This window comes from Vigna unguiculata, chromosome 8 (assembly GCF_004118075.2).
Source record: "Vigna unguiculata cultivar IT97K-499-35 chromosome 8, ASM411807v1, whole genome shotgun sequence".
In the NCBI taxonomy this organism is placed as follows: Eukaryota; Viridiplantae; Streptophyta; class Magnoliopsida; order Fabales; family Fabaceae; genus Vigna; species Vigna unguiculata.
Genome location: NC_040286.1, coordinates 29,534,861 through 29,593,360, shown reverse-complemented (window position 1 = coordinate 29,593,360; position 58,500 = coordinate 29,534,861). Strand labels below are relative to the sequence as shown.

At 31.5% G+C, this 58,500-nt stretch overlaps 5 protein-coding genes across 7 annotated transcripts; 2 read left to right on the top strand and 3 right to left on the bottom strand.

Annotated features, from left to right (window-relative positions):
* Positions 1-10,405: 10,405 nt before the first annotated feature.
* Positions 10,406-14,145, top strand: LOC114194425 (mitoferrin-like). Its single transcript, XM_028084620.1, has 2 exons — positions 10,406-11,444; positions 13,471-14,145. The coding sequence occupies exons 1-2, from the start codon at positions 10,686-10,688 to the stop codon at positions 13,684-13,686; spliced, it is 975 nt and encodes a 324-aa protein (XP_027940421.1). The 5' UTR covers positions 10,406-10,685; the 3' UTR covers positions 13,687-14,145.
* A 6,071-nt stretch (positions 14,146-20,216) lies between these two features.
* LOC114193706 (shewanella-like protein phosphatase 1) lies at positions 20,217-25,556 on the bottom strand. Of its 2 annotated transcripts, none has more exons than XM_028083602.1 (10): positions 25,213-25,556; positions 24,325-24,425; positions 24,003-24,116; positions 23,502-23,714; positions 22,874-23,009; positions 22,594-22,769; positions 22,078-22,166; positions 21,823-21,892; positions 21,467-21,576; positions 20,217-20,652 (listed from the first exon to the last, which is right to left on the bottom strand). In XM_028083602.1, exons 1-9 carry the CDS (start codon positions 25,418-25,420, stop codon positions 21,490-21,492), a joined length of 1,194 nt encoding a protein of 397 aa, XP_027939403.1. In that variant the 5' UTR covers positions 25,421-25,556; the 3' UTR covers positions 20,217-20,652; positions 21,467-21,489. The 2 variants fall into 2 exon arrangements, with proteins under 2 accessions (XP_027939403.1, XP_027939404.1); XM_028083603.1 differs by having other exon boundaries at positions 20,217-20,542.
* A 5,020-nt stretch (positions 25,557-30,576) lies between these two features.
* On the top strand, positions 30,577-31,752 carry LOC114195333. The gene is made up of 2 exons (XM_028085756.1): positions 30,577-30,866; positions 31,097-31,752. Exons 1-2 carry the CDS (start codon positions 30,806-30,808, stop codon positions 31,480-31,482), a joined length of 447 nt encoding a protein of 148 aa, XP_027941557.1. The 5' UTR covers positions 30,577-30,805; the 3' UTR covers positions 31,483-31,752.
* A 322-nt stretch (positions 31,753-32,074) lies between these two features.
* LOC114193492 (UDP-glycosyltransferase 87A1-like) lies at positions 32,075-34,731 on the bottom strand. Of its 2 annotated transcripts, none has more exons than XM_028083320.1 (2): positions 33,956-34,731; positions 32,075-33,301 (listed from the first exon to the last, which is right to left on the bottom strand). In XM_028083320.1, exons 1-2 carry the CDS (start codon positions 34,449-34,451, stop codon positions 32,427-32,429), a joined length of 1,371 nt encoding a protein of 456 aa, XP_027939121.1. In that variant the 5' UTR covers positions 34,452-34,731; the 3' UTR covers positions 32,075-32,426. The 2 variants fall into 2 exon arrangements, with proteins under 2 accessions (XP_027939121.1, XP_027939120.1); XM_028083319.1 differs by having other exon boundaries at positions 32,075-33,304; positions 33,956-34,727.
* Positions 34,732-45,709: 10,978 nt separating this feature from the next.
* Positions 45,710-47,029, bottom strand: LOC114195079. Its single transcript, XM_028085473.1, has 4 exons — positions 46,577-47,029; positions 46,387-46,491; positions 45,855-46,275; positions 45,710-45,717 (listed from the first exon to the last, which is right to left on the bottom strand). The coding sequence occupies exons 1-4, from the start codon at positions 47,027-47,029 to the stop codon at positions 45,710-45,712; spliced, it is 987 nt and encodes a 328-aa protein (XP_027941274.1).
* Between the last annotated feature and the right edge of the window lie 11,471 nt (positions 47,030-58,500).

The following is a 58,500-nucleotide window of genomic DNA, read 5'->3' as shown; positions in this document are numbered from 1 at the left end:
AAAGAAAAAGTTATCTTCATAGAGGTTACCATAATAGTAAAAACAAACAAAGAAGAAGTTGGATTGAGTGGGTGAACAGTGGTAGTGGTGGCACAGTCCAAAAAAAGTTTCTCTAAACTAACTGATTAATTTTTCCATTAAAAACTTACCAAATTAACCAAAAAATAAATAAATGTGTCTATGTAGTATAGGTAGATGCATAATGCATAATACATTCAAAGATCAAGTAAGTAAATTCACTCCATTTATTGGCTCTGTCATTGGTTTGAAAAACACACCTTTTCTCTCTCACATTAGTCAACATGATTATCATGTACATTATTCATTTGATGCCTTATCAAGTTTTTTAATTGTAGTGGCTAAACAAATCATTGGTGAAGAGGTTCATTAGTGTGGGCGCAAACAAAATTAGGTCCAGTGATACACGAATCATTTATCTTCATTGCATTTTTTATTACAATGAAAATATTCCTTATAGATATTACAAAAAAAAAATGCTTTGGCAAAAAAATGCTTTAAAAACACTTTTTCTTTTTAAATTATAAAGCTCACGTCTTTCTGTTTCACTGCTGAGTCAAACGTTCACACTCGATTTTTTTCTTCCCCACAGTACTGTTTTTTCCCAACTTGTAAAAGACAATAATCGAGCTTCTCCATCTACCAATAATTTCCCTCCAACACAAATCTAGACCACATGTTATATTCTCTCTCCATATTCGTACATCTACACTGAACAATTAATGACTAGGATTTTGCTAAATATTTGCTACACGGTCATTTAGTTGATGTGGAACCTAATTCCAATAGATCATGTTCTTCGTACAGTTGTTAATGTTTTATTAGCGTTCTCCATTATCGTTTGTCGGTGAGATTTTTACGTTGTTTATAATTTACGTATCTTTTGCAAATTCATTTTTTTCACCTCATTTATAGCAGGTTGAATTTTGTGAAGCAGATATATTATCCACATCACATGAAAGCAACCCCTGATATATAGCTTTCATGAAAATTTAAAATTGGACGCGGAAAAAAAATGGAAGATGTTTATCAGATTTTTTTTTTCTCCTCTTCTTATCTTTTCCATCGTGTATACAGCATGTAGTATATTTATATTACATAACGTAACATTCAGAGATATAAAAAAATGGAAGAAAAAAATTATTGAAAATTACGTAAAATAATCCGAAAGCGAAAGAAAGAGAAAATTGTAGTAAAAGATTGGTGAAGAATGGAGAAACATATATTGGAAAAAACGAAACGAAAGTGATATATATTACTAGAAATATATTATGATTTAAAATTAGAATAACCTATTAAACATTGAAGCGGTATAACGTAGTGAATGAGTGAAAGGTCCCATTTTTAAAATATTTGTAAGAACATAATAAATGACAATAATTGTATACGAAGGTTGTTTTGTCGTGTAACGAAAGGGTAGATTTTTCATTACCCTCACACTACTTTTTGACTATAGTCCAAACAAAGCGTTCTCGCATCGTAGCACCACTAACTGTCCCATTTGTTGTGGTAAAACCACAATTTAATATTTCCTTTTAATCTATAACTTAATCTTATGCTATTCTTATAAAAAACCCTAAAAAGTAAAATTAATTAATTTTTTGAAAGATGAAATGTGAGTTTTAACCTATAGTATGAAATTTATATTTTATTTTCGTTTTTATTGACTGTTAAATATATTTGTCTATGCAATATACTTATATTCACTTTAATATTTTTTTTATAAAAGTAAATTAATAAAAAAATTTGATATGGAAAAGACACATATGGCCTTATTTTCATGTCAAATAATATTAAAGAAGCTTTAAATGAATTTTAAAACAAAAATGTTGTTTTAATAATTTAATATTATTGTTATTATTATTTTGTATCTAATTTTAAAAACCAGATATTATTTATATTCCAACAATGTAAATATTTATACTCTAAATCGAGATAGAATAATATCACAGCTACAAATTTATGCATAGGGACAATATTATAACAAGGTCACATTTTAATCTAGCTTTGACGTCAGTGTAAAGAAAATTTAAATATTTGAAATCATTTATTTAAAATTAGGGAAAAAAATTAACGAGGAAAGGGACATATAGAATACTGCAAAACTAGCAAATGACTTAAATAATAAAGGTTTATTGTAAATTACTTTCTAAACTTAATATAAGAAAAGGTAGAGTATCATAAAAAAAGGAGAATGTTAAAATGAATGTGTGATGTATAATATAAGAAATAACACAAAATAGAGTGATTATATCATGAGAGAGTTTTGTAACACAAGTTGTGAAAAATTATATCAGAAAAAATAAAAAATTAAGATGATTTAGATTTGTAGTTCATATTAAATTCTACGTGGGTTTTGGTATTGTGAAAAGGAAAAGAGGAAAAGCCAAAAAGGAATAGTTGAAGAATATCCTCCAAACAGATCTTAGACTAAATACTATTTCAAGAATTTTGATTGTCCAACAACGTCACGTGGTGGATGTAGTCAATCTCACCACGTGGAATAAAAAGTCTTTGTTGTTTTTTCTTATATAATATTTACATATATAAGTAGCTCAATTTAATTATTTAATGAAATGTAAGTTAATTTAGGCTGAATTTGGTTGAAGAAGAAAAATCATATATTAGAAAAAAAAAATTATCTATTAGCTTTTATTGGAAAAATAAAGATTATAACTCTAACACTCGTTATTCGAAGTCAACGAGATGTGTGAAATTGTAGAGAAACTATATGTAATCATTATAAATTTAAATTGAATATAATTTTTTATCTATAAAAATTTTATACACATAAATAAACTTTTTTTATAGCACTCGCGTTCACGTGGGTAGAGAAATCCATATTCGATTTTTTTTAGTTGGTTATTTTATTTTGATATGAGTTGAAACTTTGGAAAGAAATTGAATAGAGTAAGTGGCAGCGCTAATTGAACGATCACAATCGCAGGCACGATCACGTGGGTAGTGAAATTAAGAATTGAAGAGGAATCAATGTTAAGTAAGAATTAAAAATAAGAAGGATATCCATCAAGATTCTTATTCACATATTTATAGATCCATGTGAGTTGGTTTTGAATTAAGATCGAGATTCTTAAATTCCTTAGTAATAAAACTCAATACAAATAAAAAATTGTTCGCTAACAATATAATATTTTTCGAACGAACTTAATTTAAAATCTGACCTATTTAATAAATAAATTTAATCCAACATAAATTTAGTATAAAATGGGAAGTGTCCAACATACAACAAAAAAAAAACAACATAAACGTATTTGATTTTGCGCAGTTTACATGTTGGAGTGTTTTGAAGTTTGTGGTGGTGGTTGGTGGATGGCGATGCGCAGGGGGTGCAGGAAGAAGTTACCCAACTCTTCTCACCAACCACACCACTTCCTTTCCGCTAAAATAAAAACTCAGGCCCACTTCACAGTGTCGTTATCAAGAGATCATTACAGAGAGGATGCAAAAGAGGAGAAAATTAAAAGTTTGAAGTCTACAAACTTGGATTTTTCAACCGCAAATTAATTAAATATTTGAATACATATATTACACAGAGATTAATTGGACTAATGTTGAAGGGTTTATGAGTCCGAAGTCAAAAGTGGCGGCCATGAGGTTCTGTTGTTATTGAATACGAGCTGAGTTGTGATGGTGATGGTCATGCAAATTCAGAATTTGGTGCTTGCAATTATATATATCCGCATGGAATTACTTTTCAGTTTCGTTGCAATAATATAATTTAAAATAAGGTAAATTAGAAATTTGAATTTTCTACTGATGATTTTTTTTTGTTTCTCTATTGTGTTTTCATAATACATTAATTATCATTAATTTTACCATTTTAAAATATATTAAAAAGATATTTAAAATATCAATACAATATATTTTTAATGGTGAATAAAGAACAACACCAAAAAAATTAATAAAGAATTTGAACTCGTAAATTAGCTTAACAATGTTTACATTCAAGTAATAGACATTAATTTTGATATAAATGTATTATAATTTTAAATGTAATATTATTTTTAATATTTTAATATTTAGTTTTTTTTAATTTATGAATGATGTCAATAATTAATTATTATTTATTATAATATTTTAAATTTTATCATTATTATGTAAAAGTTGTTAACAAATTTATGAAGTCCATACAAAAAGTTTTATTTTATAAACTTTTTATTTTTATTTTTAAATATTTTTTTACTACAATTTTACAGTATTTTGTAATTTCAAGTTTTAAAGTAGAACTTGATTATCATGTATCAAATTTTTCGTTTACGATATGAATCTTAATTTTAAAAAAATAAATAAATGGTTGAGTTAAATTTTCTTGTACCACACAATGCACGTCTTTTTTTTTTTAATAATTGTAAAACAATTTTTTTCTCATAATTAATGAAATATTTTTAAAGAAATGACAAATTTTGCTTTTATTTCTTATTCTTATAATAATTATAAGCAACTAAATGAGTTAAAAACACATAATTACATAAACATTTTTCTCGATCAAAATTTCTTAATTTCTTAATAGTGTATTATTTGTGAGTAAAAAAATGAAATTAACAAATTGTTAGTCCAAACAATCAAGTGAGTAACTTTATTTAGTACATTACAACTTGCCTTTGCCTTTTGAATAATTAAATTTTATAAACTTCTACTTGTATCAGGTTGTTTTTTCTTTTAATGAAATTAACACATTTATAAAAGTTGTTAATTATAAATTCCAAATACAAGGCATACACAAAATAAGTCTGTTATTACAAAATTAGATAAATTAAAAAAATATTTAGTACCAGAAGAAAGTATTAAAGAAAAAAGGTAATTTGGAAAAACAAATAATCAACTTACATACACCAAATGACAGATTATTGTATATCAATAAAAAAATAATATATTAATAAAAGAAAAAAAGATACAAATTATATTTTTGGATCCATGATTACTTATTCACAAACCCTAAATCCTAAATCAAAATAATTCAAATTATTTTAATTAATCAAAAAGAATAAAGAATATTAACGAAAATTATAACTAAACTACAATAAAATACATTAATATATATATAATAGATAAAAGTATATTTAACCTAAAAATACATTAAAAATACATTTTATATTTAACAACTAAAATCATTATCTTATATACAATGATTATAATAATAATAATAATGGCTTTTTGTATTTTTGGGTCTGTTAGAAGTCAAATTTGTATAAATGTGTTTGTTATTTTTTTTTTCGAAAATGGATCAAGTCGTCAGGGAAGAGGACGACATTGGAGGTGAAGTCGTCCTCCCCTGACCGGTTTCTTTATTTTTTTTTTTAAAGTAATGTCGTACTATACTATAACGTTTTTGCTTTTAAAAAAAGTGAAGTCGTCGTTATGCATAACGACTTCACCTTTCCAATTATTTATTTTTTTTTATTTTTTATGAATTTTGATTATTTTTTTAATTTAAATTTATTGGAAAAATAAACAGTAAAAAAATTAATAGAATAAAAATTAACTTTAAATTAATATATTTTAAAAAACAAATAACTTATAAATTTAAAAAACATTGAAAACTTATAAATTAAAAAAAAATAACGAAAACTGAAAATTAAGAAAAGATAATCAAAACTGAAAAAAAAAATCAAAACAGTTAAATTAAAAAAAAAAGGAAAAAAATAATTGAAATATTTTAAAAAAAATAATGAAAAGTGAAAAACTAAAAAAAAATTAAAACTGGAAGTTAAAAAAGAGAAATGAAAAGTAAAGTCGTCATGCTACAGTACAACTTCACTTTTCAATTTAGTAGAAGTCGTCGACATTATTTTTTTAAAAAGAAAAGCAAAGCCGGCCTGAGGAAGACGATTTCACCCTAAAAGTGGTCCTCCCCAATAACGATTTAACCCAATTTTACAAAAAAAGGTTAACGGACTCTATTTTATAATTTTTTTGGTCAAAAAGACCCTCAAATACAAAAAAGCCAATAATAATAATAATAATAATAATAATAATAATAATAATAATAATAATAACTTACATAAACAACATGATGAACATGTGAAATTTGCAACAAAAAAAGTATTTAATTCTATAAACGAGTTAGCAAACCTATGAGGATCAACAAGTTTAGCATCCCAATCTACCCTACGTTTTTTTTCTTTTGCGGGGATGCGATCCAGCCATGATGGCCGTTGAAATGCTATCACTAAATTAATAGTTACTAATTTTACAATTAAGAACTTAAAAAAAAATAGGAACAAATTAAAGAAACTTTATATATATATATATATATATATATTAGTTTTTTTTTATGTTCACATTTTATAATTATAATTTTACCCTTTACAATATAATTATTCATTAATTTTTTAAAAATTAACATTTACTTTTACATGTTTTCTATAAAACGGTTTATTTTCTCTCATTCTTTTCTCAATTCAGCAACAATTATTTTCTCATCTTTTCACAATTTATTTCACTTTATTTATAATAAATATAAATATATTTTGTATATTAACTTAATAAAATTACAATATCATCACCTACTAATATAATATTAAAATATTTTAAAAAAATATCGTGATAACGTCTATGTTTACGCTAGTATAAATAAAAAATATCCTATTTTGGTGTTTATATTTTATCTTGAATTTTATCTTTTAAAAAATAACTGATTTTTTAATTAAAATAATTATTTTACTATTCTTACCTTTTAAATATTTGATTTAATTGACTATTTGATTCATTTAACTTTTTTAAATTAATCACTTTTAAACTAAAATAAATATATTTAATAAAAAAACTATCTACCAATTAAAAAAAAAGAAAATACTAGTAAATTTACTTTATTATCTATTTTATTTTGTGAACAAGTGTCACAAAAGTTATTTTTTTAGCCATTTCATATTTTTAATTTCCTTTTTGTTATTATTTAATATGCATGAAAGTTATTTTACTTTTTATTTATTTATTTAATTTATTTTTTATGTTTGTAATTTATATTTAATTTATTGTCACAAACACTAAAATTTATTTTACTTTTTCATTCATCTATTATCTATTATGATCTATCATAATATATGAAAAGAAGATACAAACAAATTTATTTTAACATAAGAAAAGAAAATACTAGTGAATTGACATTATTATCCATTTTATTTTGTGTGAAGTGTTTCAATAGTTAGTTTTTTTTATTAATTTTATATTTTTAATTTATTTTTTATTTGTATTTATTATTTTGCCATGCATGAAATTTATTTCACTTTTTTACCTATTTATTTTATTTTTTAATTTCTTTTTTATTTATATTTATTATACTGCCACAAATTCATAAAATTTATTTTACTTTTTTATTTATCTATAATCTATTATAATCTATTATAACATAAGAATATCAAATATATTTTAATATAAGAAATGTACATACTAACAAATTTATTTTAGTATGATACTAGCAAATTCATTTTATTATCAATTTTATTTTTTGACAAATGTCTCAAAGTTATTTTTTTTATGTTTATTTTTCTGTCACATATATATAAAAGTTATTTAGTTTTTTTTATCTATTTATCTATTTATTTAATTTATCTATTTTTTATTTATTTTGCTGCCACAAATACATAAAATTTATTTTACTATTTTATTTTTAAACTAATTTACCTATACTATTTTTTAATTATTAGTTTTATACTTTTATAACTTCTAATTAACAGGTCATTTAATAAATTATTAAAGAATAACTTACATTTAAAGTATAGATTTTTTTTATACTGTTTTTCCATTTTTAATTTTATCTTTTTATCTTTTTAACTTTTAATTTTTAATGTGTATCTTTAGACACATTTTAATGACCATTAATAAATTTTTTAATATATTTATTATCAAAGAATAATTATATTTAAAATATTTTAAAAAAATATTTTAAAATGTAGTTAATTTTTAAATTAAATAAATAGATATTTCGTTTAATGTGTTAGACACATTTCAATCATCATTAAAATTTTGTTTTTTGTTTTTTATTTTTTTTAATATATTTATTTTTAAAGAATGACTTGTATTTAAAGTATTGTTTATACTATTTTGTTACTTTTTTTTTTTTATTTCTATATGATTTACAATTACTTGTTTATTTGATTAAATTAAGTTTATCGAACTATATTTTATTTTTATTTCTTGAAATACTATTATTAAAAAAACAATATATATTTATTAATAATATCAATTGTACACCTGCCACATAATTTTTTTCTTCATATAATAATATTATCTTACAAAAGATTATGAACAAAAGATTACATATATCTTTTCTATACTAAATTATATTATAAATATTTCTATTGTTGTTTATTCTTCATATTTGTAGTATATAAAAATTAAACATATTATTTAAATTATCATGATCCACATATATATATATATATATATATATATATATATATATATATATATATATATATATATATATATATATATCATTAATATTAATTATATATACATAGAACTTGCTTTAATTGGTTTAAGATTTTAATATTTATAAACGAATAAATTAAAATATTATACTTAATTTTTAAGGTTTATAGTAAAATAATAATTGCTTTAATTGCTTTAAGGTTTTAATATTTATAACCGAATAAAGTAAAAGATTATACTTAATATTTAAGGTTTATAACAAAATAATCATAATTCTTAACATTTAAAATTTTATTTTATATTCTTTGAATTCATCTTTACTGCAATCTCTTCCATTATTAACTCTTTTCATGGAATTGATAACTAGTATGTTCAACACTGCCCTTGTCTTGGAAATTTGGAGCCATTTCATCCGCAACACATTGCAGAAGCTTATACAAGAGTTTGATGAATCATTTGAGACACTCAGAAATAAAACAGTGATGCTGATAAGGCAAAGATTGCACATTTATAAGACATTGTAAAATGCATCACTTCTGGGGAAAATATATTCCTAAAGCTTAAGACTAAATTCGTGGGGAAAATAACTCTTAAAACGTGGTTGAAACAACCTCAAATTGTGTCCAATCACAAACTTTAGATGGATTGATAATTTGCATATTCCTATACTCTTGTAACATAACTGGTGCAAATATAGAATCTATGTCCACTGAAATTAGTTTTTTTTATTTTATTTTTGTTGTTTTTTACAGTCAATACAGTTGTAGCATATACCTTAAGAAATGTTCTTTTTAAAATTTGGTCCTCTTTCACTTTACCACTTATATCAGAAAAGTATGTGTAATATTATATGAAAAACAAAAAAAATCAGATCTCAGAATCTCACAAATCAAGGTATCTAAAATCTTCCGTAGTACTTGTTATAGACATTTTTTATTCATCAAAATTAATATATAAATGGTCTTTCTTTGGAAGTGGAAGAAGATGCAGAGTATGTGAGATATTGAAATTCCTTTGTTGTTATTATATATTATCTATAATAACAATTTAGCTTTATATAAAGCAGGTTGTTAAAAAAATCGGTGAAAATTACTCTAAAATAAAAATTTGTATTTTTTAATTTAGCTTAAAAAAATTTAAATAAATAAACATGTATATTTTAAATAATCAATTATTACTAGTTTTTTGTAATGAGATGTATAATTTAGTAATTTAAGATAATATATATTTTGTATACCTTAATTAATTATAATAATATATATTATTTTATGTACTGTATAATTTTAAAATATACACATTTAATTACTATAGATTTATGTAGATTTAATCACGATTGAACCAATATTTTTTTTATCAATTCAACTACTATCTTCCTTTTAAAAACTTTGTTTCTCTTTCTTGCCTTCCTTCATAAATTTTACTTGATATTTTTGTCAATTAATTATTTTCCCTAACCAAAGAAATCGATTGTGATATTTTCAATTGTTTTTACACCTAATCTTCTACAGTAAATTATCCAATACTAGTATATGTGGTGGGTTAAAATTTCGTAAGATTATGGACACATATAACATGATTTATTTATTTTTATATATACTTGCTTACCGGAAAAGTTTCATTTAATGTTTATAAGCATAAAATAAAAATTATTTAAATTAAAAACATTTATGATATATTACTGAGATATTCATAAAAAAATCGTCTATAAGGAGACAAATTTTGTCCCCAATAGTTCAAATTATGTTAACAAATTTCAACGATAAAGATTTGAAAAGGATAAAATTGGTTGACAAAGATGAAAACAAACTTTTTAAAAGATAAATTAATCTAAAAAATAAGATAGAATATGACAAACATATTGCACCATAGTTTACCAAAACGTAAAAAAAAGATTTTTCAATTAGGTAAACAATGCACAAAATAAACAAAAAATAATGCCACTTTCCCAAAAAATTGGAACCCTAACCGATATATGTAAATTAACTTATCAAACCAGAGCATATACAAAGTCCAGTACGCAACCGTTTCAATTGAACCCACCCTCCATCTCAGACTTCCCAAATCTCTTATCATCGAATCCGAGCTCAGAAACTGCAAAGTAACTTTCTTTTCTCTCACACTCATCACCTTCCCAATTCGTCGGAACATACGCTCAACGATTGGCAGCAACCACCTCTTATGACCCAAGCAAACCCTAAAACCACATCCTCTTACCCTAATCACTTTAATTTTTAATTTATTGAATTTTTGTTTTTGGTTTCTTGGGTTCTTCAATGGCGACGGACGCAAGGGCGAAGTTTCAGAATCCAGATTTCCGCCCCGATTTTCACGCGGACTTAAAGGTGTCAACTCACGACGGTCTCCAATTCTGGCAGTTCATGCTCGCTGGATCTGTTGCCGGCTGTGTCGAGCACATGGCGATGTTTCCCGTTGACACCGTTAAGACCCGCATGCAGGCCTTGGGCTCCTGCCCGGTCAAAACGGGTACGGTCCGTCAGGCCCTAAGGTCTATTCTCCAATCTGAGGGTCCGTCGGCCCTTTACCGCGGAATCGGCGCAATGGGCCTTGGCGCTGGCCCGGCCCACGCTGTCTATTTCTCCGTCTACGAGACCTGCAAGAAGCGGTTATCAGAGGGGAACCCTAACAACGCCGCCGCACACGCCGCCTCTGGCATCTGCGCCACCGTGGCCAGCGATGCCGTCTTTACGCCCATGGACATGGTGAAGCAGAGACTGCAGCTGGGGAATAGTGGGTACAAGGGGGTTTGGGATTGCGTGAGAAGGGTTATGAGCGAGGAAGGTTTTCGGGCGTTCTACGCCTCTTATAGGACTACTGTGTTGATGAACGCCCCGTTCACAGCTGTGCATTTCACGACCTATGAAGCCGCGAAACGTGGCCTTATGGAGGTCTCACCTGAGAGTGTTGATGATGAACGGTTAGTCGTGCATGCCACCGCCGGTGCTGCTGCCGGAGCCTTGGCTGCCGCTGTTACGACGCCACTGGATGTTGTGAAGACTCAATTGCAGTGTCAGGTATAGTTTTAATACTGATTATTATCATTGTTGTTGTTGATATTTGACAGATTTGACATTTTCTTACTCATTGAAGTAGTTTTGAATGTAGGATATGATTTTTTGCTTACTAGAGTTTTGAATTGTTTAGTGCTTACCTTTAAGGTTTAGTATATGAACAATGTGGCTTTGGTATGGAAAATGAAGTCGATTGCATTATATTATTGAGTGGTAGTTGCATTTGAACGAGGCTAAGGTTTCGTGCACTACCTTTCCCTTAGGATTCAGTATATTGAATACTATTGGATGCTTATAAAAAAATGTGGCCGTGTTGTGGAAATTAAATGGATAGCAATATTTAGATCAAACCAGAGTGTGATAATCACATTTGAATGGGGTTTACGTTTTGTATTACATTTTCTTTATTTACATCTGTGCTAGTATGGGATAGTAATGTTGCCTTATGTTTCTGTATTGTTAGTTTCGTGGTATGTTCTTTGTGCTTCTTTGACGTTTTCATATGCTATTTTTCTTCCACGACTGAGGCTCTGGTATAATTCAATCCAAATGAAAGTAGTCCGGTTAAAATAGTAGAGGATAACTTTAGAAAACTGAGGTAGAACATTTTGCACTAAGTAGATCAACGGTAACTTTTAATTTGGTTTTTTAGAAAGTCAAATGAGACTGTTGATTCATGTGTCAACTCCTTATTAGGGTTAGGAGCTTGGTGAGTAATGGGACACTGGGCTTGAAATTCTGCCTCAGGTGCTCCATAATGAGTTGTGTTGTGCTCTTGGATCTCTTTGCTTAGGACTGAAGAGAGTTTGTGCAGCCTTGCTGCATTCTTAGTTCACTTTCTAAGTCTTTTATGTTGCGCAGGACTTGTTATTTGTTATCCTTGACTGCATTGTACTTGACCACTTTCTGGTTGATGAATTATCTTCCTCTATTTAAATTAAAAAAAAAAATGAAAATGGATGCCAGTGATCCACTAGTGTATTTTTCTTAAGGACAGATTTATCGTTAAAATGATAAATTTTTAAATAGCAAATCAGAATGGCATATGGTAGTGATACCTGCCATCTATTTTGTTAACATATGCTCCTTTGATAGAATATAACAACTCCTATCAACCAACATTTGAGCTGTGAATTTACTCTGGTTTTGTGTGATTTTAATGCAGAGACATAGAGATGATAAAACTTAAGTTTACAATTTATACCTGATTATCATAATAAGGACAGAGCTATACTGTGAACCATTGATATGTGTGAGGAGTGAGATCTGAGTTAAAAAATAGAGAACAGAAGTTCAACAAATATGTTAAGAAGATGCGAAAGATGTAGGGTGTCTATACCCATGATAACCTTTTTAAAATTTATTGAAGTTTAATGCTGTATTTTGGCTCTTAAGAAAATAAACGTTGAACCTCTAAGCAAATTTCCATCCACCCAATCACTTGAGCCCATGAAATATAGAGCTTTAATCAGATAAAACAGTGTTCAATTGGAGTTATTGTGACGATGGTGGGGGTAGTGACCGATGATAATGTTTGGTTGGAATTTCTCCGAATGTTCATTCAAAACTTGTTGCACCTTTTTCTCGTAAAAGGGGATTAGTTCATTTTATGATTCTGCAGAATCATATGTAGATTGAGGAGCCAGCAAGATCATGCATCGATTAGCATCCTCTTAAATTATATGGGGATTATTTTATCATCTTTTCATTATATATATGGGGATTATTTTAGGTTTAAAAGACCATTCACATCAGAGGATCGTGATAATTTCAAAAAAAAATATGTTCCAAATTGAATTGAGGTTTGTGCACTAGTGTCATGATTTTTATTATTACTATCATTGTTGTTGTGGTGAGACATGACACTAATTAAGCCAATACTTTAGCTGGAAAACGATTGTGTAAACAACTTTTACTATATGAATTTTATTTGATAAGCTTTTTGAAAGACGGTTAATCAGGGGTAATCAAACAATTTTTGTAATATTTCATTTTCTTGGACAGTAACTTGACGTGGTTAATGTTGTAGGGTGTGTGTGGTTGCGATAGATTCAAAAGTGGATCAATTGGGGATGTTATTAAATCAATAGTGAAAAAAGATGGGTATAGAGGGCTGATGCGAGGATGGATTCCAAGGATGCTCTTTCATGCTCCTGCAGCTGCTATTTGCTGGTCTACATATGAAGCTGGAAAGTCCTTTTTCCAGGATTTCAATCAGCAGAAAGACGTTGGCACTGTTACCTAAATATCAGAGTTAGAATATTCATCATTCTTCAGTTCCATTATAGATGATTGTGCCTGTCAACGTCGATAAATGCCACAAACGGGGTGAAAGCAAGCAACCGTTTTAAGTTCTGCGTTCAAACCCCAAATAATATACAGAAAGCTTCGGATTAACCTACGAATGGAGAACTTCTTGTCGTGTACACATTGTCAGTTTCAATTATGATTTCCCCCCGGTTTAGGTTTTTTCCCAAGAACATTGTTCCGTTGAAACGCCTGTACACCACATGATGAAATTTTTGCCTTAGTTTCATGCAATTGTAAGTTTTCAATTATGTGAAATTTTATGGTATTCTGAAATTTAGGATTTCATTTCCTGGCTTAAACTATCATTTGTTATCTATCCATCCCACTTTAGTTGTTCCTCTATTGATCACTCTGCAAGGATTGAGTATTAAATTTGTGTTGATTATGTGTTTAACATAGTTTCTCCTACTAGAAGCTTTTGACGATGAATATGCAGGACAGTTTCCGTGGTTATTCTTGTCAAAGGTTGTTCAAGAAGCTGGATGCTAATATTATTTTCAATAGATGATTTGAATTTTGAAACTTAGAAGTTAAAGGAAAATGGAGATAAAAGTAAGAATATGGAATCAATTTATCGTTATAATCTTAATGTTATACAGCCAGTGAATGTCCATTTATGTTAAAATGAATGTCCAAGCATATTACATAAAATATGCATTATCCATTATAATATAAAAAAAAATTTATAAGAAATTTACTTCATTACTCATTCCTAAGTGTTCTATAATATAAATCTATTATCTATTATAGTATAAGAAAAAAATATTAAGAAATTTAATTCATTACTTAAGTTCATTTTGTTGACAAATTCCCAAAAAATTAGTTTTTTAGAACACTCTTAATTTATTATTTTCTTATTTATATTTTGCTATTACACGTATATGGAAATTCTTTTACTTTTTTTATTGATTTGTTTTTTCTTATTTCTTTTTTATTTATATTTATTTTATTGCTAGCATACAATTTATTTTCCTATTTTTTTTATTAATTTTATTTTTAAACTAATTTATCTATATTATATGTTTTCATTCATAATTTTATTCTTTTGTAACTTTAAATTAATTCGTTATTTAATAAAATATTAAAAAATAAGTTATATTTAAAGTATTATTTTTTATACTACTTTTTTAATTTTATTTTTTTATGATTTATAATTATTTGGTCATTAATAAAATTAAATCTATTATTTATAACAAAAGAAAAAAAAAACTAAAAAAATTACTTTATTATTTATCAAGGTTTATTTTCTTAACAAATATTTTAAAAATTGATTTTTTAGTACATTATTAATGTATTCTTTATTTTATATTTATTTTACTGTCATATATGAATGAGAGTTATTTTACCTTTTTATCAATTTATTTCATTTTTATTTATATTTACTTTACTGTCCATAAGACTTATTTTACTTTTCTTATTCATTTATTTTATTTTTAAGCTAATTTGACTCTATTATTTTTTCATTCTTAACTTTATTCTTTTGTAACTTATAATTAATTATAATTAATTGTCATTTAATAAAATATCAAGAAATAGATTATATTTGAAGTATTTTTTTTTAATTTTGTGATTTATAATTACTTTTTGGTCATTAATAAAATTAAATCTATTATTCATAATAATAATAATAATAATAATTAAGAAATTTATTTTGTTAACCATTTATATTTCATTGACAAGTGTTCCAAAAATTGATTTTTTAGTACTTTCTTGACTTATTTTTTATTTATATGTATTTTATTGTCACATGTATGAAAATTATTTTACCTTTTTATCAATTTATTTTACTTTTTAATTTCCTTTTATTTCTATTTAATTTATCGTCACATGTGTATACAATTTATTTTACCTTTTTTATTCATTTATTAAATAATTTTCCTATATTATTCTTTTCATTCTTAATCTTATTCTTTTGTAACTTCTAATTAATTATATTTAAAGTATTAATTTTTTTATACTATTTTTTTTTAATTTTTAGTTTTTATGATTTATAATTAATTGGCCATTAATAAAATCAAATATATTATTTATGATAAAAGAAAAGATATACTAGTAAGTTTACTTTATTAATTACTCATATTTATTATGTTGATAAATGTTACAAAAATTGATTTTTTAGTATATTGTAAACTTATTTTTCATTTTATATTTATTTTGCTGTGTATGCACGAAAATTTATTTGCTTTTTTAACAATTTATTTAATTTTTCTATTTTTATTTATTTTACTGTCACATAAAATTTATTTTCTTTTTCGTATCCATTTATTTTATTTTGAAATTAATTTGTCTATACTATTGTTTCTTGTTTTTTATTTTATCTTTTGCAACTTCAATTTAATTTGACCTAAAATAAAATATTAAAAAATATTTGTATTTAAAGTTTTAATTTTTTACATTATTTTTTATGATTAAAATTACTTGGTCTTTAATAAAATTTAACATAAAAAAATATATTTTATTTTTATTTATAAAAATAATATTATCTAATATATATATATATATATTTATATATATATATATATATATATAAATTATTTTGCTTTTTTGTCAATTTATTTTACTTTTGATTACATTTTTTATTTATATTTATTTTACTGCCATTTGTACATACAATTTATTTTACTTTTTTTATCCATTCATTTTATTTCTAAACTAATTTGCATATACTATTTATTTCATTCTTAATTTTATCCTTTTTTAACTTTTAATTAATTAGTCTTCTAATAATTTTTTTTCTATTATCTATTATATTATAAGAAAATGTATTATAATATAAAAAAAGTAGATATTAAGTGTAAGACCCTAGAAAATGGCGTTTTAAAAGTGATAGTGGTTTAAAAATAGTGAGACTCAATTATTTTAATATTAAAAAGTTTTAGTATAAATAGAATTGTTATAAACAAGTTTTATTATTTTAAAACACATCATCTTTCTAGAAATCACTCTTCTAGAGTTCTCCGACTTCTATATAGAGGTTCTGTCTCTCTGGTCGTCTGATTGATGAACCGAGACGTAGGATTGATCCTCTCGGCGAGCTCTTCAAATTGGACCGATTAGTTTCTCCGTTCACGTAAGTTGAGTTTCCGCTCTCTTTTTAGTCTTTTTCTGTTTTCTGTTGCAAGCATGCCCTCTTCCGCTTGCATGCGACGTTTTAATCATCAATATAAGTCTCTGTTGATCAATGATCATAACGGTATGTTCTGATCGTTCTTGTGATGTTTCTATGTGTAGATAGAGCATCCTGTGGAGTTAGAGGTATTGACGTTTTTAAGGCGTTGACGTTTATAAAGCTGTCTAAACAGGATAACAGGTGAGAGAAACTAATTGTTTTACTTGAATTTCGTATAGAAATCATTCTGATGACTTTGAATTGCATGATTGATTGTTGTATGAGTGCTTGAACTGTGTAATTGAGTGTATGCTTGGATTGTGCTAGATTTCTTTACTGTTGCATGTGAGAACAAATTGGGAATATGATATTTTCGCCTAAGCGAGCAACTCTCGCCTGAGCGAAAACACCAGAAAGTCATCCCCTGTTTCTGCGCGAGATCTCGCTTAGGCTAGCCAGTCTCGCTTGAGCGAGAGTCACTCTCGTCTAAGCGAGACAACTTAGCCTGAGCGAGAATTCGCCCAGAGTTTGGGTTGTTCTCTGTTTCGAGCCTCGCTCAGGCGAGAATGACTCGCCTAAGCGAGAGAGCCCTTTCGCCTGAGCGAGACCTTCAAACTTGGGCGAGAACCTCTACAGTTGAGTGTTATTTCTTTGTTTCTAATGGATGAAGCTATGTTTAAATGTTAAAATGTGAACTTAGTTACGATATGCATGAATTGTTATAACTGGTAATATGTGTGGTGAAATTGCATGAAGTTGGAATATGAGAAGAAGTGGTTGAACTAGGATTTCAAGGGAAATTCTAAGAGGAATGTTTTAGTGTATGTAAGGACATAATGACTCAGTTTTGGTTGGTATCCTGACGCTCCTATAACCATTAAGGCTCATGTAGAGCATAATGGATTATGTCGGAAGGAGTAGCAGGAGGTCCTAGTCTGTGGACTCGATTCAGTCACAGACGCGAAGGGGACTTACCTTGGGAGTGGTTGGGTGATAACCCCTTGTGTCCAAACTCTGCAGAGTTTGGGAACCGTCACAGGTGCAAGCCACCAAGAGATCCGATGTCGCTTACATAATCCAGATATTGAGTCTAGAGTCATGTATATATGTTGTGGTGGTCTATATGATTCTGGTGATAAAGAAAAAAATTACATGGTTTCTGTTTATAATTGAACTGCATGATTCCTTTAATCAGATTAGCTTACCCTTGTTTTTTTGTGTTCCTATCTTGTGTTGTGTGTTTCCTTTTGCGATGATCACCTATTCGGTGGGAGCAGATGTGGTTGTAGTGTCAAAGGCATTTCTGGAGGATGAAGAGCCATCGTTTTAGGATTGAGGAGGAGGTTTCCCGTGGGAGCTTTATCAGTGGTCAGTTTAAGTATAGAGTTTATTAGTTTAGTTTAAGTGTATAAGTGATATATTTTTATAGTCATGTATCTTTTGTAAGACAGTATCAATATATTGTGTACACTGAATTATCTATTTTGGAACTATGATGAAACTTCTTATTTTTATTAGCTTTAAGCTGTTGAAATTGGGATGTTACATTAAGAAATCTACTTTATTATCCAAATTTATTTTGTTGACAAGTATTTCAAAAATTAAATTTTAATACAATCTTAATTTATTTTTTATTTATACGGACTGCCACATGATTTTGGAAATTATTTTACTTTTTTATGAAATTATTTTATTTTCTAAATCTTTTTTGAGGAGAACTTTTTAGTATTAGGAAAATAGGAAGATGAAAATCATACAATTAAAGGATTATTTATAAAATTAAATTTATCAATTAAATTTAATTACGTAAATGATTCAGTTTTTTTTTGTTATTTTTAAGATATTTTGATATCTTTTAATATTTTTTTGAATACATTTTGATATTTTAGATATCTTTTAATATTTTTGTATATCTTATGAAATTTTAGAAAAATATATTTTTATTTTTTATCTAGCCACATGTGTATACAATTTATTTTATTACTTTATTTTTTTTAAACTAATTTTTCTATACTACTTTTTTTCATTCTTAATTTTATCCTTTTGTAACTTTTGATTAATTAGTCATTTAATAAATTATTAAAAAAATAATTTTTATTTTTCTATTATCTATTATTTGTTCTATCATTTAATTAGTCATCTATTATCTATTATAATTATAATGTAAGAAAATAAGATACTAAAAAATCTATTTTATTACTTCGATTTATTTCATTGACAAGCGTCTCAAAATTAATTTTTTAATATGTTCTTCATTTATGTTTTATCTATATTTATTTTGCTGTCACATTAGTTTGAAAATTATTTTACCTTTCTATCAATTTGTTTTATTTTTAATTATATTTATTTTACTGCCAAATGTGCTCACAATTTATTTTACTATTTTTATCAATTTCTTTTATTTTTAAGTTAAGTTTCCTATATTTTTTTATTCTTAATTTTTTCCTTTTATAACTTCTAATCAATTGGTCATTTAATAAATTATTGAAGTGTAATTTATATTTAAAATATTAATTTTATTCTGCTTTTTTATTTTTATGATTTCTAGTTATTTTGTCCTTAATAAAATTATATTTAGAGAATAAATTTATTTTTATTTATTAAAATATCATTATTTAATACAATATATATATATATATATATATATATATATATATATATATATATATATATATATATATATATATATATATATATATATATATATATATTTATATTTTGACAATAGAAATTATTTACATTGTAATATAAAATAAATTGCAATGTAATAATTGTCTAAACAAATTACAGTTATCTTGTTTAGATTAATTTGTAATATAAAATTTTTATTATTAAATATTTTTCATATTTTTTAGTATGTAAAAATTAAACTTATATTATTTAATAAAAAACTAACATTTATATATAAATTAACATAAAATTTTATATAGTTATATTTATAACATAATAAATCAAAATATTATGCTTAATACTTTATTTCACATATTGATTCGAGAAATCTTTGTTGTTGGTGCAAGTCTGGGATCACTGAAGGACGAGAACTTTCTTCTCCTACCTTAGCCAATAATAAAACTCCTGGGTCAAAGGTCAATTCATAAAAAAAAAAGGTATTTTTTCTGTGTATATTATGCGCGAACTTTTACTTTAAGAATCTTTAACACAGTAAAAATCCGTTCATCTCTTTTTTCTAAAAAAAAAAAATTGGAATTATAATCCATTTTGTAGAGTCTGCCGTGAGAAGAAAGCCTTAGCGTCTCCATACACAAACACATTTGATTTGGTATTGAAATCAATTCTAAGAAACACTTAGAAAAAGCAATAAATACTTCCAGTTTAAACCCACAAACACTCATCGATTCAGTTGAATGTTTTTTATTTGATGTATGAACAGCCTACAACATAAAATATACTCATCAACTCCGAATAGGTACCAACAACTTTAACAGGTTAGTCATGTCAAGAGTGTGAAAGGAGAACAAATATTATTAATCAGAGAACATGCATACGAGGACTGGTTAATGTAATTAATGATAATCCAACTTATTCGGAAGTACAATGTAAAGTATTTGGATTATTTTATCCTCCTCCATTTTCCTTCTTTCCCCTTTTGCAGATGCTATTGTCACCTTTCTTCAACCCATTCAGGATTTCTTTTTTGGTTGCCAAAATTGGTATATTGATCCTGTATTCACAAGGTCTATGTGAATCAAACAACCAATAAATGAAAGGAATAGGATAATGGGTATGCATAAATTTGCCAATGTTGGACTTCACTAGCTGAAGCCCTACCTCCTGCAAAACCATTGTGGAAATTTATCAATGAAAACTTTGCTTTTAGTTCCTACTAATTAAATCACTAATGTGCTAAATACTCCATTTTCAAGACATGAAAGTGAACTACAACTAAAATCATTTTCTATACTGCATTCACATGAATATTTGCACAACAATAAGAATGTTCTAAACATATTCGGAAATATTGATTATATTAAAGTTACATTTCAAGATAGGAAAACAGTTAACAAAATGAATTATACATAAATTTAGGGTTAAATATATGTTTGGTCCCTCAATTTGGACGCTAGTATCTCAAGTTTTAATACATTTTGGTCCTTAAATGAATGGATATAATTGTTTTAACTCAATTGCATTAAATTTTTTTATATGTCAAACGTTTATAGATGGTGCTTGAGTTATTTACACTGTTTTGACATGTTTCAATTTCAGCTCCAATGTCAGATTGGAAAACTGTCTAAGAGTTCCAAAAAAATTAATATCATTAGGTTTAAATGATTATATCCATTCATTTCTAAAATTTGAGAATCAAAATATATCAAAATTTAAAACAGGAACGGAGAACGGATTTCAATTAGGCGTCGTTTATGGAGTAAAAACATATTTAATTTACAGCATCTTCTTGTCAAGAGATATATGGAATCAAACATGAGCTATATAAAAATTTAAGAGGCAGAGAGAACATCATTATTTGGTGGAATTTTTCAACTTGCAAGTACTACAACACCAAAGTATATTGTCTATAAGTAACAATTACTTCCAAAATTTCAACTAAGTAACACAACAATCAATCAACTTTTAATCAATATACCTGTAAAATCATTTGTTTGTTCCTTAGGTATATGCAACAGCTTGAAGTTCACCGTGTCTGTCCCTTTTGCACCTTATAACTCTTGCTTGATTGTCTATAATTTCTAGAACCTGGAAAACATGAACTCTTTACAGTTATGTCGATAATGGTTATAAAGAAACAGGAACTGTCAACATAATAAACTGAATTTACTTCATGAACTGAGGGAAGTGATCAGCGTGGAAATCCAGAAGAAAGCTTGAAAAGAATGTGACTATCTCTTATAATATTTAGTACATAACCAAAGTATTTAAATTCTACTGACTCACCCACATAAATTTTTTTATATAAATGTTGAATAAGTACATTTGTTTTACCTCTGGTCTTGAATTAAGAACTCCACTGGACATTCCAACATCTATACGCCATATGCTACAATTGTATTTACTGCAACAATCAAAGAAATAGTTTCAATAAATAGAATACAACTATTCCATCCACAATGCAGTAGAAGACTTAAATATTGTATTTTCCATTTAAGTTAAAACTCAAGTATAGTATGACACAAAATATTGAGATTCTAAACAACTTATGGTTGTTTTAACCATATTTGAAGAGATATATCCTCTTACCAATTTACACCTGTAGTTTGAGGAGTATGCCCGACCACCATTGACTTAGCACCAACTGCTTGCAGTGTCTCGTCAAGAATGGAACTCACCTAGAAATCAAATTTAGTTTCAAAATCTCAATCCATGTCAGCTTGAAAATGAATTCCATTTCTCTGCTAAGGATGTCACAGAACAATCGGTCATAATTTAAGCAACATTTGACTAAGCAGTACAAAATTCCGATACTAATTTAAATCTGTTCTGAAACTTTTCAGGAAATCTAATTAAAATTGTTGTGCAAAGATGGAGTCAGGAAGCTTGTTTTCAGGAACAGAAAATTGTTTTTGTTGTACCTATAAGTGCTAAGATAGGCTTTTTAACTATGACTTTGAAACTATGTTAGCAAGTAGACTTTAACCAACTTGTAAAGTGAGATTAGCACCCTATTTATATATATTATGAAATTGTCTTATCTCTAGTCGACGTGGGATTTTCAACACTTATATAATAGTATTACAGTGGCATCAGTACAGTTACCTGTTTAGCCTGATAGTCCACCAAATCTGGTGCATCTCTTGAGTATAAACGATTCCAAACAACACTATCATAACCCCTAGTGGCAATGAAAGGCATTTTGGAAGCATTATCGTTCTCATGCTGACCTCTCATCCACTCAGACACTTCTTTATTTATCCTCTCTAAACCATATGCAACTACAGGAAACAAAAAGGATGAGAATATAGTAATACAGCATAGAATTCTCAAGTAGAAAATCTATCTCAAGTTAAACAAAATCAAAATGGTAGAAAATATTTACCATGGTGAGGAAGAAGTCCACCATGGCAGAAGAGCCAGTCATTGACCTTTAGTACAACAGCATGCCTTGCAAGCTCACGTGCAAGAAGCCCACCGGGCCTAAAGAGGACTGATCTCGCTATGACCCCCTTTTGCCTCTGTCCTAATATTTGGAAAACTTCATCAAAAAACATAGACACAATATTTCTTCTTCAAATAAGACACAATAGCTCTTTAAAATCATTTAAAGTGAGTTTGAAAGATCTTGTCTAGTTTGGTTTTATCTATTTACAAAACTCATCCTATAAATAAGTTAACTATTTTGTTATATACTACATCGTTTTCCTTCAGTTTATCATGCACACATTCATGAAGAAAAAGCCCTCAATCTGTAACATTTACATCTATTGCGTTTTCACCAAACAGTTTAAGCTTTTAGGGTAGATTTGTGAGAAGTACTTCTTAAGTTTTGGAGTTCTTTTTGTTCATGATTTTGTCTAGTATTCTGATATGTTGATTTTAGGATAGGGATATATTTATATATACCAAGTTTTTAAGAGGGTATGCTTGATGAAAATATGAAAAAAAAATATGACTTAAACAAGAATAAGTACATCTGAAAAAAAAAATGGGAGAGAAATTTATAGTACCTTCATTAAATTCCAAGGTCCCCAATAACCTTTTGACATTGTCCGATCTTCTTTCCACCTTTCAGAGACATCAACCCAAGAAGTAAAGGTTTGTTCCCAGTCATCTTCAGAACCATTGATATATTCTAAGAAATCATTACACTCATCAAATCCTCCAGAATCAACATATCTGAAATCCCCTTCCACATTCATGGTCTCGTGATTTCCATTTACCTAGATGAAGCAAAAGAAAGTTATGGAAAGTTATGGAAAGTTACTTCAACACAAGATAATAGTCGAAAATTAAAGAACTGGTTTCTTCAGAGTTTACAATATACTACTTAACACTTAAATTCAGATGAAGAAGGAAACTTTATAAGGGAAACCATGCTATAATGCACTTAGATTTTAAAATATCCTGAGTGATATTGACTATAATATAAAGCTGTTCGAGAATTAATTTGAATGATTTTAATTCTGTATATCAGTATCTGAAACTTTTCTCAGTCAGAAGTGACAAACCTGAAACACAGCTCCACCTTTTGCTTTTGCCTGTTTATCCAACGATCGCAGCAAGGATAAGATAGCAATTTCATCTTCACCTCGATCAAGTATATCACCAAGTTGAACCAACACCTAGTTCACGGATGAAAAATAAATTCATAAGTTATAATCTTTCAATTCTGTGATAGTAGAAGACAAAAAAGATTCTCAATTTCATCTGTAAAAGTTGAGTATTTCATAAACTCAGTCCTTTCAACAACTCTACTACAATTATAGCATACAATAGAGGCACTACTGATTAAAACTAAGAACAATCTATTTTGAGAAACAGTAAGCATACAGTTTCTCCACCAGTCCACAAATCTTGACCATCAGAGCTCAATACACCAGCCATTTCAAGAGCAGACCTAGCTTGCTTAATATCTCCATGTAGATCTCCAACTATGCAAGAAAATTAGTTTCAATGAGACATAAATAACACATAACATTGAATAAACACCAAAACAAGGTTAGAAAATGATAAGCAAGAACATCAACATGACACCATCCAGCCCATAGAAACTCTTCAACACTTTGATTTTGAGAATTTACATTAAAGTTGCACAATCTAAGGTAATAAAATAGAGAACAAAATTGACACTACAAAAGTCAAGAAACAAATCAGTGGCAACTAATAAAGAAATGCATTTCGGTATTTGGGATTGTATATAGAAATAATAGGATCCATCAAGAAACTTTATAAAGACTGACAGTGATACACTTTAGATTTAATAATAAAATTCCAAGAACAAAGCTGAACAGTGAAAACATCATAATGGGAGAGGTCAACGACACTTCAAACCTTAACCGGCAGAATCATTAAGCTGCATTTGTAAGTTTGAGATACTATTATATTAGGATAAAAGCTTTCTAAAAATAGTTCTTTTTCCTCAAACAACACACAGAAACAAGATTAAACAAAAACCATATATAATTAAACATAGCAGTTCACATTCAAATCAACACAAGTCGATATACAATCCACATTCTAATCACCCAAATCAATATAATTCAAAGCATTCAACCAAAATTATATACTTTAAACATGACTACAGTGGGAAGCTTTAACATTTATGTTTTCTTTTATTCAAAGTAGCACTAACAAATCAACAACGCAACTATTCAAGGCTTTATAAAAAAGCAAATAGATTAATTCCACAAAAAGAAAGTGGGAATAAGAAAAGCAAACCTGCAAGAATTCTGCGACCAGGAGCAGAAACAAAAGTTGGGGGGTCTCCACTGACAACAATGGGTTTCAAAGCACTGTGATTGTAGTTGTTGTCGTTGCTATCAAGAAGCAAAGAAGGATGAGAAGAAGAAGAAAGAGAAGTTTCTGTTGGCTTGCGAGGAAGAGATGATGGTGGAACTGGAAATGAGTTTAAACACAGTGATGCCATAGGTTTTGAAGATCATTTGGTAATTGGGTTGTTATGTTGCCATTGATTACAGTGTCTTGAATGAAACCATAAAAGGACACTGTTTTCTGTCGCAGAAAGATCCTCAGCCAAGCATTTGGTATATGTGTTTGTTTACCGTACGTGAGAACTGAGAGAAGATAAAGATAGCATTTTAATGTGCTTCCTTCCTAGCTTCATAATTTTTTTTTTTCAATTTTTTTGATGAAAAAATGTTTTTGCTTCTTGATTTTTTAAAAAATACTTCTTAAAATTAAGGAATTAGTATTTAAATTTCGAAATATGTATAAATTTAGTTATCTTTTAAAATATTTGTTCTGCTTTAAAAGAACGAAATCTTTTAGCATTATATTATTTAAATATCTAAATTAAATGTGATGAACAGTCTAAATATTAGAAAATATAAGCGTGGCACTTTTTATTAATTAAATTGTGTATGTCGTTATAGTAATTTGAAAGTAATAAATTAAGCTAATTCTTAACACGGCCGGTAGGTGAATTCAATTTTTAAAAGTATAAACTGAATTAAATGTCGAAATTATGTAAAATAAATATTAAAATTTATTTATACACTTGAACTAAAAAATAAAACTTAGTTGATTTGAATTCAATTTTTTATTTTTATTTTTTAAGTTTAAATATGTTTTTAGTTGTTGAACTTTAATTTAAAATTAGAATTCACGTGTGTCCACGATTTTGATACATTTTGATATTCAAATTATAAAAATGAATGAATATAGTCGTCATTTTAATCTAATCACATCAAATTTTTCTTTTTTTATGTATCAACTAATTGCTAACATCTGAGTTATTTGTATTTTCTGACACATTCTCGCTTCAATGTGAATAAAGAAATATATTTCACACATAAACAAACCTAACATAATTATGTTAAAAAACTAATGTATTCAAAGTCCAGGACTAAAACATAACACTTATTTTCTATATTTCTATTGAATTTGAATTTAATTTAATTTTAAATACCTAAAATTTGGATACAAAATTTCAAAATCAATCACAACTAGATACCAAATATGAATATGGAATTTTATAAGATACCATAACTTATTTATGTAAATATGATCCAATATTTAATATTCCACCTTTATGATTGAAACAAGAAATACACACTTAAGAACAAATATCTGTAGTATGACAAGTTACAACTTAATTTATTAAAAAAAAATCTAACAACTATTTGACGATTTTAAAATATTTTTTTAAATAGTTCCTAAATTAAATTTGTACATAACAATACATATTTTAATACAAATTAATTTATTATTATTAAATTACACATAAAAGATAAATTGAAAATACATTACAACTAAAGAGCACTACAAATAATATTAAAAATTTCACATAATTTTGACCAAAATATAAATATAAGTCTAAAATAAAATTACAAATTACAACTAAAACATATAATATAATAATTATCTTAAAACACTAATTCATCAATACAATCATCATAAAATGTCAATATATTTTTATTATATAGAGACCATGCAGATAATTGCTTATCAAAGAAAATGAAAAACTAATTAAAAAAATTGTAAAACAGCTATCTTCTTTATTACTCCAATAAAAGTACTCAAAATTAAGTTTTAGACCAAATTTTAATTATCTTTTTGTACTGAAAATTTTAAATTTATTTTTCGATTTTCATTAAAATTATTTCTTATACTAAATACATATCAATTAAAATATATTATTAATAAAATTAATAGCAATAAATAAACTAATGTAAGAACCTAAAAAATGATATTTTATGATTGATAGTGTTTTTAAAATAGTGAGATTCAATTATTCTAATAATAAAAATGTTTTATTACAAATATGTTCTTAATAAACATGTTTCATTATTTTAAAACACATCATATCTCTATTCTAAAGTTCTTTGTCTTCCCTCGCTCTATTTAATCTATTCGAAGATTTGAGACGTAGGAGTGATCCTTTTGGTAAGCTCTTCAAATCCAATCATTCAATTTTTTCAATTGAGTATGTTGATTTTCTACATTTTTCTTGGTCCAATCTATTTTCTCTTGGTATGTAGGCTTGCTTTGCTTCCATGTGATTTTAGAGTCATCAATATGAGTCTTTATTGATCAATGATTATAATGGTATGGTATGATCATTCTTATGATGTTTCTATGTGTAGATAAAACATCCTGAAGAGTTAGATGCGTTTTGGTGTCCTAGTGTTGTTTGATCAATTTCATCAAGTAAGGGAAGCTAGCATTTTTGTGAAATTAAAGTGTTCTTTAGTGAGTTGAAACAGGGGATTCTATGAATTGATGGCATGAATTTCCTTTGTTTGAAAGTTTGTTTTAAATTGGAGCTTATTGAGATAATTATGGATAACTTAAATTATATTTTTGTGGTTGAGAAAATGTAACCTAATGTGCTGTGATATCTTTACATTTTTATGCATAAAGAGGTTTTGTCTAAATGGAAGGATATGAATTAGAAGTTTGTGTATTAGTATAAAAAGTGTGGAAGCATTTAAACAAATCAATTTGAACATCTCTATGTAAAAAAATTAGATTTTGTGTTTGTCTTTGTAAAATTGAGTTTTTGTTGTTAATCAGAACATCTTAATGAGACCTTTGATCGACTATATTTGACACTTCTTTAGTTAAGAGATTAATATATTAAAAATTATGAAGTTTATTGAGTGGAGAATAGCTCAAGAAGAGTTAATTTGCTCAATTAAAACTCAAAGTTATAGTTTTCGCTTATAGTATATTATTGGGCGCCATTGTAGCGCCGCTAGGCTGCACTCAAACAATGGCCACTAACTTGCGAGCACTGGACACCAAGGGGTCATAACATCGAGCGCCACCCTATTTTCCTAGTCTTAGAAAAAATGGGATTTTCACTTTGTTAATTGTCAGATTGAGTTGAAATTTTAACAGTAGGTCCTAGGCACATGAATCTTTTTTTTTACTGTTGAGATCTTTGATTTGAGTTTTTGTTGGAAAAATGTTGTTCTTCTCTTCGATGTACTTAATAGAAAATAAATGATGTATTTTTTTAATGTTTTCTTTGATTTAAATGATATTTGGTGAGTTTGGAGGTGAAACTATCTTGAACTCTACTAATTATTCATACTCATGTAGAGGAGGATGATTAGCTGATGAGAGTGGTAAAAAGTCCTGTCATAAGGAGGGCCCACGGTTCTTATGATCGTGACTAGGGATGTCAAAAAAATCTGTACCCGCGGATAAAACCTATAACGGGTAGGAAATGAATATTGTAAATGGATATCTGTGGGTAACGGGTACGAGTATTTTTAATACTCGCATGTTAACGGGTGGGTACAGTTATTATAGTATCCGTACCCGTGGATACCCTTACCCGCTATACTCTAATTTAAATTAAAAAAAATATGATTAAAATATTAACATATTGATTTTGAATGAGTTATTTTTTTATCAATTAGTTTTAAGAAAATTCATTTCTTTGTAAATTGTCATTCAACACTATTTAAATGAGTTATTTGGACTTTGGTTAAAATTTATGAATGTTATGTATTATATTTTATTTGAATTTACGATTAAAATATGTTGTTAAATATTTATTTTTATTTTTTTGTAAATATCTGTGGGTACCCGTGGTATTAAAAAATTATGCGGGTACCCGTATAACGAATATGGGTACTGGTACGAGGCAAATATTTATCCAGCGGGTAGGGTACGGGGGAGCTACCATAAGTGCATAACTTCATGAGTTTGACATAAGTGCATGTTTCTAGATAAATTGAGTCTAGAAAAGTCTAATTTTATATATGATCTTGTGTGAAGAGTGTAATTATATCTAATATGTAAATTTAAATGACTTAGTATATAGTGGTTATGTGTATCTCTTTTTCAGCTAGCTTACCCTTGAGTGTTTTATGTGTTGTTTCTTCTTTTGCGATGATTACTTTATTGGTGTGAGCAGATGAAGATGCATGAATAGAGGCACTTCTGGCGAAGGAGGGGTCATAACGTCGAGCACTAGTTTTCCAGCGCCACCCTATTTCCTAGTTTGAGTTATCTCAGGGAAAAATGGAATTCTCACTTTGTTGATCAGATTAGCTAAAATTTTGACAGTAAGTCCTAGGCACATGAATCTTTATTTGTACTATTAGGATCTTTAATTTGAGTATTGGTTAGAAAAGTGTTGTTCACCCTTTTGATGTACTTAATAGAAAATAAATGATGTAATTTTTAATATTTTCTTTTAGTTAAGTGATATTTTGGTGAGTTTGGAGGTTAAGTTATTCTTAACTCCACTAATCATTCATACTCATGTAAATGAGGATGATTAGTTGGTGAGATCGGCAGGAGGTCTTGTCATAACCCAAGGTTGTTATGACCGTGACAGGGACTAGCCTTACGTGTGGTAGCTCGGTACAGTGGTGTATTGGCACCAAAGTGCATGACTTCACGAGTCTGACTCAAGTGCATGTTTCCAAATGAATTAAGTGTAGAAGAGTATGATTATATGTGTGATATTGTGTGAAGACCATAATTATATATGATGAGTAAATTTAAATAACTTAGTATATTGTGGTTATAGATATCTCTTTTTTAGCTAGCTTACCTTTGAGTGTTTTTATGTATTGTTTTTTATTTTGCAATGATTAACATATTGATGATAACAGATGAAGATGCAGGAGTAGAGACACCTCTAAAAGATGAGGAGCCACCTGTATGAATTGTTGGATGATGTGAGAGTAAGGTTGTATCATTTGGAGTAGAGTTTTGTTGGTCTAATAGTTTGAATGTATAAATATTATATTATTATTGTAGTTTTATCTTTATGATAATTATATTAATATATTTTTGTACTTTAAATTTTTTGTTCTTTAATATTAATAATTAAATGTTTAATTTTAATAGTTTTTTATTGTTAGAATGTTACATTAACTAAATTATAAAAAATACTTTATGAATAGTATAATAAATATAACTCATTTTTTAATTTAATAAACTACCATAAAAATTGAAACTAGTTATTAAAGAGGGGAAAACTTACCAAGAATTTTAAAAACTAAAATAAGTGTGTTTCAAAAAGGATGCAGCATTAATAGTTTGATTTGAAGTTTCTCTAATTAAATTTGTCCATCCATAATTCGTCTTTATTTTTTATTTTTTCCAATTCAACACGCTTTCTGTCGGCTCCACGGGATCTATAGCATCCTTCCTTTCTCCCGAAAGTTTGTGGAAACCCCCTACGCAGAGAGAGCGGAATTGCATAAATTCATTTATAAGACACTTTTTTTTTTTTCCTTTAGTTTTTTGAAGATCAAAATTTTAGTTTTGAGGAAGTTTGAATCACAGTGGGTTTCTCTCATCCAAAAATGTGGGCTCTCTGTTTATGGTGGTGGGTGAATGGCCGGATGCTAAACCAAATTCTGAGATGGCTGAAGAAACCAAAGGTACTAAGAATTCTATGTCTTGCTTCATCTGTTGTTGGATTGCTCTTTAATGCACTGAGTTCCTCTTTCAACCATCTACTGGGACACTGGAGCTGGTGGAAGATGCTTCTTTACATTCTTTTCAGTTTCATCATTTGCCTTGCCGTCTTGTTCGCACCGGCAAGGTCGAGTTCCACCTCGTGTGGCGTTTTTGGTTCTCATAATCACTTCTGTTTATTCCTTTTTCTTAGATGACAAGGTGAAGGATAAACCAGATGCATACGGTATAATCTCTTGTGCTGCTTTTGCTATCATGTCTCTTGGCATGTCAAATCTCACTCAATTTGGATTCCAGATTGATCTACTATATTTCTTCTGCGGTGGTCTACTAGTACAACTCATGAAGATCAAATTGTGGTTAGTCATGGTTGGAGCAGGTTTCAGTTATTCCCTCCTCCAGCTTCGAGACTATCCGCGCGACACACCAGAGGAGAATCTTCAGCTCCTCCAGCTTCAAGAATATCCGGGCGACACACAAGGGGAGAATCTTCAGCTCCCGGACCAAAATCATTATTGTTGGTGGTGTTTCAGATCAAAATTATTTTGGACCACGAAATTTATAGTGATAAGAAGATAATTTTAGAGATTGAATTGGGTTCTCTTTTTATTATTATTATTTTTATATATAAAGAGTCATATCAGTATTATTAACTATTTTTAATTTTAGAGTTTCTAGCCAACTGAAATGTGTTCAGTCTACAAAACATTAAGCATAAATACTTGTTCTTTTTTCTGACACAATATCGACATACTTCGGAGTCAATTAAGAAAACACATCCTAAAGTGTTTTTCACATCATCGTGCATCCTGTCCAATCACTATCACAAAACACTATTTGGCACTACTTCAGTTTTGTTGTCATATTTTATCTCATTGCTTAAGGTGTCTTGAATATATCTTAACATTCATGGAAAATAACTTTTTAATTACTAAATTAGCTAAATTTTTTAAATCATTCACTAATTTTTTATTTTTTCATTTTCAATATTTCAAAATTATTTAAAAATATATAGAAAATTGTCAAAATTTACTAGTTAAAATATTATTATTCCATTTTTAGTGGCTATGGCTTGAATAATGCATGAATTGAGAGAGTAAACTTGCAAACACTGTATCAAGCCTCAAATTAGTAAAATAAAATAAATTACCAAGCAAGTTTCTACAGTGGGAAGGTTTAACATTTCTTTTTCTTTTATTCAAAATAACACTAACAAACCAACAACGCAACTATTCAAGGCTTTATACAAAAGCAATGAGATTAGTTCCACAAAAAGAAAGTCGGAATAAGAAAAGCAAACCACTTGCGAGGGAGAGATGTTGGTGTAACTGAAAATGAGTTTAACTCATTCCATCAACTCGGTACAGGAGTTTTAGGAAGAAAATATACTCCCTTGTACAATATATATAAATCATTTCAGTGTAAAAAATGTATTTAAAAATGATCAGAGAACAACACAAACTGACACAGCATTTAAGCTTTCTCGAAAAAGAAATTGAAGGTTTAAAATAAAACCAACATTTTTACTCTGGTTTGGCACCATGTAATATGCTTGAAAGAAAAGCAGTGATATCAGTTTCCGATGATCCTCCAATTTCAATTGCAGTATGGCATAACAGTTTCAGCTCTCTGCTTCTTTTTCTCATCACTTCATCACTATTCAAATCCATGAATTTTCTTATAAGACTAGAAATTTCATTTTTTCTCATCAAAGTGTCCTCTTTTACCTCCTTTTTCACCCTCCACCCCACCTTCAATTCCTCCACTATAAACTTAGCATTAAGGGGTTGGTCCATAAATATAGGAAACGCCAAAAAAGGAACACCACAAAAAACACCTTCTCTAGTAGAATTCCACCCACAATGAGACCAAAACCCCCCAATTGCAGGATGCTGCAGCACCTTCAATTGATCACACCATGGCAAAACTAGTCCTTTATCCCCACACAACTCTTTCAACTTACCATTTTCTCTGGGTTGTACCCACAAGAACCGAGCACCACTATCACCCACACCAGCTGCAATTTCATCAAATTGTTCATTAGAAACCGAAAGAAAACTCCCTTGAGAAATGTACAACACTGAGGCAGAAGGTTGGTTGTCAAGCCATTGAAAGTAGCCATGTTTAGAGGCATCAATGTGGCCATTACCAAAACAAGGTATGGCAGGGCCAACAGTGTGAATGGGTATGGAAAACTCTGCTTTCAAAGCATCAATGGCTTTAGGCTCAAGTTCATATATGGTGGGGAATAACAGATATTGCGCTTTCTGCACCCACGGTATAACATTCAAAGCCAATTCCAACAATCTTCGAGTACGCCAACTTTCATCACTAAGTGGAAAATCTGCCAGACGAATTGATGAATTCCCCGGAATATAATCCACACGTTTCTCACCATCTTCTGCACAAATATCTTACCTTTTGATTAAATTGGCCTTCAAATATCACATCCAAGAATTGATACGTAGAATTGATTGGACGAATAAGTAAATTAACTTTTAACAAATTTCAAGAAACTCCATGTACCATATGTCAAAATTCTCGTCTTAAAAAACTCAAATCTTTATGTTAACAACTTCCAAGCATTAAACTTGTGTTTGGAGTAAATACATGAAATGAGAGTAAAATATAGTAAGAATAGATAATATAATTGTTTGAATTAAAAAAAAATTATGATTAATTTAATTGGTATAATAAATTAAAAAATTAAAAAGTAGCATGACGTGATAGTCCCCTTGCCCAGTATAGTATAAAGAATATTTTTATGATCCATTTTGGTTTTCCTATTGAGATATTTAAAGAGTGTGAATTTTCAGTGAAAACTTTTGGAATTAAAAAGGTGAACAATTCAAGTTGATCACTGTTTTTAAAATAGATTTTCGGAAATAGAAAAGGGCAAATCCACTTTCATAGGCCAAAACGATAAAGAAAAATAAATCGCACGGGTGGAGATGTTCTATTTATTGACATTTAATTCTTGTTGAAAGATTGGTAAGTGAAGCTATAGAACAATTATGGTAATTTTCAACACGGTTTTGTGAGCGTAACTGACCTGATAAGTTTACAGGGTAGTGACCGTTTCGCTGGAGAAGATGGTAGTGTTTGAGCACCGCGAAAAACGACGCGGACATGGGCCAAAACGACGCCACGGGAATGTTTCTAGCGTTGGCGAGGCGAACCACCCAGAAGAGGTAAGTGTCGTAAATGATTACTGTCGGCGGCGGGTGGAGGCGATTGAGGAACTCTTCAAAAGGATCTTCCATTTTGGTCATAACGGCTTCAAGAAAAGTGACGAAGTTATTGGCTCGACTCTCTTCGGAGGGAATAACGTTGGGGATTGTGGCGAATCGGATGTTGTCGGGTTTGGAGTCGGAGCCGATGAAGCCTAGCCATTCTTCGGTGACCACGAAGGTTACGAGGATTTGAGAATGTTTGGAGAGGAACAACTTGCAGAGGTTCATCATGGGATTCACGTGACCTCGACCTGGATATGGCACCGCTACCACGTGGCAGGCCATGGTTGGTGGAACTTGAACCGGTTGCGCCATAGAGATAAGAACAGTGTTTCGAAAGTGAGAAGAAAGAAACCAGAATCAAATATTTAGGCTCTCTTTGATGAAGATTTGTTTGGATCAGTAGGTGTATAAAAAGTAAGAAAGAAAGTAGGAAAAGAGAGTGAGAATCAGAATGAAGGGAAAAATACAGTGGAACCAACCAGACCAGAAAAATGTGAAAAATGTGGCGTGATCACGTGACTAGTCAATGATTACTGCACTGCAGCACCACCTCGTCAAATGACACTCTTCAATGTTGTATACAGTATACTGTGTCTGCTTGCCTGGGACGTGTGTCTCGAATGTTCACATATATGACACTCCATATAAAAAACGAAAATATATTCGAACATAAATTTCGAACTCATGTTTATATTGGTGACGTGACATTTTCTTTTTCTTAAAATTTTTTTAAATGAAATTTAATCGATGGTCACGTGCACGGAAGTTTTTGCTGTAAATTTTTTTTGGCAAAACGAAATCAGACATGAAGAGAGAAAGTAAGACAAAATAGAAAACTTGTAGAGTGTTGGTGAGACAGGGAGAGAGAAAGTCAGAGGAGAGGCGGAAACAGCGTGAGAAAGTCGGAGACAGCATGAGAAACTCGAAGGAAAGGCGGAGACAGCGTGATCAAGTCTTTGGAAAGGCGAAGACAGCGTAAGAAAGTCGGCGGAACGGCAAAGAGAGAGTGAGATAGTCGGAGGAAGTCCAGACAGAGAAGTTGTGGTGTTACAAAAGCGAGGCGGGAGGCGGTCATCGTGAGAGGACACACCTACGACAGCGACGATAGTGAAGGGGATCGAATCCAGTGGAAGCGAGTCGACGACAACGATAACCATTCCACCGGAAGCCGTTCTGCAAGACCGTTTTAGTCTAAGGTTCGTGTTCTCAAGCAATGAACACTTTGAAACTAATAAAATTTTATTTGTTGGTCAGAAAGATGAACTTTAAAGGGGTAGTACAACCATCAATTACGTTATCAAGTGGGGAGTACACCTACCCCAATTGGGGAGTGCTGTTATATATTCTGGTTCATAGTACCAGTTTTTATGACCATCTTAAATTTGATTTTTTTTTTATTATGATCAATTCAAATTTCGAATAACAGTTTTAATAACATTTTTTTTGGTAGGAAATAAAATGTTCTTTAAAGTATCAATTACATTACAAAGTGGAGAGTAGAAGGACCCCAATTGGGGAGTGCTGTTATATATTCTGGTTCCCAGTACCAGTTTTTATAACCATCTTAAATTTGAAAATTTTGTTAAGTAATTAATTTTTTTTTCTTTTATTATGATCAATTCAAATTTCGAAACACAGCTTTAATAACATTTTTTTTTGTAGGAAATAAAATCTTCTTTAAAGTATAAATTATGTTACAAAGTGGGGAGTAGAAGGACCCCAATTGGGGAGTGCTGTTATATATTCTGGTTCACAGTACTAGTTTTTATAACCATCTTAAATTTGAAAATTTTGTTAAGCAATTAATTTTTCTTTTATTATGACCAATTCAAATTTCAAAAAACAATTTTAATAACTTTTTTTTTGTAGGAAATAAAATCTTCTTTAAAGTATAAATTACGTTACAAAGTGGGGGAGTAGAAGGACCCCAATTGGGGAGTGCTGTTATATATTCTGGTTCACAGTACCAGATTTTATAACCATCTTAAATTTGAAAATTTTGTTAAGCAATTAAATTTTTTTTCTTTTATTATGACCAATTCAAATTTCGAAAAACAGCTTTAATAACATTTTTTTTGGAAGGAAATTAAATGTTCTTTAAACTATCAATTACGTTACAAAGTGGGGAGTAAAAGTACCCAATTGGGGAGTGCTGTTATATATTCTGGTTCACAGTACCAGTTTTTATAACCATCTAAAATTTGAAAATTTTGTTAAGCAATTAATTTTTTTTTTTATTATGACCAATTCAAATTTAGAATAACAGTTTTAATAACATTTTATTTTTGGAAGGAAATTAAATGTTCTTTAAACTATCAATTACATTACAAAGTGGGGAGTAAAAGTACCCCAATTGGGAAGTGTTGTTATATATTCTGGTTCACAGTACTAGTTTTTATAACCACCGTAAATTTCTAAGTTTTGATAACGTATTACATTTTTTTTATTATGACCAATTGAAATTTTGAATAACAATTTTAATAACAAATTATTTTTCCTAGGAAACAACATGTTCTTTAAACTATCAATTACGTTAGGTACTGGGGACTACAACTACCCCAATTGGGGAGTGCTGTTATATATTCTGGTTCACAGAACCAATATTTATAACCATCTGAAATTTAAAAATTTTGTTAACCAATAACAATTTTTTTTTAATGACCAATTGAAAATTCAAATAACAATTTTAATAAGAATTTATTTTTCGTACCAAACAAAATGTTCTTTAAACTATCAATTACGTTACAAAGTGGGGAGTAGAAGTACCCCAATTGGGGAGCGTTGTTATATATTCTGGTTCACAAAACCAGTTTTTATAACCATATGAAATTTCTAAGTTTTGTTAAGCAATTAAAATTTCATATTCATTATGACCAATTGAAATTTCGAATAACAATTTTATTTTCTACAAAAAAAATGTTCCTTAAATTATCAATTACGTTATAAAGTGGGGACTGCAACTAAAACGAGTGGGGAGTCATGTTACATATTTTGGTTCACACTACCACTTGTTATAACTGTTCTGGTTCAGAAAAATACTAGATAATTCTTCACCAAAACAAAAAGAAAATACTTTAGACTTACTTAGGTAAAAAAAAAAATCATCCCTTGACCATGGGAGCAACCTTCTTATTTATAGAATAATCAGTTACAAAATATTAAATTCTGCAAATACAAAATAAAAATGAAATTATCTTCTACTCCTAAAATATCTCTAAAAATAATAACAACCTTATTAATTCCTAAAAATCCCACCAAACACGGAATTTAATTTAGTTAATATTCTCCCTCGGTGCCCCGCTGACCCGATCTACTACTACCGATCTGCTAAATGCTAAAAACCCATATATCCTCTCGGTCTAAAACCGAACCACCTTCTCTGGACCGGTACATAGCTCTCCAACTTCTGCACTATCTCGTCTTCAGAACGAGGAGAGCAGAAGTTGTCTTGTCAATAACTGCTCTTCACCACTTCCCGTAAAATCATCATTACTCCCTGCATTCGCGCCACGTGTAACCCATCCAATGATCCCACTTTACTCTCCTTTTTGAATATCAAACGTCATTTCTTTCCCCCTTTAACCTACACAACTCAACCATCCCTTCATCTTCTTACTCCTCACACTCGAGCTCTTTCGCCTCCTACCTATCCTTCTCAACCGCCATTTCCTTTTTCCAGGTACTTTTTCTTTCTCCTTCAAATTTCACGCTTGTATCCCCTTGCTCCCTTTGCTTGCTTCTTATGCATTATCTCTGTTCTTTGTACTGTGTTTTAGCTTTGCGATTGTATCCCCTTCCTTGATTATTCATAACTCTCTGAAAAACCCTTATCACACCGTCACCGTAATCACTCTCCATGAATTCCCACTATAACGTCCTCTATTCCTGGGCCCCCCTAGCCTTACGCAGGGAAACCTCATCCATGACTACCCTCACTAGAATTAGGGCTTTTAGACACCACCAAACCTTGTGTAAAAGCAATGAGACAAATGTAACTGTTATCGCCTGCGATGGTGATGAACCCATTTGCAGGGATGGTAATTTATTTCCCATATCCCCTAAAAAATTTACTTATATGTATGTCACCTTATTTGAAAAACTAGGTTTACGACTTCCTTTTAATACCTTCGAAAAAGAACTCCTCACCATCCTGAATGTCTCTCCGTGCCAACTACACCCTAACAGCTGGGCTTTCATTCGTGCCTTCCAAATTTTATGCACCCACTTCGGTATCACCCCCTCAAGCAATATGTTTCTCTATTTCTTTGAATTACGAGCTCCCCATAAACAACTATTAGCTTCCCTTAGTGGTGTTAGTGGCCGAGCTCTCCTAACCTTATACAACTCTTCTTATAAGGGTTTCAAGGGTATTTTCATAAAAATAGTCGCTCCCGATCACAGCCCTTCCCTCCTAGAAGGCTTCCCCTTATATTGGTGCCAATCGCCTAACCTTCAATCCCCTCGGCAATTAGAAGACCTGGACCCTTCTGAGAAAAAAGACTGCCTGATGCTGGAACAACTGGATGTTATTTTTGATACTCGAAAATTATTAGAGTTGGAGTTCCGAGTGGTGGATCTAAAATTCCACATCGGTACTTACTTTACTATTGTCCTTTTATTATCTTATACTTAATACCACCTCCCTTTTAACCAACTCTACTTATTTTTGCAGAGAGCCTGGTGGCGATGTCCCATGAAGATATGTTAAAACGAGCTCGCCAACTCAAAAAGCAAAAAACCATAACTCCTGGTGCAAGTTCTTCAGCTCCCCCTCCTCGTATTGAGCTTCATGAAGAAACATCGGAACCCGATCTCGAGCCCTTAACCAGAAAATTCAAATCCCGAGGCAAAAAGGCAATCGAAGTCACCTCGCAACACTCAACCTCACAAATTCAGTTAGCTCCCCATCAGACAGTGGATGACATCGAGATGAGCTTCTGGCACCCCCAATTCCTTCATTCTCAGCATGGTCGGAAACACAACTACCTCCGCCACGATATCAACCTGCTAAGGACACAAGACCTCAAAACTCTTCATGGGAGTATCCTGGCTAATCTCCATAAAGCTGAGGCATCCAACTTTATGCTGATGGACCAATTCAACCTCTAATCCACTCAGAAATCCCTTGACTTAGAACAAAAGGACCAAGCTTTGGCACTTTCCCAAACCGAAACCTCTCGCTTGACCAGTGAAGTTGCCGAGCTAGCCAACCAAATAAAGGAAAAGGACGAATCGCTTGTTGATTTACACCATGAACTGAAAACTTTGGAAGTCGAGAAGAAAAGTTGGGTTCTCAAAGAGAAGGATCTTCTTAACAGCTCAGAACTCCTCAAAAACCAAATCGGTTCTTCCCTGAACATGGGATTCCAGCTTGCTCTTAGTCCGAGTTCTCTGCCCTGATGCAGATTTATCTCTAGCGAACATCTCTAAGTTTGTGGTCAATGGACAACTAGTGGATGCCGATGACTGAGATTCCCTACTTTGTATTTAGGCTTATTTTTTGTACTACCTTTTGAACTTGGGGTTTTTTTTTATTTGCTGCTCCTTACTTATTTATCTATTGTGCACAAACACTCAACCTTACTTCTCCCTATTTTTATTGTTAAATCTCTTGCTTATTTTTCCTCTTGAACTCCCTACTTGATATTAAGAAACTACGTACTTCTAACTTATACAACCAACCTTAATTTAACCAACCTTTAAATATCTCGACTGCCAACTGTTCTATACTACACTCCTAATCGACTTCAATGCCCTACAACCCCGATCTCGATCACACTAGTTTAGTCAGTTCCTTAACATCTAATATCTATACTTCTCCTAACTTTGACCTTTTGTTGCCATCAACCTTCGTTTTACACCCCTTAATATCACTTTATTGGCCGCTTCTGCTTGTCCATTTGTCTGAGGATGCTCCACCGAAGAAAAAACCTGCTTAATCCTGACTTCATCGCACAATTGCCTCCCCTGTGAGCATGCAAACTGAGTTCCATTGTCCGAAATAATTCGACGTGGAACACCAAATCGGCATATTATATTCTTCCAGGTAAATTCCCAAACCCGACTACCCGAAATCACAGCAACCGGCTCGGCTTCAATCCATTTTGTAAAATATTCTACAACAACAATAAAAAACTTGAATTGTCTCACCCCTTTAGGAAACGGACCCAGAATGTCTATTCCCCAAGTGTGAAAGGGCTAAGGTGTATTAATAGAGTGCAGCACCTCTGGTGGCGCATGGCTCCAATCAACATGTTTCTGACACGACTCGCATTTCCTGACATACTCCATATAGTCATTCTTCATAGTGGGCCAAAAGAACCCTCCCCGAACTATCCGCAACATCAATGCTTTCCCCCCCAACGTGACTTCCACATATGCCCTCATGGAGTTCGGTCATGAGCCGAAACGCCTCCCTCCTTTCTACACAAATCATCAAAGGCCTAGAAAATCCATACCTAAATAAATGGCCATCGATCAGTGTATATCGGCTTGAGTTTTTCTTTATTTTTCGCGCCTCATTCACATCCTCAGGTAACTTATTATCTGCAAGATAGCTTTTTAAAGGTGACATCCAAGATTCTTCAGCCATCAAAATCTCCAAAACCTGATGTTTCTCCTATGTATCTACCCGAGGAGCTACCAATGTTTCTCTTATCACCGACTTATGCTGCCCTGGTTTCGAACAACTAGCCAACTTGGATAACAAATCAGCTCGGCAATTTCGCTCCCTCGGAACATGTACGAATTCAAAGAGAACAAAATTTTTTGCAATAGATTGGACTACCTCTAAATATTTAGCTAACTGTGGATCACGAGCCTGGAATTCTCTGGTCACTTGTCCTGCTACTAATGCGAAATCGCTTTTGACTAACAACCTAGTGATACCCATTTCTTTAGCTAAAACCATCCCTGCTATCAAAGCCTCATATTCTGCCTGGTTGTTACTAGCTTTGAAAGCAAATCTCAAAGATTGCTCAATCAAGACTCCCTCTAGTCCTTCCAAAACTATACCAGCACCATTCCCTCTCAAATTAGAAGCCCCATCCACTGATAGAATCCATGATATTTCTTTTATGCGCCGATCCGCAACAGGTGGTTCAGATAACTCTACTAAAAAATCAGCTAAAAACTGAGCTTTGATCGGCCCTCGTGATTCATATTGTATCCCATACTCCGAGAGCTCTATTGCTCATTTAACCAACCTACCTGATATATCAGGTTTTTGCAGTATGTACCTGATCGGCAAATCCGTCATCACCTTGACACTATGATTTTGGAAATAATGTCTTAAACGCCGAGCCGACACCACTATAGCCAACGCAGCCTTCTCTATAGTCGGATATCTCACCTCAGCACCATGAAATACACAGGCTTCTGATCCCTACCAGACTCACGTACCAATACCGAACTAACTGCATGCTCAATCACCGAGATATATAACGCTAGATCAGCGCCCTTCTCGGGTTTGCACAATACCGGTGGTTTACCTAGATACTCTTTTAACTTTTGGAAAGCTTCCTTGCATTGATCGGTCCATTGAAACTTTTCATTTTTCTTCAAGCATTGGAAGTAGGGGAAACCCCGATCTCCACTTTTAGCAAGGAAACGGGACAAGGCCGCCATCCTCCCCGTCAATCTTTGTACTTCTTTAACATTGCTTGGACTCCTCATATTTATGATGGCTGCACATTTATCTGGATTAGCTTCTATTCCCCTCTCGGTAAGCAAGAAACCTAGAAACTTCCCTGCCTTGACCCCAAAAACACATTTCTCGGGATTAAGTTTGAGTTTGTATTTGTTGATTGTGACAAATAATTCCTCCAGATCTCCCTGATGCTTTCTCTCCTTTACCGAGGTGACTACCATATCGTCAACATACGCATGCACATTCCTCCCTAACATGGACACCAGAATTCGATCCATTAACCTTTGATAGGTAGCTCCTGCATTCTTTAACCCGAAGGGCATTACCCGATAACAGTAATTAGCCATTCCTCCCATAAATGTTGTCTTATCTTCATCTAATGAATGCATTTTTATCTGATTATAGCCTGAATAAGCATCCAAGAAACTTAACAAAGTGCAACCTGATGCACTATCAACCAACGCATCTATATTAGGCAAAGGATATGAATCCTTTGGGCATGCATTGTTTAAGTCAGTAAAATCAACGCACATTCTTCACTTTTCATTGGACTTTTTTACCATCACCACATTCGCTAACCAAGTCGGATATTGTATCTCCCGAATATGAGCCGCTTTTAACAGCTTACATACCTCCTCGGTAGCTGCCTGGGCACAATCTCCACTCAACCGTCTGCGCCTCTGAACTTTAGGTTTAGCCGAAGGATTAATGTTGAGTTTATGGCATAAAAAATTGGGATCTATTCCTGTCATATCTGTTACACTCCAAGCAAATGAAGAAAGGTTTTTCTTCAGTACTTGTACAAGCTGTTGCTCTTGCTCTAAACTCAAATCTCCTCCAACTCTTAATTTCTTTCCCTCTATGAGTACCTCTTTTATCTTTTCCACGGGCTGAGGTCTTCTCTCAGAATGTACTAGTCTAGGATCTAACTCGGGATCTATGACTACCTCCGTTGTGCTGACTGAGTATGCAACCTTCCTTCTTGACCTTAGACTATCTTCATAACATTTGCGAGCGACTTCCTGATTTACTGATAAAGTGAGCACTTTCCCATCATCAGTGGGAAACTTCATTTTCAAATGGACCGTCGATACCACTGCTCCCAACTTATTGATAGAAGGTCTTCCTAGCAGTAAGTTGTATGATGAAGGTGTGTTGACAACTATATAACGTATAAATATAGTCTTAGCATCTTCTTTGTCTCTAAAAGTCGTTCGAAGATCAACACACCCTTTAACTTCCACCTGATCTCCTGAGAAACCAACAAGTACTCCATCAAAAGGCCTTAATTGGTCCGTCGGTATTTGCAGCCCTGTATAGGTGTGCCAGAACATCACATCGGCAGAACTCCCTTGATCAACTAGAACTCTATGAACATTTCTTCCCATCATGATAACAGACAGGACTATAGGATCATCTTCATGTGGAACTACTCCCTTTAAGTCTTCACTCGAAAACACTATAGCCGGAACTTTCTTCGACCTTTCGATTTTTGCCGTAGTCATGACACTCCTTACATATCTTTTCCTAGCTGAGCTGGTCTGTCCTCCTCCCACGAAACCTCCTGCTATTGTATTGAAATCCCCCAGCACAGGTGTCTCATGCAAATCGGGGACCGGACGAGTTCGAGATGGTTCCGCATCTGTATCAGATTTCATATATCTCCCCATGAGTCCCCTGTCTGCCAACGTGGAGAGTTGGTTATTTAAAGCGTAACACGAGTTCGTGTCATGACCTCCGGCCTGGTGAAACTTACACCAAGCGTTCGGTCTGCTTCCGAGCGTTCTCCCTGTAATATTGGGATAGCGCATATGTTTAGATATTTTCGCATCTTCCAATATTTCGGCTGCAGCCAACATGAAACTTGGGATTTTCCGAATTCGTCAATACTTAGTCCTTTGCTGTGCTATGTAAGGAACGAAACGACGATCCGGTCTAGTCCGAGATGGAGTCCTTTCTCTTCGATAAGTTTTGACATCTCGTTCACTCTTGGTATGGGCCAATGTTCTCTTGTCCCCTGCTTTTTTTATGACGCATGGCCTCTTCGGTCTCTATTTCCATAGCTGCCCTTTGCCTAATCTCCATTAAGGTCTTCGGGGGAATCCGGTACAGAGATTCACCGAAAGAACTGGCTCGGAGCCCCTTCACAAAGGCTTTTACAAGTAAGCCCTCGTTAGGGTCGACTACCCTCATGCTAATATTGGTGAAGCGATTGAGGAACTTTTTCAATGATTCTTCAGCATTCTGTCGTATATCAAACATGTCTGCCATCTCCACCGGCTTAGCCCTGTTAGCCGAAAATCTTTCGAGGAAAACGCGTTTGAAATCGGCGAACGAGTTGATTGAGGAGCTCGAAATAGTGTTGAACCATTCAAGAGCGATTTCGGCTAGCATTGCCCACAAACATTTTACAACGTATTGTGTCATTCCCCCCTGATATCAACATCCGGGCCTGAAACACTTTTAAATGTAACTCTGGATCAGAACTTCACGTGAAGGGTGCGATCTTTGAGATCACGAAATTTTGTGGAATTGGCTTCTCCATGATCGTATTTGCCAGAGGGATGGTGTCGCCAACCTTGGAATTCAACTGGTTGGCGTATCGGTAACCAAACCTGGTGGCTTCCAATCTGTTTTGCATCTCTTCGTTTGCCTTCCGCAACTGTTCCTGTTGTCGAAGTGCATCTTCTAGGCGTTAGTGCGTTTCTTCGGCCTCTTTGTGTAGTCTTTCTCTCTCTCCCAGAGCCTCTTCCCGAAGAGCCTGTAGATCTTCCTCTGCTTTCTTATGGGTCTCCTCCTTCTCCTTTTCTAGCTGAACCTGGTCAACTTCTGCCTTCAGTTTAATTTCTTCGTTCTGTCGTTGCAGCTCTAGAATGCTCTGCATTATCTGCTGCCTAGTCGGCCCTTCACGTGTCGTACCTCTGCCTCTGTTCATCCTTAGTTCTGTCTAGTTTTGCTCGTTCTTCGAGTGGGGTCAGAATCGAGTTTTATCAAACCCCACGGTGGGCGCCAATGTTCTGGTTCAGAAAAATACTAGATAATTCTTCACCAAAACAAAAAGAAAATACTTTAGACTTACTTAGGTAAAAAAAAATCATCCCTTGACCATGGGAGCAACCTTCTTATGTATAGAATAATCAGTTACAAAATATTAAATTCTGCAAATACAAAATAAAAATGAAATTATCTTCTACTCCTAAAATATCTCTAAAAATAATAACAACCTTATTAATTCCTAAAAATCCCACCAAACACGAAATTTAATTTAGTTAATATTCTCCCTCGGTGCCCCGCCGATCCGATCTACTACTATCGATCTGCTAAATGCTAAAAACCCATATATCTCTCAGTCTAAGTCTAAAACCGAACCACCTTCTCTGGATCGGTACAATAACCAGTTGAAATTTCGAAGTTTTCATTACCTTTTAATGTTAAATTTCAAAATTACAATTACATTTGGTAGGCAAAAACATCCACTTTAAACTCACAATAACGTTAACAAGGGGGGAGTGGACCTAACATAAGTGGGTAGTGCTGTTACATTTTTTGCTTCACACAAACACTTTTTTTAACCAATTGAAATTACACACTTTCATAAGTGGGTCAACACTGGGGACAAAAAAAATATTTTGTGGGGAATTAGGCTCAACATTTTGGTACACAGCCCCAACCTACTTAAGTAATGACAAATACATGCCAACCACAAACTGCTCAAACTCAACTTCATATGGTTGATAATTCCTGGCCTTCAAAATATAATTTCCCAGTAGGTTCAGTGAGGACTTCTATTACATATTTTTTTATCTCACAGCAAAATGGGGAGTGAAGGGAAATTAAGTGGGGTGTTGTGTTAAATAATTTGGTTCTACCACCTACAACAAACAAAAAAATATTACTGCTGCGCAAAATAAAAGCGAAACATCTAAAAACCTGCAACATACATTTTCACAACAAAAATAGATAACAGAATCATGACAGACTTTCTCCTGTAAAATTAATCCATAACAAACATTCATAAATAACTCAAAATAAAATACCTGTGGTGTTTTCAAATTAACAACACCAACCAATTTGTAGTGATTTCAACTTCTTCTTTCCATAAACAGAATATGGTGTTTTTGTGGCAACACTCTTGAACCGCATCCGAGGTCGGGCCTTCATACGATCATACATATTGCTTTGTTGTGCACCATCATCTTTTTCATCACTCATTACATCATCACGTGGATCATTGAAAACATCATCACCAACTTCATCTCGGACCTCATCCTTCGGCTGTTGACCCTTCCAATTTGCAACCAAGTCATCCAATGCGGACATAGATTGTTCCAAATCAACTATCTCTGCTTCATGATCTTCTAGTAAACGCTCAACCTCTTCCTTGTCCTTCAAATCTTGGGTTTTGTATTCAGTGCCAAATTGTTCAAATGCTTCTCTTACAATAACATGATGAAGTTCTTCCTTTGATACCGCCACATCAACAATAGCCTATGCAAGAAAACACATGTGTGACTTCAATAAAAACTTACAGATTTCAAACATAACTAATATAGTTAAACACGTCCACACCATGTTCTAATCAAACGTAGTCTTCATGACCTTGTCACCCACGCTCACATTCATCCAATACAACAATCGTGGGAACAAGTTCATCTTACACTTGAACGTTGACTGGCAAACAACCAAATGATCAAATGACCATAACTGAAAACATAAATCATTAATAAAATCAATTTATGGAAAATAAAAACCATATGTAAACAACATTAAAAAACATAAATCACTTTACCTCAAGCAAATAGGCACATCCAACCACATAGAACTCAAATCGACTTGGTTCGTTCTGCAATGCCAATGAAGCACTACACAAGCTAAACACCAAATACTCGTACACTAATGTACCCCAATTATATTTTCCAATATTTTCCATGTCATCAACAATTTTAAAAATAACGGGGAAAACACAACCCTTTTTACTTGCAAGCAAGAACTCTGATATTCCTAACACAACATATAGCTTGCAAAATAATTCAACATCACCAACATCATCATCAAATTTCATCAAAAAATCATATATCAACTTAACATCAACTCTTTGACGCCCAAAAGTATTCCACGTCTCACTCTCCACAACTTCCTCATTTAAATCAATTTTTTCTCCGACCACCCTCAATCCTAACCCTAAACAAACGTCTAATAAACTAAAGTCCACCACTTCACCACCAACATCAAAACCACCCATTCTTTCAACCCATTTAATACATAACTAAGATAAAACATTTCTACTTATCTTCAATGATTGCTTTAACATGGAAAACCACCAAAACAGGGTGCTTGCAATATACTCCTTTTGTGGCACAGTTAACTTTTCGTTCAAAGCACCAATGCACTTCGCTTTACAGCAATGACGAAAATACATCTCTGTAAAAAATCATAAATTTACGAATTTCACAAAAATTAGATACATTAAATGAACAATTATTTCAACACCTCAATCAATTATTTCAACACCCAAACTGCCCTATTTTGTACACTGATAAAAACAAAATCAGCAATACACCCAAATGGAAATTTAACTTCACTGAACCAAACGCTCAATACATAATTCCATGATTCGGAAACCCTACAGCTAAGTAAAACTGAATTGAAATCGGACATTTTCTGCCATAAGAGGTTATTAAAAAAAATCAACGATTAATAAATACAATAAGGCCACAAAAAGGTTTCTACCCACCGTGGTCGTTGTTGTGTGCCGGAAGTGTTGGATTTTTGGAAGCCCTAGTGGCCGTCTTCTGAAAAAAACACTAACTCTGAAAACTACGTCGTCGATGAGTTCTGGTCAGACACCTGTTCTCCAGCAACCACAAAAGTCTTCTTCTATGGCTTTTGATCTCTCTCTTTCCCTGTTTCTCCAACAACTGGACTTTACCCACGCGTTCCTATCTCTTTGTCTGCAATGCCTTCCTCTGCCTCTGTCACACAAACAACACTTTCTCCACCTCTACTCCGACTTTCTATCTCACGCTAACTCCACTCTACAAGGCCTTCCGATCGCCTTTCTCTCTCCCTGTCTCACCAACACTACCAAGTTTTCCAATAGATCTTACTTTCTCTCTCCACATCTGATTTCATTTTGCCAAAAAGAATTTACAGCAAAAACTTCCACGCACGTGACCATGGGTTCAATTTCATTTAAAAAAAAGAAAAAAGGGTGCCACGTCACCCATGTAAAAAATGAGTTCGAAATTTATGTTCGAATATCATTTTCGTATAAAAAACAAGGCACTAACTTTCGGCATCTACACAGTTATATTAAGATTAAAGAATTTAGGCTTAATTTTTTTTCCATGAACTTTCTTTTGTTTGGTCTTTATTCTCTCAAAATGTTTAAAATGGTTTTAATTTTTGTAATTTGTAGTTAATTTAGTTGTAAGACCTCTTTTTTCTTTTATTTAAAAAAGTTGAGTCTGGTCTGATTAGAGGGCCCATGGCCAGTCTACTAGGGACCTCCAAAATCCCCCTTTCTGGCCACTAACTTTCAATTCTGTCTCATTTTCAAAAATAAAAATAAAAATAGTTCACCTCTTTTTTCTCTTGTCTGAAACAGAAGCTTTGCTAGGGCATAACAATATCCTCCCTTGAACTTATCGAGCATTATCCTCCGCATAAGTAGAACGCTAAACTCATGTTCTATTTCATTTCTTTTCTGTTTGGAAGCTTCAATTCCACCTTAACCTCTGCTAGGGTCTCAGTTATCACCTCCTTTGGTTATGTTTTCCAGCTCTGTAAGTTGTAATCATGTCGTAGTGCTCTTCTTTTGGGGCTTGTTCTTGGGTTAGCACCTCTCAAGGTAAGGGAAGCTTTTTTTTCTTCTTTGAAATAGAGTGTACTTATTTTCATTCTGGAATGTGTTGAGTATGTTTGATTGATGATTGCATTGAATGGGGATGAATTTCATGTTTGGGTATCTATGGGTTAGAGAATTTTAGGTAGTTTAGAATACAATTGGAATGAGAGATATTGATTGTTGCAATTATTCAGTTTGATATCATCTATAAACCACTTTGAAATGAGTTTGAGAAGATAAAAGTGCTAGATACCAAATTGTGTAGTGGAATAAGTCAAAATCTCACAACCAAGAAGCATATGGTGTGGCGCTACTCATTTTTCTACACTGCATATTTTTTGTAAAATGAAGATTCCTACTTCGTTAACCATTGGATTGAGCTGAAATTTTAACAGTTGATACTTAACACATAGTTGTTGACTTTGACCAGTCGGATCTTAAATCAGAGCTCTATAGTGAGACTAGTTTTTATCGCAAGGTCCCTGTAGTTTGGTTGTTGACAACATTGACCTTTGTTGCTTGTTTGGTGCATAACTTTCTTTATAGTTATTCAATTAAGTTGGTTCTTGTTGCATTTGGTTCTTGATTCAATCATCTTTAATTTGAATATAAATACAAAATTTTTGGAGCTTTACACAAGCTGCATTTTTATTTCTAAAATCTCAAATCGTTTGCATAATGTGTTGTTAAGTTGGATTGGATAAAGATCATAAGAATTATTTATTTTGCAAGAGAGACCTATGTTATATTGTTTTTAATATGTGTTTTCAATTGGTTGTGTGAGAATATAGGAGATCCCATGGGGAAGATCCTATTTGATTTAATTAGTAGTGTGTTTATTGATGTAAGGAGTCAGTACTAGAGGTTTATCCTGATACTCTAATGTTCATTCAAGACTCATGTAGAGTGGAATGAGTCATGTGGTGAAAGGGGTAAGAGGTCCTATCTTTAAGAACAACCCTAGGGTTCTTATGACGGTTAAAGGGGTTAACCTTGTGTGGTAGGGTGATACTCATTGACAGTGACTCTACAGGTAGTAGAGGCCACCACAAGTGCAAAAACCACCAAGAATCATACATCAATGTCTATATCCGGATAATTGAATCTAGAGTGTCATTTTGTGTGATGGATGAGTTGATATTGCTTAGCTTGGTGTAATTGGTGCGTTGTTCTGCAATTCTTTTGAGTGTTATATATATATGTATTTCTTTTTCTTTTTGCAATTAGCTTACCCTTTCTCTCTGTACTTGTGTTCTCTGTTTGGCTTTTCTTTTTTGCAATGATCACCAAATACTTGGTGTGAGCATACATGGAGATTCTTGGAGATCGTTCAGATGGTGGTGGTGGTGCTGTGTAGTTTTGGGTGAGGTAGCTAATGCTTTTTTGACTATCTTTTGTCGAACTATTTTATTTTGTTAGTTTCTTGCTCTGTGAGCAAATTTCCAGTCTAATCTAATCTGTGTTTAGATTTTGGTTATGACATATATTTTGTGCCTTAGTTTCTTGTTTAGTATATTAAGGATAATCTGTAAAAGTTGATTCTTATATACTTTCTGTCGGTGTTCTATTTTATGCTATAAACATGTGAAGTTTTATTTACTAGAATTATTCTATTAAATTGGATGTTACATTAGTCATTTTTTCAGATGCCGTTTAAATCGTTAATGGAAGGTGAACAGTAACTGACGCTTGTCACTCTGTGATTTTTTTAATTTTTTTTAATTTTTTAAAAAAAATTTAAAATTATTTTGATTTTAAAAATGTTGTCCACATGTCAAGTCAACATTGTGACACGTGGTAGTATCTCGTGACTTATATTCAATTTGGTCACAATTTTTGTTAATTTTGTTCAGTTTAGTCCCAATTTTCGTTAATTTTGTTCAAATCAGTCTCAATTTTGCTCCTCTCCAAATTGACCAAATTTAATTTCTAGATCAATGTTTTTATGAATCATTTAAAAAATAATGATGATTTTTCCTTCTAATTTTAAAAACAGTGAAGAATTTTTTCTCTAATTTTAAACTAACTTTAACCCTATTTTTTACATGTACAAAAAATCAAACATATATAATAATTTCCTTCCAAAAATATAGTTAGGTTTGGTATAAAAATAATGAAAGAAATATTTAAAATAAATGTGAATTTTAATAAAAATAAAATTTTCAATATAACATTTATATAAAAAATAAATTTTGTCATTTTGGATAGAAACAAAATTGAGACTGGACTGAAAAAAAAATAACAAATTGGGACTAAATTAAACAAAATTATTGTAAATTGGGACCAAATTCAATATAAGCCACAAGATACTGCCACGTGTCACAATGCTGACTATGCACGTGGACAACATTTTTAAAATAAAAAAAATTAAAAAATTAAAAAAACCACGAAATGACACGTGTTAGTTACTATTCACCTTCCGTTAACGATTTAAACAGCATCTGCAAAAAGGACCAAATTGACCATAAATTACAGAATTTAGGATCATTTTGAAAGGACCAAACAAAACAAAACTCATAAAAATTGGGATAAAAAGGGTATTTAAACCAAAAATTTAATATGTAAATTTCTATTTCGTCTTCATACTAATAATTTACTTTTCATTTATATATTATTTTTTTTATTAAAATTTATTTTTAGATAAATTTAATTTAGAAGCTGTGTTGTTCTTTTCTTATACAATAACCGTGATCAAGAAATAAAGTGTTTTAAATGAATTCAATATGTTTTCACTTAAATTTTAGATCGATGAATTAAATTTTCTTAGACAATATATAACCATGATCAAAGAAGGGAATATTTTAAATGAATTAAATATTTATTCACTTCTTAAATTTTAGATAGATGAATTAAATTTATTATAGTACTTGTGACATCCCATTTAAATAGATTAATCTACTAAACAAAACATCGCATAGTTATAATATTAAGGAGTAAAGCTGACAGAAGAAACCAAAGATAAAGAATGTACTTTAACAGTCATCCATAGGAGTACTTAGAGGGAAACTTGGGCATACAACCATGCCATAAACAAAACAGATCTAAAGTTTAACACTTGTGCAAAAGAATGCTCTAAGGGCATGGAATTACAAGGCACTAGGGCCATAGAACTTCTTCGTAAGTCATATCAACGGGCCCACTAGACTGCACTGTTACCACCATCAGGCCTACCTCCAGAAGTATCCCCATCTGCTCCCACCAATGGTGATCATCGCAAAAGAGAAAACACAACAAGAACATACACAAAATGCAAGGGTAAGCTAGTGTAATTTGAAACTTATCATAGTGTAAAAGAACAAGTACATAAACATCCTCAGGCATACAACACAGAGACATATGAGTCATGTTATGGCAAACAAGCAAGACACTATGACTCAATTATCCGGATACATATACTAAGATCGGATTCACTGGACGCTTGCACTTGTGGTGGCCTCTACTGCTCTGCAGAGCCATTGCCAATGGGTTTCACCCTACCACACACAAGGTTAGCCTTTAAGCGTCTAAGGCCATTATCCTGCCAGAGACTAGGGCCTCCCGCTACTCTCACCACTTGGGCCAGTTTGCTCTATCTGAGACTCACTGACCCTTTAGAGTTTCAGGATGCGGTCCTTACTTGAATCCATATCTTAATATACACACTACACGCCACCATAAAGTCTCCCCACGAGACTCATGGAATTACGCCTATCTCACACCAATTTCATGTTTCTTAACTCATAACCACCACTTGTTATCTCAACATTAATTTCTCATGCACATTCTCAACCAACCAAACAAAATTCCATATATTACTCATGCTCACATACAGATTTCAATGCATACAACTCATATAACTCATGCAATCACACTTAAATCTTGCATGTTCGAGATAATTAACCACACCCAAGGTAAACACGAATCCAAAAACACAAATCTGCACTATTCTCGCCTGGGCTAGGGGCCCTCGCCTAAGCTACAGCGACTGTCTCGCTTAAGCTAGGCCTTCTCGCCTAGGCGAGGCTTGGAACAGTGGCACTCTGCTAGCCCTCGCTTGGGCAAGTCCAGCTCGCCTGGGCGAGATCGTCATTCGTCCATAAATATAAAACCCCTCGCCTAAACGAGGAGGCAAACAGAGTACACTGGTTTTCCTCGAGTACTCGCTTGGGCGAGCCATTCTCGCCTGAGCGAGACAACGTGTCGCTCAAAACAAGCTTTGGTCGCCTGAGCGAGATGCTCGAGCAGCACCAGGGCGAGCTCTCTACTATTCTCGCCTGAGCGAGACGAGCTCGTTTAGGCGAGAATACCAGTTCTCCCCCACTGTTTCACACATGCAGCACCACAAACAGACAACATCCACCAAACAGTTCATTCACATACAAGCACAACACTTTTAAATCATCCCATTCACGAAATAGAGCACAAATATATGGAAAAGCACTAAAGTTTTACGAACAGAAAAGACTAGCTTCCCTTACCTTTTCTAGACACGAGAAAAGAAGCAGCAACCCAAGGAACGCAACCAGACACAACAGTTCTACGGACTACAAAGGTGAGCTGAAACGGAAACCCCCAAGTCCCAAAACGAGAGTAAGAAATGGAACCCTAACCTCACAAAACGCCAACTGGAAGAAGGTGGAAAGAGAAAAAGGAAAGGCTATAATAGATCTGGGGTACTTACCAAAGAAGAGCACTGAGTTGGCCTGAAGATGGAGTTTTCTCTGTGCCCTAGCAGAGCTCCTTACTTGAGTTGTGGGATGGAGAGGAGGGTTGTTTCTGAAAAGGTGACAAGAGGCAAATGAGACAACTGAGTGGAGTATTGGGTTCCTACTGCTGGCCCTGGGGCTTACGAAGGAGCTAGGCCCAACACGTAAAACTGAAAATGGGGCTTACAGTACTCATATTAAACTGTTATTATATTTAACTAATGTCTCTATAAATGATTTTGAATGTAATATATATATATATATATATATATATATATATATATATATATATATTATAGGGCCGGCTCATGGGTAAAGCGAGTAAAACACTCGTTTTAAGTCTCAAGACAAGAAGGTTTTAAAAAAAATTACTAATTATATTTTTTTATTAAATTATGTTTAAGAAAAAAAGGCCTAAAAAATATTGTAAGTCTACTATCGAGTTTATTTCCTTGACAATCAAAACTAGATTTTATTATTTTAATTCATTCGTTTTATATATTTATTTTTAGTAGTGTTTTATATATTATCATGTTTTATTTCATATAAAAATATATAGATATGTCAACTAGAAAATTTAAATCAGGCTATTTGATAATTCAAAAGAAAAGAATAATTGAGGCTTTAATTGCATAACAAAAAGGAACTATGAACAAAAAAAACAAATGTCTTGTGTATTATGGTGTGCAAATATTTATTTTTGAAAGAAAAATGCTTAAACCTTGAAAAATCTTTAAAACATAATAATTTGTTGGATATTGATGGATTTATTTAATTTCATAATTAAATATCTTAAGAGAAGTTATAGGTTTGGAAAATGATAAACCAATAAATTCTTTTCCAAATGCATATATAACTTATAGAATAATGTTAAATATTATAGTGTAAATTGTTTCAGTCGAAAGGAATTTCTCAAAGCTAAAGATAATAAAAATTGATTTAATATCAACAATGTCTCAAAAAAGATGAAATGGATTATTCCAAAAAATAAATTTTAAATAAAAAGTTTCATTTTTTAAGGTTGCTTTATATATATATATATATATATATATATATATATATATATATATATATATATATATATATATATATATATATATATATATATATATATATATATATATATATCAAACGGGTAACCCGGCTTGATCCACCATGGATTGATCACTTAGTGAGTCTATCAAACCCGGCTCACTTATTAGCGAGCCAAAAAAATTCGAACATGATCCGACCCACCATGGGTTGGTGGATTAAAAGAGTTGGCTAACGGGGTCACTTAATTAAAAAAATACAATTTTTTTAAAATTTGTTCAGTCAAAACTAAATTATAGTAATAATTATAATCTAAATAAACTTCAATACAATCCAATTACAAACTAAAATCACAAAAATACACTAGAAAATAAATGGTATTATTTTATTTGTTCCTTTAGTTTTCATCAATTTGTTAGATCATTTCTTACTCTTTTATCATTTTTGTTTCTGTTTTTCTTTAAAGCTTTATATGTAGTATACTGTTTTTATGCCAATCAATTAAAGACCTTTCGAAGAATTTTAAACAGCTTTATAAAAGTTAAAAACTTTACATACATTTTTATTTGTAAATGATACAATCATATATATATATATATATATATATATATATATATATATATATATATATAACAAAATAAGTTGGGATGGTCTTTTGATGGAGATGGAAGAATAAAAAGTTTTATGAATTAGTTTTTAGTATGGATAAGTGGCCAAACCTAAATAGCAATGACACAGCAAATAAAAGAACAAAAACGTTAAATTAATAATTTGAACATTATTTTTAGATTCAGTTTCGACATGTACAACACTTAAGTTTTAAAAATTTATTTTTATTAAATGATATTAACTCTTGCACGTGTGGACAATTTTGGAGGCAAAAGGAAAAGTATTTTGCAGAAAGAAGACAGAAATATTGTGTTTGGCTGAGAGAAGACAGAGGCAATGAGAAGACCTCAACAGGAGACCTATTTTCGTTGTCGTCATCCACACCCACGCCGACAGTGGTTTGTAAGTTTCCTTTGATTGTATCTCACACCTTTCCCAGACCTAAATCATCCTCATTTTTGTAACCCAACCATGATTTGTTCATTTTTTTGGCACAGAGAATCTGCAACCCAAACATCGAAAATGTTTGGTTTTTGTGAGATTCAGTACAAAAGTTGAAACATTGGGTTTATTTAAGGAAAATGTCATATCTTTTGGCAATAGGACTCATTGCAAGCAATGGATGCAGTAGGAGTGATTGCAAGGTTGGGAGAATCAAGTTTTTTGGGTGCTGTTGTTGGAATCCTTCCTTCGTCAACTATCATTTCGTTTTGGGTTTTGTATGTAGGGAATAATGCTGGAATAAGTGGGGAGTTTTTCTTAATATTATGAACATCAATAACAATTTTTTTAATGCAAAATATAAACTTAAGTGGGAACTTAAGATGGTCATTTTGATCTTGAGTTATGAACAACAAAAATAAACTATTTCCATGAAGACAAATTGAATAACAGCTTATTTGGATTGTAAACATTACAAATTGTCCCATAAGTAATGTAAATGGTATCTGGGGAGTTATTGTAAATTTTTTTTATTATCAGTTGCAATAACTCAATAGAGAATATGAAACTTAAATGTTAACACAATAAGTTGGTTGTTATGCATCCATAACACAAAATTAATTTCATCATCAAATTGTAAAGTACCTTATCCGGATGATGGTAATGAAAAAAATGTCCCATAGGGGTATGAAGTATTTGGGGAGTCATATTGGACTAAATTGGGATTTATTCTTCATATTTTGAACATCAGTTGCAGTAATTTTATGCAAAATATTAAACTTAAATATGAACACAATATGTTCAATGTAATGAAACCATAACTATTTGCATCAGTACTAAAATGAAAAACAGCTTATTTGCATTTTGGGTGATGAAATACCATAAGTTATATATATGAGGTATGTGAGGAGTACTGATGGATTAAGTGGAGAGAAATGTTGGATATTTTGGTCATTAATTACACTTATTAAAGACTGACTCCATGGCAACTCCCCACTTATTTGCATATTGCTCCCGTTAAGGCAACTCCATGGCAACTCCCCACTTATTTACATATTGCTCCCCACATGTTTGTTAATGTTGTTGTATTATGTTTTTTTTAAGACTGACTCCAATGAAGTATTTTGTTGTCGATAAGGACTTCAATGTAATTTTTTATCCATATTGTCTACATAGAATATCTTGTCTATAAGTTACAAAAGTGTCCACAATTTGTACAAAAAACTCAACGCAACTTCCTACTTATTTCTATATGACTCCCCCCGACATATGAGTCAATGGTGGTGCCATATATGTTTTCGTTAAGGCTGATACCAATTGACTTTATTTTTGTTCATAACGACCCTAATTACATTTTTTTGTCCATATTGAGTACAAAGAACATGGTCATTCATAATTTGCAAACTATGAACAATGTCTACAAAAACTTTAACCCAACTCCCCACTTATTTGGCCATTGGTCCCCACATTTGTATGAGTGTTATTGTGTTTTATTTATATATATATATATTTTTTTAAGATTGTCTCCAATAAACTACTTTGCTGTAATTTTTATGGTCTATATTAGATACATAGTATACATTGTTGATAATTATAATAAAATTCATAACTTTTACAAAACCTCAACCCAACTCTCCACTCATTTCAACATGGATTCCCACATATTAGTGGTTGGTGATGCCATTTTTTTTTGTTTAACAATGACTCCAATGGACTATTTATTTGTTCATAACGAATCCAATGTATTCTTTTTTTATTTTGGGTACATAGAACATAGTCATTCATAATTTGTAACATGTCTGCAATGTGTACAAAATGCATAACGCAACTACCAAGTTATTTACACATGTCTCCCCACATTTGTGTGAGTGTTGATGTGATATGATTTTTTTCGTCAAGACTATCTCCAATATATTATTTTGTTCATAAAGACTCCAACGTAATTTATATTGTCTATATTGGATACATTGTACATGCTATCTGATAATTACAATACAATACATAATCTGTACAAAAACCTCAACTCAACTTCCAACTTATTTTAACATGGATCCCCACATATTAGTGATTGGTGATGCCATATTTTTTTTTGTTTAACGATGACTCCAATGGACTATTTAATTGTTCGTAAGGAATTCAATATTTTTTTTTTCATTTTGGGTACAATAAACATGATCATTCATAATTTGCAATTTGTCTGAAATGTGTACAAAATCTGTAACACAACTCTACAGTTATTTGCACATGTCTCCCCACATATATGTGAGTGCTGATGTGATATTTTTTTTTCTTTAACAATTTTTCCATGCATCCATCCCATACCAAATTTAGTTGAGTTCTTGGTCTTTGACAAAATGGAAGAACCAACACCAAGGAAAACACATAATAACATACAAAATCTCTGCTAAAAGAAACAAATTTTCCCTATTACATGAAAAAAACTGTTATTGATGTTCATAATATTAAGAAAAACTCCCCACTTATTCCAGCACTACTCCCCACATACAGAACCCAAAACGAAATGAAAGTCGACAAAGGAAGGATTCCAACAACACCTAAAAAACTTGATTCTCCCAACCTTGCAATCACTCCTACTGCATCCCTTGCTTGCAATGAGTGTTATTGCCAAAAGATATGACATTTTTCTTAAATAAACCCAATGTTTCAACTTTTGTGGTGAATCTCACAAAAACCAAACATTTTCTATGTTTGGGTTGCAGATTCCCTGTGCCAAAAAAAATGAACAAATCACGGTTGGGTTACAAAGTTGAGGATGATTTAGGTCTGTGAAAGGTGTGAGATAGAATCAAAGGAAACTTACAAACCACCGTCGGCATGGGTGTGGATGACGGTAATGAAAATAGGTCTCCTGTCGAGGTCTTCTTAGTGCCTCTATCTTCTTTCAGTCAAACAAAATATTTTTGTCTTCTTTCTGCAAAATACTTTTCTTTTGCCTCCAAAATTGTCCACACGTGCAAAAGTTAATATCATTTAATAAAAATAAATTTTTAACACTTAAGTGCTGTGCATGTCAAAACTGAGTCTAAAAATAATGTTCAAATATCATTTTCGTTAACAAAACTATAAAGCATCATATGT

Coding starts and splice junctions, on each gene's coding strand:
- LOC114195079 (XM_028085473.1), bottom strand. CDS start 47,029: ATGGGTGGTTTTGATGTTGGTGGTGAAGTGGTGGACTTTAGTTTATTA. Junction 46,492..46,576: donor GATGTGCCTATTTGCTTGAG/GTAAAGTGATTT, acceptor TTATGTTTTCAG/TTATGGTCATTTGATCATTT. Junction 46,276..46,386: donor ATGTGAGCGTGGGTGACAAG/GTCATGAAGACT, acceptor TTTCTTGCATAG/GCTATTGTTGATGTGGCGGT.
- LOC114193706 (XM_028083602.1), bottom strand. CDS start 25,420: ATGGCATCACTGTGTTTAAACTCATTTCCAGTTCCACCATCATCTCTT. Junction 24,426..25,212: donor TGGTCGCAGAATTCTTGCAG/GTTTGCTTTTCT, acceptor TTTCTTGCATAG/TTGGAGATCTACATGGAGAT. Junction 23,010..23,501: donor GACCTTGGAATTTAATGAAG/GTACTATAAATT, acceptor ATATTAGGACAG/AGGCAAAAGGGGGTCATAGC.
- LOC114195333 (XM_028085756.1), top strand. CDS start 30,806: ATGGTGGTGGGTGAATGGCCGGATGCTAAACCAAATTCTGAGATGGCT. Junction 30,867..31,096: donor GATGGCTGAAGAAACCAAAG/GTACTAAGAATT, acceptor CCTTTTTCTTAG/ATGACAAGGTGAAGGATAAA.
- LOC114193492 (XM_028083319.1), bottom strand. CDS start 34,451: ATGGCGCAACCGGTTCAAGTTCCACCAACCATGGCCTGCCACGTGGTA. Junction 33,305..33,955: donor CTACCCTGTAAACTTATCAG/GTCAGTTACGCT, acceptor ATATTTGTGCAG/AAGATGGTGAGAAACGTGTG.
- LOC114194425 (XM_028084620.1), top strand. CDS start 10,686: ATGGCGACGGACGCAAGGGCGAAGTTTCAGAATCCAGATTTCCGCCCC. Junction 11,445..13,470: donor AGACTCAATTGCAGTGTCAG/GTATAGTTTTAA, acceptor TTAATGTTGTAG/GGTGTGTGTGGTTGCGATAG.